Source organism: Callospermophilus lateralis, chromosome 2 (assembly GCF_048772815.1).
Source record: "Callospermophilus lateralis isolate mCalLat2 chromosome 2, mCalLat2.hap1, whole genome shotgun sequence".
Lineage (NCBI taxonomy): Eukaryota > Metazoa > Chordata > Mammalia > Rodentia > Sciuridae > Callospermophilus > Callospermophilus lateralis.
The window spans coordinates 19,171,289-19,241,251 of record NC_135306.1 but is presented as its reverse complement, the minus strand read 5'-3'; the positions used below and the strand labels follow the sequence as shown (position 1 = coordinate 19,241,251).

At 46.7% G+C, this 69,963-nt stretch overlaps 3 protein-coding genes across 8 annotated transcripts in view; 2 read left to right on the top strand and 1 right to left on the bottom strand.

Annotated features, from left to right (window-relative positions):
• The first annotated feature begins 12,031 nt into the window (after window positions 1-12,031).
• Window positions 12,032-21,959, top strand: Atp6v1g1 (ATPase H+ transporting V1 subunit G1). Its single transcript, XM_076843164.1, has 3 exons — window positions 12,032-12,192; window positions 17,387-17,487; window positions 21,169-21,959. Exons 1-3 carry the CDS (start codon window positions 12,111-12,113, stop codon window positions 21,340-21,342), a joined length of 357 nt encoding a protein of 118 aa, XP_076699279.1. The 5' UTR covers window positions 12,032-12,110; the 3' UTR covers window positions 21,343-21,959.
• An 8,573-nt stretch (window positions 21,960-30,532) lies between these two features.
• On the top strand, window positions 30,533-54,949 carry Tmem268 (transmembrane protein 268). 6 transcript variants are annotated; one of them, XM_076845623.1, is made up of 12 exons: window positions 30,789-31,256; window positions 31,635-31,689; window positions 33,470-33,600; window positions 34,643-34,788; window positions 35,296-35,483; window positions 39,358-39,467; window positions 41,580-41,687; window positions 42,739-42,888; window positions 46,364-46,474; window positions 48,616-48,696; window positions 49,551-49,733; window positions 52,630-54,949. In XM_076845623.1, the coding sequence occupies exons 5-12, from the start codon at window positions 35,375-35,377 to the stop codon at window positions 52,807-52,809; spliced, it is 1,032 nt and encodes a 343-aa protein (XP_076701738.1). In that variant the 5' UTR covers window positions 30,789-31,256; window positions 31,635-31,689; window positions 33,470-33,600; window positions 34,643-34,788; window positions 35,296-35,374; the 3' UTR covers window positions 52,810-54,949. The 6 variants fall into 6 exon arrangements, with proteins under 6 accessions (XP_076701736.1, XP_076701739.1, XP_076701738.1 ...); XM_076845622.1 differs by having other exon boundaries at window positions 34,632-34,788; XM_076845620.1 differs by lacking the exon at window positions 34,643-34,788.
• Window positions 54,950-69,816: 14,867 nt separating this feature from the next.
• Tex48 (testis expressed 48) overlaps window positions 69,817-69,963 on the bottom strand; it is a 7,015-nt gene continuing 6,868 nt past the window's right edge. Inside the window, exon 4 of the mRNA XM_076840933.1 lies at window positions 69,817-69,920. Within this exon, the coding sequence (XP_076697048.1) occupies window positions 69,817-69,920 (104 nt within the window). The remainder of the gene's footprint in view (window positions 69,921-69,963) is intronic.

Here is a 69,963-nt window from a genome sequence, read left to right as displayed (position 1 = left end):
AGCAGATTTGGTGGTGGTGGGGGCTCTCTACTTCACAGACGGTGCCTTCTAACTGTCCAAGCACACGGAAGAGTTGGGACTGCTCTCTGGGGCATCTTTGGTGAAGTTATTAATTCTGTTCAGAAGGTGGGGCCTGTTGGGTGCAGAGCATCCTGAACTGTGTTGTCTGCAGGGCAGGCTGAACAGATGTTGGCTGCAAGATAGCCCACGCACTCAAACCCCCCTCTATCTGGTCCTTTATCACCTGTTTGTGTCAAGTCCCGCTCAAGGCTGAGCACTCAACCCCCCTTGGGCCAACAAGGCAGCTTGCAGACCCAGAGGCCCCATTAGATTTGGGCTATAAAAACTCCCTCCTGCCAGGCCCCCCTCTATCTTGCTCTCTCTCTTGCTCTCTCTCTCTCTCTCTCTCTTGCTCTCTCTCTTGCTCCCTCTCTCTTGCTATCTCTCTTGCTTTCTCTGTCTCTCCTATATGCGCTTCCTCTCTCTCTTTCTCACTCTCTCTCTCTTTCCTTCTTTCTTTTCTCTCTGTTGCACTGCTGCAATAAAGATCTTTTGGTTGCTCCGAGTGTTGTGGTCACTTTCCTTTCAGGGCCCTCATGGCCCCACCAGTACCCCCCCCCCAAAGCTCTATTGTAATCCTGTCACCTTGGCCATTAGGTTCCAACATACAGATTTGGAGAGGACACCACAGTGAGACCATATCCTGACCCCCCCCCCCACAGGATCACACAGCTCTTCCAGCATGTTCCCGGGACTGCAACAGATGATCCTCTTGTAACCGAACACAGTGGACTCACCCTTTGGTGAGTGCAAGGCCAATCAGCTTAACCAGGAGATAAGAGAGTGAGGGGAGGTTCATTGCTTCAGCAGGGAAGGAGAACACTGGAGCTAATTCTCCAAGCAGTGCCTCCACTACAAAGAAAGCCAGGAGCTTTTATGGAGGAAGCATACACATACTCACACAGGACGGACGGACTCATCATCACATGCTGGGTGGGCACACTCCTGAGCATGCTCAGTTCAAGTCATAAGTCACATGTTTAAAAAATAGAACAGGAATGCCCCTGGGCAGAGAATTTGGTCTTATGATCAACAAGTTAAGTATACTCTAGGTCACCTCAAAAGAGTGAGTCAGACTTAAAACCAGCATACTATAGTGAGGCAGCCACATCAATGTTTATAGCAACTCAATTCACAATAGCTAGACTATGGAGCCAACCTAGGTGTCCCTCAACAGATGAATGGATAAAGAAAATGTGATATATATGCACAATGGAATATTTCTCAGCTTTAATGAAGAGTAAAATTATGGCATTTTGCCAGTAAATGGTTGGAGCTGGAGAATCTCATGCTAAGCGAAATAAGCCAATCCCAAAGGCCAAATGTTTTCTCTAATATGTGGATGCTAATTCACAGTAAGGCTGGGGTGGCGGGGAACTAGGGAAGAACACCTTAGATTAGGTAGAGGGAAGTGATGGGAGGGGAGAGGAGGGGATGTGGGATAGAAAAGATAGTAGAATGAAACAGACATTATCACTTTATGTGTATATGTGACTACATGACCAATATGATTCTGCAACATGTACACTCAGAAAAATGAAATTATATCCCATCTATATATGATATACCAAAGTGCATAAATGCGATCCACTGTCATGTATAACTAATTAAAACAACTAAAAAATTAAAAAAAAAAAAAAGAGGGACTCAGAGCGATTCTTTGTTTTTTGACTGGTTCCTTTTAAGTTTCTCCAAAGGACCTTAGCTAAAACAAAAAAACAACTTTGAAGGAGCTTTAATAGTCATTTAAAGGGGTAGACCTGCCCCGTTCCCACCCAGGCATAGGCACTTAAAAGTACTTGCCTAGCAGCTGACAATTTGCTCATTGTGTCCTTGACCCTCCCCACCTCCCCACCCAGGCACTGCTGTTCTCATTTTACAAATGAGAAAACTATGGCAAAGATCATAAAGATAATAACAACTATCTGGGATTTTTTTTTTTCTAGAAGGTTGTTAGAAGAGCTCAATAAAAGTTGTGCTGGTGATAATTTACTTAATGGGTAATATATTGCTTCTGGCAGTTTTTTTTTTAAGCCCACAATTTATTGCCTAACAAAGTGCCTTGTGCATAAAATATGTTCAACCAATGGTGTGTTCTGCTGAGTCGAATCCACCCTTGTTGCTCTGCACATAAGAGCCAGGATTCTATTTTCCAAACCAGGAAGTTGTGATTTATGAATTCATTTATCTGAAAGATGATGTCAAAGACAAAATGTGAGGGACAATTAAGGGGATGATTTTATTCAGGCTACTGCAGGAGGAAAAGCCATCCAGATGTGACTATCAGAGCGCTGTGGTCAGGTGGCTTTGCCTGAGGCATTTCCATGGAGGAGGAGGAGAGGGCCAGGTGGGGGTGGCATACACCCGGGATAGTTTTGCAATCACAGGAAGTCTCAGCCAGCTGAACAGGAAGTGCTTGTCCATGGGCCTGGCTGCTTTCAGAAGGACATAGAATTCTAACCTTAGGTAGTTAGTGGCTCAGGAGACAGAGAACGTAAAGGTGAAGTGTCTCCCCACCTAAATTAAAGGGAGGAGTGGCTCGTTTAGTAAGTCATTTCCAGAAACACAAAAAGAGAGGGAGAGTTGGGATGGCAAGAGGTAGGGGGATTTCTTAACTGTTGCAATTTCCAGGAGCACGGGCTTCAAATCAAGTTCAATATTGCCCATCTCTTAAGAAAGTATGAAAATTCAACTATATTTAGCTACATACGAAACCTCACATACTCCAACAAAACAAAAGCCACACTGTCTGTCTGTCTCTGTCCCTCTCTCTTGTCCCCTCCACTGCAGATGCAGCACACGAGAGCAATATTTTCAAAGGCATCCCTGTCACCCACTGATGCCTTCCTCTGCTTTTAAGAGGAAGATCAAAGTCCTCAGCTTGGCCTCCAGGCCCCACCTGAGCTGGCCCCTGCCCGCTCCTCCTGCCTCATCTCAGAGATCTCTACCCCTCTCTTTGGGCATCCCAGCCTCATTGCTATTTCTGGAAATTTCTATGTTCACTTTTGCCTCCAGGCCCTCACCCCACTTGTCCTTTCTGCCTCTAAAGTTCTCTACCCCTCCTGACCTCAGGCCCCTCACTCCATAAAGACTCCTCCAACTTGGCTGGACACCTCCCTGGGTTTTCCTGACTGCAGCAATTTCTTTTGTTAAAATCCTTCAGAGGTGAAAATTCTTTTCCTTTAGAGCAGCACCAACAGAAATGCAACGTGAGCCATACATGTGATATTAAATTTTCCTATTGGCACATTTCAACAAATAAAGAGAAAAGGTGGAATTGCTTTTTTTTTTTTTTTTTTTGGCTTTTAAATAAAAAAAAATCTTTTTAATTGTGGTAAAATATACCTAACAAAATTTACCACCATTGCAGGGCGTAGTGGCACACACCTGTAATCCCAGTAGCTTGGGAGGCTGAGGCAGGAGGATTATGAGTTCAAAGCCAGCCTCAGCAACAGCGAGGCAATAAGCAACGCAGTGAGACCCTGCCTCTAAATAAAATACAAAATAGGGCTGGGGATGTGGCTCAGCAATTCAGTCTCCCTGAGTTCAATCTCTGGTACAAGAAAGAAAGAAAGAAAGAAGGAAGGAAGGAAGGAAGGAAGGAAGGAAGGAAGGAAGGAAAGAAAGAAAGAAAGAAAGAAAGAAAGAAAGGAAAAGAAATTTACCACCATGACCCTCATAAATAGAACTGAAACTCTTCATTCCTTGAACACTAATTCCCTTTCCTCTCACTCTGCTTTTTGTCTCTATGAATTTGACAACTCAGACAAGTGGATTTATGCAGTATTTGTCCTCTTGTGACTGGCTTATTTCACTTAACATAATGTCCTCAAGTTTCATCCGCATTGTAGCACATGTCAAAATGACCTTCCTTTTTGAACTTGAATAACCTGTTGCAGGTAGATATGTGCCACATTTTATTTATTAATTCATCATCCATTGATGAACACTTGGGTTGCTTCTACTTTTGTGTTTTGTATATAATGTGGCTATGAACGTGACAAATATTTGGGATACTGCTCTTGGGTTTTTTTTTTTTTTCAGAATATACCCAGAAGTAAAACTGGTGGATCATAAGGCAATTCTGTTTTTAATTTTTTGAAAAAAATGGCTTACTGTTTTTCATAATGACCATACCATTAACATTCCCACCAAAAATGTACAAAATTCTCATCTTCAATTCGCCAGCACTTGGTGTTTGCTAGTTTTTCTTTTCTTTTCCCTTCCTTCCTTCCTTCCTTCCTTCCTTCCTCCCTCCCTCCCTTCCTTCCTTCCTTTTTTCTTTCTTTTTAAATTTTTTTTAATTTGTTATACATGACAGAAGAATGCATTTTGATTCATAGTATACAAATGGAGCACAATTTTTCATGTCTCTGTACACAAAGTAGAGTCACACCATTCCTGTCTTTATACATGTACCTAGGGTAATGATGTCCATCTCATTCCATCATCTTTCCTACCCCCATGCTGCTGAGAGCCATAGCCAAGTAGGAATGACGCATGGCAATTTCCTTGTCAGCCTACCCCATGTTGCTTAGAGGGAGGACTCTCCATTGTGGATATGGGCTTGCCTTGGACCCAGGTCATTTACAGTGACATTGCATGTATGTTTGAGTAAGGTGACCCTGCTCAAGGACCAGGGTGGATCCGGGTTTAGGGAAGATCCTGCTGGATTAGGGTGGGTCCAGGTTTAGGGTGTATCCTGCTGGGAATAGGGTGGTTCCAAGTTTAAGGTGATTCCTGCTGGGAATAGGGCGTATCCTGCTGCCTCAGATGCCCGCCTGCTCCTTGAGTTCCCGTTGAGTTCTCATGGGATTCAGAGAGTATTTTGGGATGTAGAGCCTGGTGGAGGTGTGGAGTTTCCCACGAACGTGCGTGTAGAGTGCCGGTGACAGGTCGGGATAAAGACTTGCTGTTTGAATCTACAAGGCTGTGAGTGGCTCGTGATTTTGTGCCCAGCTAGACTGCGGCACCATGCCCCCTCCCCTCCCTCTCTCCCCTTTGCCCCAACTAAAATTCCTCCATTCCTCCCATGCTCCCCACCCCCCATTATGGATCAGCATCCACTTATCAGAGAAAATATTCAGGGTTTGGTTTTTTGGGATTGGCTTACTTCACTTAGCAGGATATTCTTCAATTCCATCCATTTACCTGAAAATGCCATAATTTTATTCTCTTTTAATGCTGAGTAAAATTCCATTGTGTGTGTGTGTGTGTGTGTGTGTGTGTGTGTGTATACCATGTTTTCTCTATTCATTCACCTATTGAAGGGCATCTAGGTTGGTTCCACAGTTTAGCTATTGTGAATTGTGTTGCAATAAACATGGATGTGGCTGTGTCCCTGTAGTATGCTGTTTTTAAGTGCTTTGGGTATAAACCGAGGAGAGGGATAGCGGGGTCAAATGGTGGTTCCATTCCAAGTTTTCTAAGGCATCTCTCTCCTGATTTCCATATTGGCTGCACCAATTTGCAGTCCCACCAGCAGTGTAAGAGCATGAATGGAGGGCCAGAGGGAGGCTGCATTCCTGTTGCTCATAACCTTTCCTTCCTTCTTTCTTTCTTTCTTTTGAGATGGGAGGTTCAGTATTTTGCCCAGGCTGGTCTTGAATTCCTGGACTCAAGTGATCCTCCTGCCTCAGCCTCCTGAATGCTGGGACTACAGTTATACTCATCAAGTCTGAATTTTCTTCTTCTCCCTCTTCCTTCTCCTTTACTTCCTTTTGATAATGGCCATCCTAAGGAGGATGCACTGGTTACTTAATTTTTGTAAGTCCTTTTATTCATTCCAGTATATCTGAACTATCTTCAGATCTACCTGAAATCAATAAAAATTATTAATGAAATGTTTTACATTCCTTCTTTTTCGTATGAATTCTTTGAAACTTGCTGTGTGCTCAGAGAGTATCCAGTGAGGACTGGTTGCATTTCAAATGCTCAATAGCCACATATGCCTAGTGTTCCTGTGTTTGTCTGCTTTTCCATCACTGTGACCAAAAGAGCTGACAGAACAATGCAGAGGAGGAGAAGTTTATTTTGGCTCATGGTTTCAGAGGTTTGAGTCCCTAGATGGTCAACTCCAGTCCCAAAGTGAGACAGAAAATCATGGCGGAAGGACTTGAAGAGGAACGCAGCTCAGGACAAGCCAACAAGGAAGCAGAGAGTTCCACTCACCAGGGACAAAATATACACCCTAAAGTCGTGCCCCCCCCCAGCCTGACCTGCCTCTTCCAGCCACACCCTTCCTGCCTGCAGTTATGGCTCACTTAATCCATATCAGTGGATCAACCCATGGATTAAGTTACAATAACCTAATCATTTTACCTCTGAATTGTCTCACATGTGAGCTTTTGGGGGATGCCACATATCTACACCATAACAGTTCCCAAACTGGTCATTATACCTTTAGAGAATTTGACATTTCATATATTCTGTGGGAGTTATTTCTGTTTGGCTGTGGACAATCCCTAAAGAAAAGAGGACAGTAAAGCACCATGCCCCTGAATGCCCCCTTTCTGTTCCCCCAATCCCAGTTAAGCCCAGGGAACAATGTAAGCAAGCCTGGATGGGAAAGTCCAGCTACATATTATCTTGAAGGACACTGGCTTTCTTTCACGTCCCCAGAGAACGAGGGCAAGTTAGTATGCTCTATAGAAAGATACGTTCTCATCCACAGCTGCTCTTCAGAATGCTGGTCCTACCAGCAAATTAAGCAAACTCATGCTGATAATGTCACTGCTTCTGTAGCCCAAGATACAAAACCCCTGAGTGGGGATGGGTGCACTGTGGAAGGATAAGTGTCACTCATCTGGTTGACCACCACTGGACAAAGCACTAAGGGAGAGAAGGCACTGCTTGGCAAAGCACCGTGAGGGACAGCGGTGCCATCTGTCAGCCTATTGCCACTGAACTCTTCTGGAAGCAGTGACTGATCTCTTGAGCTCTTTCCCCAATAAGCCATATGTCTTCCTTGCTGTCTTGGAGTACATCCTTTGGCCTGTCTACAACCCACACCACTGCCCTGGCACAACTGTGGATAAGACAGGCTGCTCCTCCCATTAACTCCAAACTGCAAGAGGACAGAGAATGGGTCTGTTTTACTCACAAGATACCGCTTGGCCAAAGGTTGGCACCTACCTTTAGGTCATTACCCAATGCACCTTTTTAAATAGACAAATGAATGGAAAGGAGTACTATTAATATATCTTTGCTTATGACTTTGTTCAGACTCACTGGTAGTTAATTTCAAGGAATAATTTGCAATTCTTTATGTCCTTGATCCCTTTCCAGGTGAAACCGCTGTTGACGGTGACGAGTTCTTGTTTCCCCAATGTTGAAGAATAACACCAAAGAAGCACGCCGAGGCAAGGTCAGAGTAGAAATTAGAAGTTTATTAAAGGACAGCAGAAAAGACCTCCTGGAGGAAGAAGGGGACCCAAGAGGTGGAATCCGTGGAAGGGCTGTTCTTTCCCCTTTTTATAGTTCTTTCAGTGATGGAATGTAGGTTGGAGGCCTACAGGTGGGCTTAATTAGCACCTTTTGGGATGGGCTATCTCCAAGTCTGTTGGGGCTGTTTCCTGGGCTTCATTAACATTTCTTTGAGGTGGACTTTGGCCTAGGGCCTTTTCAGGACTTCATTAACATTCCATGAGTTGTCCTGCGTTTTCCCAGAGTCATTCCCAGCATGGCCTCCATTTTCGATTTCACTCGATATTAGACCCAATTTACCTAACTACACTGACTACCTAACTTAAAATCTGGCTTCACAGGCATGCTCCTGGGACAAGAGAGGAAAAAAAATATTACCCTGGCCAATCCTGGATCTTTAACTGTGTGGAGACTAAAATAGCAAGTAAATGTCATCATAGCAACATGCAGCTGAGTGGCTCACTGGGGATGGATATTATCTCTCCAATGCTGGTAAAATTGAGGAACCAAATCTCAGTCTTTTTATTTTCAGAATAAATGGAGAGGAAGGGCTTTTTAGTTATCTTTTGCAGTACTGGGGATTTAACCCAGGGGGCGCTCTACCACAAAGCTACACCCCCAGCTTTTTTAAAAAAGTTCTTTATTTTGGCACACTGTCTCACAAAATTTCCTAGGCTGCCTTCGAACTTGTGATTCTCCTACCCAGGCCTCCCCAGTTGTTGGGATTACAAGCGTGCAGCCTCTCTGGTAGGTAGGCTATTTAATTCTCAGTATTTCACTGTGGAAAGTGTATATCATGGCGACTTCAGGTCCCAAGGAGCCTTTATATAAATAAGGAAAGGGTATTCTTTCTGAGCATAATAGGTGGAGCCCAGGCTGGATCTTAGCAGTCTCACTTTGAGTGCAGTGAGCAACCTGTCCACCATATGCAGTGGCCCTGCAAATCCTCCGGAAGCAGTCTGTCAGAGGTGAGTTTCCACTAACCACAAGCACCAGGTGGATATATAAAAGTGAAAGGCCTATGAGTTTTGGTTGAGAAATCACTATTATTGGGTCCAGATGTCTGTGTTCTTATGAGTTGTGAGCATGTTCTAAGCTATGTATTAACTGGTTTCATTCTCCTAACAATGCTACTGCACTATCACTAGCCCAATTTTTAGCATATTGTGAAATAAGTGTTCAAGGTCAACCAGCAAGTGAAGGACAGGCTGGGATTTTGAAGTATGCATGGCTGGGATTTTCAACTATGCAGCCTATTCTTTTGGCCTCTCTGAGTCACTGCTAAACTGGACCTGTGGAGACCACCCTTGTTTCCAACTTGTGTCTGAACAACCCACCTCAGATCAGAGTGTGCACATTTTTTTCTTAGATGTGCTAATACATTCCTTGGTCAAGGGAAGGAGGCCAGCCATCTACTCTGTACCCTTGAGATGACTTTGTGAATTTTTGCTCTACTCCGCTGCTCCAGACTTGAAGGCCCACCTCTGAGGGCAATTGCTTCACTCTCATTTCCTTGTTATTACAGGCCCCCTCCTCAGGGGACCCAAGTTCTGATACCAAACACCCACTCTGATCTTCAGAAAATCCAAACCCGTCTGACATTTCAGAGGAGGGATTGTCTAGTGTTTCTTTCTTTACACAATAAACTTTTGGAATGCTTCCAGGAAAAGAATTCTGGAATGTGTAGATATTTAGATGCTCTGAGGAACTGGGCTGTTATAGGAACCCTAATGTGAAGGCTTTTGTTAAGTGTAGAACCAGATTTGCAAATTGAACAATTATCCCCTAGCCAGCTAAAACAACAGCTTCCATTTGCTGGCACTTATTAGACTAGATCCACGTCCAACTTCCTCATCTCTCTCTGCTTTTTAAGTGAAAAAAAAAAAAATTATAGAGATATAATTCACATACCATACTGGTTACACTTTAAAGTATACAATTCAGTGTTTTTTATATTCACAAGGATATGCCACTGCCACCACTATTTAATCCTGGAACATTTCTATTGCCCTAAAAGGAAATTCTGTACTAGTGAGCAGGCCCTCCCTGTTCCTCCCCTGCCCCACCCCTGGTTATAACTAATCTGGTTTTTGTCTCTAAAGACTTTCCTATTCTAGACATTTTGAAAAAAAAATTATATATATATATATATATATATATATATATATATATATATGAGAGAATATATATATGTACATATATATTTTAAAAATTTTTTTTTTAGTTGTAGGTGAACACAACACTTTTATTTTTGTTTATTTTTATGTGGTGCTGAGGATCAAACCCAGTGCCTCACCTGTGCCTAGGTGAGCCCTCTACCATGAGCCACAACCCCAGCCATATATTTGACTGGGTCTTGCTATGTTGCACAAGTTGGTCTCAAACTCATGAGCTCAAGTGATCCTCCCACCTCAGACTCCCAAGTAGATGAGACCACAGGCATATACCACCACACCTGGCTTGGACATTTTATGTAAATGGAACTGTATGTATGTGTTTTTTTTGTGTCGGCTTTCTTTCACACAATATAGTGTTATCGAGGTTCATCTGTGTTGTAGCTTATGTCAGTACTTTATTCCTTTTTATGTCTGAGTATTTTTCTATTGCATGGGAATGACATTTTATTTGTCTGCTCATCTGTAGGTGGACATTTAGGTTGCTCCATTTTGGGCTACCATCATCTTTTTAAATCTTCATCCCTCTCTTAGAAAAGAGCATATTGTCCTTGCTCATTAACTGAACTGAATTTTCTGAGAACACTAAAACTTACAAACCTTCCAAGGAAATCACTGAATGGACTTAAAAGTTGCAGAGAGAAATCAAGTTTGGGTTTACAGATCAAGAAAGAAAAGGAATTCTGGATTGTAACCATATTTCCAGCCCCATCCTCAAACATCAAATAATTGAAAATATACTGAGCCATAAATCCACCTCTTCCTGGAGTGCAGAGATATTTCTAATAAGAAAAATTCTGGCATCATCCTATGTTCTCAGTACTTGGTGAACTCTAGAGGTCATCTTGCCCTTTCCATAGACTATAAGAGCCCTGAGAAAGGGCACAGCTGCTCAGAGATTCCAGTCTATAGCCTGACTAGACTGAAAAACCCCATATGACAGTTAAGAGGGGTGTGACTATGGGCAAGGTTACTCATCCGCTCAACTTCAGTGTGGGCATGATAAAACAGGATCATTATTTATTTCATGGTAGACCTGAAGTTGCCCTGGGGTGTAAGCCAAGTGTTTAGGACAATGCCTGTCATAATGTAAATGCAACCATTAGCTTTCGTGGGGGGCGCCAGGGGACCATATGTGTGCCAAGTCAAGCTCCCTGCAGCTCTACACATAATGGTCCCTTTCTCCTAATCATTCCTAACTCATTTGCCACTATACATTCCTAGATAATTTCGCATTCTTCAGAGCTCATGTCTCCCACAGTGCTGAGCCAATCCAGGGCACGGTGCATGCCAGGCAAGCCCTTTACCACAGCCTCGACCTTCAGATCTCTATTTATTCCTGTACTGGGAACTGAATCCAGGGGTGCTCTGTCACTGAGCTACACTACCAGCGGCGTCCCTTCCCCTTTTGAGATAGTCTTGCTAACCTGCTGTTCTTGAATTTGCCATTCTTCTGCCTCAGTCGCTGGGATTGCTTGCTGAGATCACAAGCATGGCCACCACGAATGGCATCCAGCTTTATCTTAAATGTGCCACTTCACTGGGAGAGACTTCACATCCCCTTGTGCATCCTCCTCCCCTTTGTAAAGCAGCCTGTGTATTTCCTTCGACGGTTTGTCATTGTCTACGCATTTTACTTAACCTCTTTTGTCTGTAAACTGTGAGCTCCATCAGGGGACTTTGTCGTCCTCTCTGCTGTGGCCTTACTACCAATCATGCTGGATATTCACTTATCATTTATGGAAAACAGTGCAGTCCTTTCCTGAACTCGGTTCAGAAAGGGGCAGTGACCCCTCTAAACACCACTCTGCAGATTACTAATGGACTTGGCTCCAACCCCTTCCACCAGTACCACCTTGCAGGGCTGGGGATGGAACCCAGAGCCTCACTGCGTGCTAAAGAAGCGCTCTACCACTGAGCTACGTTCCCAGTTCAGTGTAGGGGCCTATTCACCCCGGACTCCTTCCCCCAAACTAGCAAAAATTTTCCTAAAGTGCTCCTAAATAGACTGTAGGAAATTTCCAGAAAGGCAGGGAGTAGACCGGCAGTAGAGCAGCGTGGAAAGTAGGAAAAAGTGATATTCTTTGGCTCTGAACTTTAATGTGGGCATACTAGTAAGGGAATAGAGCAATCACGACAGAGCAGAGAGACTACAAGGACCTCCAGCGAAGTGACAGGATTTGGCGGTCGGTGGGCCCGGACTAGGGAAGACAGCCCTGACACCGCGCAGGCGCAGTTGCGTCGCTCCTTTTAGGCTCCTCCTCCCCGCCCCATCCTGCGTGAGCCTAGGACTTCCAAACCGTCAGCTGACGCGACGCTGCTGGGGTCACGTGACGACGGGGCGTGGCGCTGTCTCAAGGCGCAGGCGCAGAGCTTGGGTGGTGGGTCAGCTGACCCGGGGGCCGTGGCGTTAGTTAGGCCGTTTGCCTGGCCCTCTGAGTCGCCGCAGCCATGGCCAGCCAGTCGCAGGGGATCCAGCAGCTGCTGCAGGCGGAGAAGCGGGCCGCAGAGAAGGTGTCGGAGGCCCGCAAGCGTGAGTCTCAGGGCCCGCCGCCAGGCGTGGGTGGAAGCTGGTGGAGGCCGCGGGCAGCGGGAGGTGGGAGGCGGCTGAGGCCAGAGCTGCGGGGTCACTGTCGAGGCCCTTTGGGTGGAGCTGGGGCTCAGGAAGGCCTGGGTGTCGATGTGGGATAGTAAATAGGGTGGGGACACGGTATGGATTCCCGTCCTTCTTGGGATCCAGGCGTGGCCCGTCCAGACTCTCTCCCCTCCCACCTGCGCCTCTGGAAGGCTCCGGCCCAGTGAAGGGAGCCACCATCCACAGGATCGCTCAGACTCCAAACCCGAGTTTTCTTCCTTGTTGGTCACGTTTAGTCCTAGATACGCCAAGATATGTCTGTCCGTTCACTTTCCCCCCATCTCTACCACCAGTATCTGAGAACCACAACTTCTTTGAGGCCTCTGTAGCCGCCTAACTCGTTCATTCTTTTTTTTTTTTTTTTTAATTTAATGCGGCTAATAAGCGCCAGCACAGTATGGGTGCAGCACCATCATGGTATTCCACCTACTCGCAAAGGAAGCAGATATTGGATAGGGTCATTTCTGGTAAGTGGAAGTGTAGAGTTGCTCAAGAGTTTAACAGGTGCCTCTGGTCTACACTGAGGAATGGAAGAAGCCAGTGCTATACTGTGTACTCACTCCGGACTTCAGTCATCCATGTAAAATGCAAACGTGACTGCCCCACCATGTTTCCAATCAACAAATGTCCAGTGGCGGCAGAATAAAGCCCAGATTCCCTAATGGGTTGGAGGTAGCGCTTCTGGGTTTTGCTTTTGTGTTCTTGCCATCTCTCACTTTGGGCACTCACGTTGAGTGCCTTCCATCACAGGGGAGCGGTTTGATTCCTTTAAGACAACTTCGTTTTTACCTGCTAGCCTTGCATAGGTCTTCTGATTGGAAGAATCTTTTCCCATCCCCCTCTTCTTTTCTGTTAGTTTCCTTTATTTATTTATTAATTCTTTGTCATTCTTCCTTTAGACCTCAACATTTAGTCAGCAGTTCTTCCTGGAAGCCTTTCCTGATTCATATTCCAGTGGATGAGGCTAGGAATCCCTTGCAAGTGCTTATTTCTGTCATAGAAGTGCAGTAACCTGTGTATGTACATGGCTCAACACAAGGCTAAGTTCTGTGAAGTGGGGACTGTGTCTAATTTAGCTTTATCCCATTTTTCATCAGAAGCAAAGATGTGTCTGCTCCCATTTTACAGATTATAAAATGAGGCTGTGAGAAATGATTTGACTACATGCTGGAAAGCAGCATAGTTGAAGTTTAGAGCCTCCTTTCCTATGCCAGGGTAAAAGTACCAAGAAATTACTTTGAGTAATTCCTTAGAGTTTGTTTTAGTATAAGACTCTGATAGCCCACCTCCAAGTGCATTTCAAGCATGGATGTGGGGAGGATTATTATACTCTTTATTTCCTAGGAAATGCTTTTTTTCTAGGGTGCTAGGGCTGGAAAGAAGCTCCCGGCACTGCTTTGGTGACTGGAAGTTTTGTGTTCTTTGTAGCATTATTTCAGTCATGCCCTTGATACAGTATTTCCAGAATGACTTCTTTAGAGTTTGTCTAGTGAGTCTCATCAGGAACAGACGTTTATTTATTGGGAAGCATGGGAGGCTATTTAGGGGAAGTGCAGGGACAAATACTTGGAAAATGGTAAGAATAGCTGACTGAGTTCTTTGGAAGTAGGAGGTCATGTTTTACATCTTTCTCTACTGTTAAGCCTGGTGCAAGGTCTTGTATCTCTGAGAGCTCTAATTTGCTGAATATGTTTGTTTTAAGTGACAAATACACATTTTAAAATGTTATCAATAGTGCTTTGAAATTTGAAAAAAAAATTCCTTTCTGGATCTGTGACTATGGTTGGCTTGCTCATTTAAGAGTTGGGAAGAGGTAGCACATGATGTAAAATAAAATGATTTCATTAGATAAAGCAATCATGAAATTCATATGGAAAAACAAAAGACCCAGAATAGCAAAAGCAATTCTAAGCAGGAAGTGTGAATCAGGAGGTGTAGCGATATCAGATATCAAACTGTACTACAAAGCAGTAGTAACAAAAACAGCATGGTACTGGTACCAAAACAGGCGGGTGGACCAATGGTATAGAATAGAGGACACAGAAACCAATCCACAAAATTACAACTATCTTATATTTGATAAAGGGGCTAAAAGCATGCAATGGAGGAAGGATAGCATCTTCAACAAATGGTGCTGGGAAAACTGGAAATCCATATGCAACAAAATGAAACTGAACCCCCTCCTCTCGCCATGCACAAAAGTTAACTCAAAATGGATCAAGGAGCTTGATATCAAATCAGAGACTATGCGTCTGATAGAAGAAAAGGTTGGCTCCGATCTACATATTGTGGGGTCGGGCTCCAAATTCCTCAATAGGACACCCATAGCACAAGAGTTAATAACAAGAATCAACAAATGGGACTTACTTAAACTAAAAAATTTTTTCTCAGCAAGAGAAACAATAAAAGAGGTAAACAGGGAGCCTACATCATGGGAACAAATTTTTACTCCTCACACTTCAGATAGAGCCCTAATATCCAGAGTATTTAAAGAACTCAAAAAATTAAACAATAAGAAAACAAATAACCCAATCAACAAATGGGCCAAAGACCTGAACAGACACTTCTCAGAGGACATACAATCAATCAACAAGTACATGAAAAAATGCTCACCATCTTTAGCAGTCAGAGAAATGCAAATCAAAACCACCCTAAGATACCATCTCACTCCAGTAAGATTGGCAGCCATTATGAAGTCAAACAACAACAAGTGCTGGCGAGGATGTGGGGAAAAGGGTACTCTTGTACATTGCTGGTGGGACTGCAGATTGGTGCGGCCAATATGGAAAGCAGTAGGCAGATTCCTGGGAAAGCTGGGAATGGAACCACCATTTGACCCAGCTATTGCCCTTCTCGGACTATTCCCTGAAGACCTTAAAAGAGCGTACTACAGGGATACTGCCACATCGATATTCATAGCAGCACAATTCACAATAGCTAGACTGTGGAACCAACCCCGATGCCCCTCAATAGATGAATGGATAAAAAAAATGCGGCATTTATACATAATGGAGTACTACGCAGCACTAAGAAATGACAAAATCATGGAATTTGCAGGGAAATGGATGGCATTAGAGCAGATTATGCTAAGTGAAGCTAGCCAATCCCTAAAAAACAAATGCCAAATGTCTTCTTTGATATAATGAGAGCAACTAAGAACAGAGCAGGGAGGAAGAGCAGGAGGAAAAGATTAACATTAAACAGAGTCATGAGGTGGGAGGGAAAGAGAGAGAAAAGGGAAATTGCATGGAAATGGAAGGAGACCCTCATTGTTATACAAAATTACATATAAGAGTTTGTGAGGGAAATGGGAAAAAAATAAGGAGAGAAATGAATTACAGTAGATGGGGTAGAGAGAAAAGATGGGAGGGGAGGGGAGGGGGGATAGTAGAGGATAGGAAAGGTAGCAGAATACAACAGTTACTAATAGGGTATTATGTAAAAATGTGGATGTGTAACCGATGTGATTCTGTAATCTTTGTAATGTTTTGAATAACCAATAAAAAATAAATAAAAATAAATAAAATGATTTCATGAAGTCATTGCTTTGGATTTAAAATTTAAAAAAAAAATGTGTTATGGTTTAATCTCATTGGGGTGCTGAAAGTCAGAAATGGTATTAAGTGATTATTTAGGAAGCCCTGGGAGTTGGGAGTGATATACTGTGAAATAAGGTGGAGCTACTTCATAAAGTTTGGGCCATAAATGTTTTGTAGCTTATTGGTTTGGAAGATGTTTTTGGCTTTGAAATATGGCTCACTATACTTATGGGAAGAATGTGTGTGAAGGATTGAGGTTCAGGTGAATTGAAGCCTACAGTAGTAAGCCCAAAATAATACTGTCATAAATAGAAACTTGCAGAAATAGTTTAGAGAGACTTGTTAATTGTTTCAGACTATGGAATGTTGATGACATTGGGTCATTACAGGTCCAGGGTTGTGTTCTTAATCAGTAGCTGGATAAATCAGTTTCATTCCTCCACATAGGTTAACTGGGCTGGACAGTTGATACTACCGAGATATATATAATAGCTTAGTTTTAGATGCAGGGTGTTGTCTTTTGCCCCGAATTATATAAACACTGATTGATAATCTTGGACTGCCTCCTTTTTTTTTTTTTTTTTTTAATTCCTTCTGGGTATCCAAGAAGCTTGGCGAGCAGCTAGTCAAAACAAGCAATATGTGTTAGCTAGACAATATGTGTTAGGTTTTTTTCCAGCTGTATATTAAACTGCTGTCTCCTGGAGACCAGAAACCCTGGTTCCCCTGGCCTCTCAGCTCCTCCTGCTGTTTCACTCCCCACTCAGCCTTCTTTCCACTCAGTACTTTGCTTACTTCCTTGCTACAAGTATGGTTTTTAGTTTCTAGTGTTACATCATCTGTTTCATTAGTTATATTTTAGTTTGATGTCCCTTGGGAATATATTAGCCTCTTCTGTAAGCTCCTGAGCAGAGCTCCAGTTGCCATCAGCAAGTTAGGTGTTTACTTCTTGGGCAGTGAAAGAGTTCCCCAGAGAGCTAATGCCACCCATCTTTTTTTTTTTTTTTTTTTAAAAGACAAGGTCTTGCTCTTGCCCAGGCTGGTCTTGAACTCCTGAATGCAATGATCCTGTCTCCTGTCTCAGCCTACCAAGTAGCTGGGACCATAAGCATGTGCTATCATGTCTGGTTTTATGTTGGTTCTTAGTAGTTGAGATTGAGAAAATATTCTGACACATCTTATTTTTATTTCCCCTGTCATTTTAATGGGATGTAGTTATGGAAGACTCCCCGCCCCCTCGCCCCCCCCCACCCCATTCCAGGGGATCAAACCCATTGCCTTGGGCATGCTAGGCAAATACTCTACCACTGAGCTTCAATGAATCTCAGCCAATGAAGGCATTCAGATTTATCTGATCACTTATAACATGTAGAAGGCAGAAACCTAAATGTTAGTTCTGAATTCCCCCTTTCAGGGAATTCAGAATGTGTACCTCTTGGGGCTGTGCCTTAAGTTTTTTTCTGTTCACTGTTAAAATTCACCATCTCAGTGTCCACTTGCTTTTTTATTTGTCTTTTAACATTTCCTGATGTAGCTTTCTCCTTTGAAAACAGGAAAGAATCGGAGGTTGAAGCAGGCCAAAGAAGAAGCTCAGGCTGAAATTGAACAGTACCGCCTGCAGAGGGAGAAAGAGTTCAAGGCCAAGGAAGCTGCGGTGGGTCCTGTTTCTTCACGTTTTTGCTTTAATTTCCTCTGTCCCCCCACTCTAAAAATAATTCTTCATGGCTTAGATAGAGATTCTAATTCTAGTAGTTTTAAAATTTTAATTATTGTATTTTATTTACTTACTTGTTTATTTTTTTTCTTGTGCTGGGGATCAAACCCTGGATCTTGCTGCTAGCAGGTACTCATGCCACTGAACCATACCTGGAGCCCAGATTTTCTTTTAATTTCTTTCTCTCTCTTTTTTTTTTTTTTTTTTTTTTGATACTAGAGATTGAACCTATATCCCCAGTCTTTTATTATTTTTTATTTTGAGACAGGGTCTTGCAAAGTCGCTGAGGCTGTCCTCAAACTGGCAGACTTCCTGTCTTTAGTTCCCCAGTTGTAGGGCCTCGCTGAGATTACAGGCACGCACCAATGTGTGCCTGGCTTGAATGTTTTGTTGGATACTCAGGCTGAATCTTTTAAGATGATCAGTTTTATCTATTTAGTTGTTTTTTTTTTTTAACATTGACTCCTCATCTTCATTTATTCAGTCATTTATCAAGTAATCTGTTAAAACAGTTAACATGTACCAGGTGGTATGCTGGGTACTGGGGGATCAGCAGTAATTAGAAATAACATGGTTCTTGCCCTCGTGGAGCTTAGCTTACTGTCTGAGAGACTCAATAATAAAATGCAAGTCATGCAGACATAATAGCTGTGAAAAGTACTGTGATGATCATGAACATAAATGGATTGGAGCCCCCATTAGTAAAGTACGTAGAGATGTCTACAACCAGCATGGACTTCTGTGATGCATGCAGTCATGGTACAAAACCAGATCTCAGCAATACAAGGGATGCAAGGAAAATTCTATAAAGGGGAATGAATGGAGGAGAATTTCACAGTGAAAAGAAATGCTGCCAGGATTCTCAGATCCAGGTAGCAGAAAAAACACAATTCAAACTGCTTCACAATTTATTGACCTATATAATTAAAGACCCAGATGAAAGACTCTTGATCCAGGAGCTTAAATAATGCCTCAGGACTCTTTTCTATCTCTCAGCTCTGCCTCTTCCTCTGTGTGCTTCATTTTCACATTCTGCACTGGCTCCCAGTAGTTTGAGGTACACACTCTTCCAGGTCCAAGTCTAGGGAGTGAAAGCAGATGGCTTCCTCCTAGCATTGAGATACAAAGTTGCAGTCATCTTTGCACTGGGAAATTACAGAGTTTTTAAGCTTAAAACTGTTTTTCTGATGGGGCTGATTATTACTGCAAGTTGTCAGCACACAAAATAATAATCTTCTGTGTCAGGTCAGCCATCTTATGTCCATATTTTTACCTTTAGTGCTACAGTTGCTTATGGAGGTGGTATCAGTGTTACATTGTAAAGCACAAGCTGTGTGTTTTTCTTAAGAGTGTTCTATGGTAACAGTATTCTATGACAAATTACTGGAGCTTGGCATAATACAATTTATATTTGTGGAACAGAGGTAATAGTTTTTTCTCCCTATAATCCTGTGTAAAAATCTAAGCTGTTTTAAGTATTTCAGCTAAGCAGTTATGAAACAGTTTATTTCTGTATTACAAACACTCATAGTATGAAGAGTCCTAAGTTTGAACTTGGAAGACTTTGAGTTTGAATCTTTGTGTATTCATTTTGCCTTTTGAGCCTTAGTTTCCCAATTTCTAAAAAGTGGGTTGATTGCTTCCTCAATAGGTTCTGGAGAGAAGTAATGTGCAAGAGTGCTTTGAAAACTAATATTATACAAACACGAAGGGATATTGTTGTTAGCTTATATATATGTGTGTATCTTAATAAAATGATGCAAGAGAAGATTAGGCAGTGAAAAATGTTAAAATTAGGTCCTCTGGAACCTGATTGGTCAAGTTATGGTAAGTAGGTATGGCAGTTAACAAAAAGCCAACTATATTTTAAAGACTATAGAAAGTAAAAGGAGGGCTGGGGCTGTAGCTCAGTGGCAAAGTGCTTGCCTGGCATGTGTGAGGCACTGGGTTCTATCTTCAGCACCACATAAAAATTAACAAAATAAAGGCATTCTGTCCATCTACAACTACAAAAAAAAAAAAAAAAAAAAAGTAAGTAAAAGGAAACTCACAAATCATTATGTGTTAGTTTGTGAATAGAAGAACTGAATGGTTAACCCTGGTGTCATGGCATACACCTGTAATCCCAGCAACTATGGAGGCTGGGACAGGAGGATCACAAGTTCGAGGCCAGCCTCAGCAATTTAGCAAAACTCTATCTCAAAATAAAAAGAGGAAAAAGGAAAAAAAAAAAAAAAAAAAGGCTGGGCATGGGCTCAGTGATAAAACACTCTGGGTTCAATCCTAAGTACCAATAAAAAAACAGAAGCGGGGCAGGTGGGGGAAGAAGAATTAAGATATATACTTATAAAAAGAGCACCAGTGAGAAATTAGTTTCCCTCTCACCTAGCCTCGGATCCTCCTCAAAGCAAGTCACTGCTGGTGGTGTTTTTGTTTGGTATTGGAGATTGAATCCAGGAGCACTTTACCTCTGAGTGACATCCCCAGCCCTGCCACTTACCATTTTAAGTTTTATTTCTGAGGCTGGCCTCAAACTTCCAATCCTCCTGCCTCACACTCTTTTTTGTTTTCTTCTGGGTATATTTGAAAGAACAGCTGTCATATTCATGTAAAATTCAATTGGTGAATTTGCTGAACTTTAGAGTTAAAACATTGGTGGTGGTAAACCTCCTTGTGTTTATTATATTATATTAATATTCCTCTTAAGTTTCATTTTCCTTGTGTTTATTATAGTTTTTTTTTTTTTTAAATAATGCTTCCCACTTTTTAAAACCACAGCAAAAATACATGAATACTAATTACACTGATACTATGTGTTGCTTCTCCTCTCCCTTAACTGCATATTTTGCAGTTCATTTCATATTGCTGAGCAGTATTCTCTTCCATTTGTTTGTTTGTGTGTGTGGTAGTAAAGATTGAACCCAGGGGCACTCTTATTACTGAGCTACAGTCCTTTTTTTTTTTTTTTTTTTTTTTGGTGGTTCTGGGGATTGAACTCAGGGCCTTGTGCATGTAAGGCAAGCACTCTACCAACTGAGCTATATCCCCAGACCCCGCTCCCTGCCCCCCGCCAGTCCTCTTTATTTCATTTTGAGACAGGATCTCACTACGTTACAGGGGTGAGCCACAAACTTGTGATCCTCTTGTGTCTCTGGGATTACACCTTGCACTATCCTGCCTGGCTAACAGTATTTTGTTGTGTAGAAGCTCTGTGACTTAACCAGTCCTTGGTTGTTGAGTCTTTCTGTTTGGGACTCCTGGGCTCAAGTGATCCTCCTACCTCCTAAGATGCTAGGATCCCAGGTCTGTGCCACCATGCCTGTAGCATTGAGTCTTTAGGTTGATTCTAGTCTTTAGTTAAGGCTATATGATGGGCCTTGGAGAAATGTGGCTGTTTCTTTGGGGTGACTTCCTGGCAGTGGAGCTGCTCTGCAGCTTGCTTTCTGCTGGATGTAGTTCCCTATTAACTCTGCGTGGGAAGGCCTGTTTCCTCACCTGGTCTTCAGTCGCAGGGTCACAGCACCTACTACTGATTTATTCATTGATGTGCTTGGGTTTCTCCAGAAGTTAGCTCATTGCTTACTGAATGGTATTCCCTGTGTCGTTACATCTCCACTCCAGGCACTGGGATCCCATGGCAGCTGCAGCACTGAAGTGGAGAAGGAGACCCAGGAAAAGATGACCATCCTGCAAACCTACTTCCGGCAGAACAGGGACGAAGTCTTGGATAATCTCTTGGCTTTTGTCTGCGACATCCGACCAGAAATCCATGAAAACTACCGCATAAATGGATAGGAGAAAGAAGCACCTATTCCCTGGTTAGCACTTCAGAATGTGAAGTGCCTTGAGGAATGTGGAGCTTTAGCAGAGCCTGGGTTCTGTTCTTAGAAAGGCATTAAATTATTTCTCTGTGATATAGTAGGTCCCTTTTGGAGAGTAGCAAATCTAGCTTCTTTGTACAGCCTTAGTCCTTATCCAAAGGTGTCATCTTTTTACCTCATCCTTCTTAGGAATTTACTAGTATGTGTTGTTGTTTTCCTATGCCTTCTAGCTCAAGCAACGGATGTATCAATGTTGACTTTTTCTTTCTTAGATCTAGTAGAAAAAAACCAATTCTTTGAAGAAAGAAAGGGAGTAAATAATTTTTTTCCCTTATACTTTCTTGAAGGTCAGGGGCTTTATCTATGAAAAAGTAGTAAATAGTTATTTGTAACTTGTCTGAAGCAGCAGCCAGCCTTAAAGTCGTCCATTCTGACTAAGGATTAGAACAATGAATACTAACATACTTGTTTGGGCTGCTGTTAGTTTATTTTAATCAAAATTACTAGATGATAGGACTCAAGAATTTGTTACATGTTATTATTTGGTGTGATCATAATCATTTAAAAGTAAAGACTTTACCATACATTTTACCTCTTCTGGTTCATCCTTTTTGATAATGCAAAATACACTTTGGCCCAGATGTTGTGTGAAATTTCACCAGAAAATTAACATAGGCATCACATTTACATACATAATTAGAAGAAAACATTCAAGGTGTACGTTTTTAGCAGGAAGAAAATTACTCATGATTTCACCTTCTAACTGTTCTTGAAAAATAACAAGGAGTCTGGTGTTTGCCTTTTCTTTGAGGGACCTGTGGTGGGTCCCTTGGGCAAGTTACTGAGCACCTTTCTTTCCTGGTGGACTAAATGATGTGGGAAATACTGTAGTGACTTCATTAGCTCTTAAGAGTTGAATGCCCTGTGCCCTGTGTAAGCTGACAATCTTTCTTTGTTTGCAGAATAATTTCTGAGGTAGAAACAGTTGAAACAGAACACAGGGGGATTTCCTTGCTTATTCTAAAACAGTATGAAATAAGTTGATGGTATTTTTTTTAAAAAGTCTCAAGTGCTTCAGGATGATTAAATCTTAAGCCACTTCTCTCTAGTTACTATTCCAATTTCTCTGTTCCTCTTTAGAGTTGAAGGCCTCAGAAGGGTTTACTGTATGAGCTTTTCAATTTTGTTTAAAATACTGTTTAAAATACTCCAGTCTTGCTGAAACTGTCAGATCCAGCAGTGACGTCCATATTGAGAAAATCATGCTTTTCCTGCTTTACCTTCAGTCAAGTTTTGACCACTTCTCCCTTGGATCATTTTCTTTGCTTCCATTATGCAGTGGTGTGCTTCTTCTAGGTTTCTTCCTGATTGCTCATGTCTTCCCAGGGTTGTGTGTTTGGACTTCTCTACATTTCCTTGGTGAGAACACCTTTATTTCATTTCATTTCTTTCATTCTTATGTATTTATTTTTGTGGTATGGGGATTGACCTTGAGGGCTCTATCACTGAGCTACACCCTTTTTAAATTTTATTTTGAGACAGTGTCTTTCTAAGTTGTTGAGGCTGGCCTTGGAACTTGGGAACCTCCTGCGGCAGCCTCCCAAGTCACTGGGATTACAGGCCTTCACCACCATGCCTGGTTCTCATTTTGTAGATTAAAATAAGTTATGTTGAAGATTTACATATTTATCCCATCTTTCTCGAACTCCAGTCTTCAAATTGCATATTTGACATTTAGACCTGGGTGTCTAATATACATCTCCATTTTAATGTGTTCCAAACTGTACTCAGGTTTGTTAAGGCCTCATGCTTGGCATTGCTGAGCATAGCAGTTCTAACCTGCACTTATACCTCCGCCAATAAAGATTTCCCAGTGGAAGAATGTGAATCAACACTTATATTCACTGGTTTGAGGCCCTCCCCACCTTTTTGGTGCTTTTGCACATGCTAGGCAAGTACTGTATCACTCGAGCTGCCCACCCCCTTTAAACCCATTTTTTTTTTTTTTTTTAACCTTGTCCTCAGTATGTTGATGGATTAGTAGGGTTGAGCCCAGCAGATCAGTATTGCTACTCACAAGCTAAAAGAGGAATATTTCAAAAGGAGTGTGCTGGTTAGACAAAAGTTAAAGAGTTGACTGACCTAATTGATTTGAAAAGTGAACGTAGGAGGTGTGATTATGAGAAGGAGAGGTGCGGGGGTAGCTGATGGACCCGCTGGCTGGAGGGAGGTGGTAGCATGTTTAAATGCTGGAAGGGAGGGAATAGAGAATTGAGAAGGTCTGGGAAGAGTGAGGTCCCAGAGTGGTCTAAAGTACTTGAGATCCCGTACTTAGGTAGATGGATTCATTGTAGTTCTCAGTCCTGGTTATTCCCCAGGGAACTGGTAGGTGCTCTGGTCCTTCCTAGTCCGTTGAATCTCTGGGGGTGGTCCCTGAGCTAAGGTTTTCTTAAAACCCTTGGGAATTCTCAGGGAAAGGGCTTATGTTATGGTCTTCCCTGAGAAATTGGCATCTGTAAGGCACTTTACCAGAGAGCAGAGAGGGTGAGGCAGGCATGGTGGTGATTATGTGGAATGAACTTGAGTATATCTATACAGATCGTGTGATTTGTTCCACCTGGGTAAAAAAGGCTAGAAAGGACATACAAGTGCCTATAAGCAGAGTATATCTGGAAGTAGAAGAAATGTCAGAAGAATGTTTATCTCTGGAAAAGGAGGTAGGGTCAGGGCCTCAAAAGGAGGCTTTTTATTTTTATGCATTTAATCCACAGTAGGGCTGTTGAGCAGAGACCCTGTTCTCTAGCCACTAAATGCCAGTAAGGGACTCTCCAGTTGTGACAATCAAAAATGCCCCCAGATAGTGCCAAATATCCCCAGGAGCCAAAAGTGTCCCCAGACTAGAACTATTCTAAAGCAAAAAGAAAATGATAAATAGAAAACAAAAACCAAAGCACTACATATGGTGCCTGAATATTCCAGGTGCTCAGCAAATGCTTCCTTAGTTAACAGTACAACAGAGGTTTGTTTCTTGCCAAGGATGATATAAGTTGGGCAGCATCAAGGAAACTTGATAGCTTTACCATCTCAGCACATCATTTTCATGATGGCAGAGATGGGAAGAAAAAGTTGACACAGACATCGACTCTTGTATGCTACAGCCCTTAAATGACACATGACACTTGCTCTTAGCCCATTGACCAATGTGAGTGATGTGACCAACCTAATTGAAAGGAAGACTGTGCAGTAAGTGGGGACTATGGACATTCAGGGAGTAAAAATTGTTGCTTCTGTCCCTCTTTTTCTTTTTTATGGTGCTAGGATCTTGCACAGGTTAGGCCCTCTACCACTGAGCTACACCCATTAGCTTTCTACCTATCAGCTAGTGTTCTAGAAACTTCTGCATTTATACTAACCAACTGAATCCTCAGCAACTCTTACTGGATTTGAGGCAGAGAGGGGTTAAGGAAGCAGCCCAAGGATGTGCAGTGGAAGAGCCAAGTTTCCTGAGCATCTTTAGAGTCTTTGCATGCTTTCAGGACTATGCTTCGTAACTGTTCCTTCACTGTATCTCATCCATGTGGTTCTTGACCTCCAGTTTCTGAATGGATGCTCCTGAATTGCACATTGGGCAGTTCTACAGTTGCCTGGAGTGGAGGTTGTTCCTAGTATTGCTTGTTACAAGCCTACAAACTGACCATTCGAGCTGGGCGTAATGGTGCACGCCTGTGATCACAGCCAGCAGCTCAGGAGGCTGAGATAGGAGGATGGTGAGTTCAAAGCCAGCCTCAGCAAAAGTGAGGTGCTAAGCAACTCAGTGAGACCCTGTCTCTAGATAAAATACAGAATAGGGCTGGGGATGTGGCTCAGTGGCTGCGTGCGCCTGAGTTCAATCCCCAGTAACCCACCCCCCATCCCCCCAAAAAAGAAAAAAAACCCTACCATTCCATTCCGTGCCATGGCTCAGACTTACTAAAGTTCTCCCTGATGGACAGCATAAAATAGCTTACAGTAAGGCATTGTGTAACCTTGTGGGTAACATCTTACACAAATTCCCTGAATAGCCACTCCCATCACTGATAGCGGAAAAACTTGAGAAAGGTGAAGTAACTCATCAGAGGCCCTAATCAAATCTCTGCATGTGTCTAGTGAGGGAGGCTTATTGTGTTCTGAGCACTTCAATTACGGAATTTTAGTTTTGCAGTACTGGAGATTGAACCCAGGACCTTGCACATTTTAGGAAAGCACTCTGCCACTCACCTACATCCCTATGTTCTGGGCACTTTATACAGCCCTGCAGGTTAGGCATACTTCTCTGGATGGGAAAATTGAGGCCCAGAGGCTTAGAGGATATTTAAGGTCACAGAGCAAAGAAGTGTCAGTCTGATGTCAAGGGCAGCCTGCAGGTTGCAAGCAAAAACTTGCCTTGTTTGCTGGGTGTGGTGGTATTTGCCTGTAATACCAGCTACTGTAGGGGCTGAGGCAAGAGTATCACAAGTTCAAGGCCAGCTCGGGTAATTTAGGGTGACTGTATTAAAATAGAGAGTACTTGCCTAGCATGTGGGCTGGAGGCACTGGTTCAGCTCTAGCACCAGAAAAACAAAACTTACCGTGCTCTGTCTTAGGCTCTGGGGTACTGAGCTTCCTCTAACCCTGGTGAGCTTCTGGGACTGGTTGAGTGAGGCCTGCAACTAACATTCTGCTTTTCTTTTTCATTCTGGCCTATTTGGCCTTTCTACTCAAGAAGATTGATGGTGCTGGAAGTCAACTTCAGCCGTCTGATGGAAAGGATGTGCTTTGATGATTTCTTACAGGCCTCTCATTTTTCACCTTTTATTTTTTCCTTTCCTTCAGAGATAATCTGGCAGGTGTCAGAGTGTTTTCCTCCTGTCGACTGATCTCCCGTCACTTCAGTGAAATGACTGACTGAAATAGCGTCCATACAAGCAGGCAGTTCTAGTTTTGCTTTCGTTTCTCTTCCCTGGGCAAATAGGCAGGTTTTAAGCGGCCAGCTAGGCATGCTGTTTACTGAATGTTTTGGCCAGTCTAGTGGTTTGGGGAGAGGAAGCTGACAGATCATGATGTCAACATCTGCCTTCTCTGGCTTTTAACTTTAAATGACACTGGCTCCTAGGTCAAGTGTGAAGTGAAGGCCATGGTTTACTGTGTTTGTGGGGATGATTGATGGGGAGGGGTAGGCTTGGAGAGCCGGGGACAGGCAACCCCCCTTTCTACTTGAAAATAATTTATAAAGGGAAGAGTGGCAACATTTTAGAACAGATGGCAGCAGTTGAAGATCAGGAGAGGAGCTGTCTGGGGTGCAGGGTGCATGATTGGGTTGCCTACTGTTGTCTTATGTTTTTAAGGATGAGAAAACAATCTAGTTCTCTAGTTAAAAGCTCAATTTCCTTTTTTGTATTATTATTATTATTATTTGAGGTATTGGAATTGATCCCAGCGGATCCTGTGCATGCTGGCAAGCACTCTATCACTGAACTACATCCCCAGCCCTTTATATTTTGAGACAGTTTCTCACTAAGTTGCTGAGGCTGGCCTCAGACTTGGGATCCTACTGTCTCAGACGCCTGAGAAGCTGGGATTATGGGTGTGTGCCACTGTGCCCAGCCCAGTTACCTTCAGTTGTCCTTCCCTTCTCTCCCAATGCTCCACCCTACCCTTTATTCCTGTCCCTGGCACTTATCTTTCTGTATATAGTATAGAAACAGACCCTTGACATTCCCTGGATGGATGTTGGCCTTCTGACAGGAATTCAGAGTCATTTTTCTTCAGGTTTGACCCAGTTTTCTGATAACCAGCATGTGATTTGTGTTAACCCCAGCACACCTCCTGACAAGGACAGCTGTGTGTTTGAGTCCCAAGCTCTCAGGTGCTGTCAACTTACATCATGGATATCCTGGAGATGAATTCATTATTTGGTGATGTGAATTCCAGGAATTGAAATGAATCTCATGGAGTCACTAGCCATAGAAGTTAACTTTAAGACACACTTTTGGAAATAATTTTTAAGTAGTTCACATTGAAGAACATCCATAACAATTCAAGGTGCTTTATATTCATAACTTAAATTTTCTCACCACCTCTCTGAGGTAGATATTATTTTTTCTATTTTATAATAAGGAGACTGAAGCTTAGAGAGATCAAGTCGATTGCACAAGGTCACAGCTAATTAGTGCCAAAGCTTGTATTTGAACTTGGGTATGCTTGACTTTCTAGCCTGAATTGCTGTATGATTTAGTTCAGTTTGTACAGGCTGTGGCTACATTTCGTGTCAAGTGATGTTTTTAAAAGTCAGTGAATATGTAATTGGCAGACCAATTCCAAAACAAAAGATCTAGTTTTTGATCTTTGCCTTTCACATACTCACCCAGCAGTCCTGAGGCTCCCTCCTCTACCATCTGCTGCAACAATTTAAGGTTCTGCCAGGCTGGAAAGAAGTTCATTCTGTTACTTCATCCAGGTTGCCAAATAGTGTTGGCTGCTAGTCCTCAGATAGGAGTCTGTAGCCCTTGCTGTAAACACAGCAGGGAGAGGAGAGTCTTCTGAGAAGAGTGGCTAAGTCTGGGGCTCCTGGTTATTTGGATTTGGATTTTTATCCTGTAGTTGAGGCCCTTCTGATTTCATTGTGTGTGTTCATTCACTGCAGCAGATGCACTGACCACCTGCTGAGGGCAGAGTGCTGGGACAGCTCTGCCCAAGGGCAGCAGCAGCCTGTGTCCAAAAGGTTCATTCTCTTTTTGGGAAAGGAGAAGTGACAATGACCACACCATGTGAGAGGATATAGGTGGAGGTTAGATGAGTGAGAAGAGGGACTGCCTGGGACAGGAAAGGGCTAAGCCTTGAGAATGAGCTGGTTAGTCAGGTGCTGAGGTGGGGATAGGGTTTGGGGATAACCTTCCAGATGGACAGGGGATGGCAACCACAGAACTGGAAGTGAGAGAGAACATGAGGTGTAGGAGGAACTGAGAGACTGTGATCCTGGAGCTTCGGGTATTGAGGGACTTGTTGGGGAGGGTGGGTAAAGGTCAGTCCTGGGTAGGCTGGGGTGGGGAGCAGCTTGAGATCACCACAAAGGCCCTTGTGAGTCCATCAAGTTGTCGCAGCTGACAGCTGACGTCGGCTTTCCAACTTTGGGATTTTATTGCCCTTTCTCCATTCTACACGGAGCTCCCACTCCCTCCGGGCATAGTGCCAGGATTGTCATATGCAGGAGGTTCAGGGATGCAACACACACGATGCCTTGCTCGCCAAGAATGCGCCTCATTTTTATGGACTACATTCTGCTCGGCACCTCGCCATTTCAGACTCCCACTTGGGCAGGCAGTATCTCCCTTCCATAAAGAGATTGAAGTTCACCTGTCAGTTATTAGAGCCTGGTCGGCTGGCTCTTCTGTGTCTCTGTGGTGTGGATGCTGATGTGTCAACATGAATCATGGTGAAGTGACCAGCAGTGAGAAAGAAGTGTGAAGGCAGCCCGGCCAGAAGCACCGGAGGACTAGCTCTGGCCTTATGGAGGAGGTAGGCCTTAGGCCTTGGCCGAGAGGCAGGGTAGCGAGATGGGGATCCTTGTTGCAGGATCCCTTTCAACATCCTATCAGCATTTAGTAAAGCTCCTATATCCTTGGGTCACTTCTTTCCATGCCCCTAAATTGCTCACTACTGTCCAATATAATGCCTATATAATTCAGCAGGTACTCAATGCTAATTTTATTATTTTATTTTTATGTGGTGCTGAGGATTGAACCCAGTGCCTCAACATGCCAGGTGAGCGCTCTACCACTGAGCCACAGCCCCAGACCAAATGATGATTGATACTTTTTTATTTTTATCTGTTTTTTTATGGTGCTGGGGATTAGAACCCAGGGCCTTGTGCATGCAAGGCAAGCATTCTACCAACTGAGCTATATCCCCAGCCCCCAATGCCAAAAATAAATTAACTGCATGTTTAGTAGCCCACTGCCTGGACCATCACTTGCCTGGTGGATGAGGGAGCCTGGGAGCTGTCTGTCTGCCATTTAGGTTTTCAAGTTCAGCTCCCTGCCTCCAGGCACTCTGCTTCTGGGCTGGCTGAACTTGCAGCCAGTAGTCCTGTGGTCTGAGGGTCCCCCCAACAATCTGACAGCATCTGCTGAAATTAAAAATGTGTGGAAACCCACCTGTAGAAATGCAGGCTGTGGCGGGCCTGCAACAATGTGACCATGAGCATCCAGCACATTCAGTCAGCAGGAGAGAGAACCACCCAATATGTCCACAAAGAGGAAGGGGCCAGGAAAGACCCTTCTACACGGCATGGAAGTTTATGAACCCCTTCAAAAGAAAGCAAAGTGGAGATGAATACCCAGCCAGGAACTCTGTTGAATGGAAGAGCAGGATCCCCAGTAAAATAGAGTCTGCTGTAAAGACATGTACTTACTTGTGGGCTCTAAGGAAAAATACTCAAGGTTAGTGCTCTACGCAGGGGAGGGGGCACTTAATTTTTCATTGCAGACTCTTTTGCAATTTTGAGTGATGATGGAGGGGGTGGTGGCTGACATAGTAGGTAGCCCTTGTGAATACCAGCAGAACAAGGTGACTGGTTGTTTCGAACACCTCACAGAGGTTATCTCATTAAATCTTCACACAACCCTATGACATCGTTATAATTAATGATTTTTAGGAAAACAAGAGGCGGGAGGGTTACATTATTTACGAAGATGATATAAGTGGAGAGGCCTGGATTGGAGCTCAGGCAGCCTGATCCCCAAACTCCTAATTTTTCATTAAAAACAGGTCCCTGATAACTTCTGGTCCCTTAAACTGCCTCATCCACGGGACCCTGTGACTTGTGTCATAGGGGAGTGGACCTCCCAGGTCCGCCGCTGCTTTACCGGGGAAACAGGTCCCCGCGCGGGGTGCACGGCAGAGCCCCAGGTCCCTACGCCGCGGTGGGCGTGGGCGTGGGCGCGGGCGCGGAGGCCCTTGGCGTCCCTGGGTAGCCGGGCTGATGAAACGCGCCTCCCAGCTGGGCTCCGCGGCCGGGCACGCGTTCCCTCCAGGCCCGCGGCGGCGGCTCCTCCCGGTGGGGTGACGGGCGGGCGACGGGCGGGGGGCGGGGGCCGGGGGCGGGCCCGGGAGGGCGGTGCCGCGCGCTGGGGGGGGCGGGCGCGGGCCGGTGGCGTCGGGAGGCTGCGGCGCGGAGGGGCGCGGCGCCCCCGACCTTCCGCGTCTCCGGGCGGCGGCGGCGGCGGCGGTGAGTGTGCGCGCGCCCGTGCGCCCGCGGTCCCGGGTTGGTGCCGGGCGGCGCCGGCGTCTCGGCCTGCGCTCGCGCACGGGACCGGGCTGGCTCGGCGATTCCGAGATGCAGCGCGCTCCTGGGGCCCTTCCCCGGGTCGGCCCGGAACCCGCGGACTAGGGCGGGGGTGTTTTTTGGGGTGAAAAAGACCCCCGCCCACCGCCAGGCAGCAGACCTGGACGAGATGGAAGGGCAGAGACCAGGGCAAGGCACCGCTGCCCAGGCCACGGCCACCACGTTCTGTGGGACCTCCTGGGCCTGGAGGAGCCGGGGTTTCAGTTCTAGCTCCGTCCCCGACTGGCGCCTTGATCCTGAATGGCTCACTTTCTTTTTCGAGTCTTAATTTCCGCATCTGTAAAATGGGGAGCTTTGTCTCATTTACTCCAGGCTTGTCCACCCCAAAACTTCTGGGGCGGGCCCTCCTGTGAGCTCTTGTAGGATTTCCAGTTCCACAAACAGACCTGACCCGAGGGAGGAAAACGGGGTCCCTTCTCTTTCCCTGTGAGGAATCTCAGGCCAGCACATCGCTCTTAGGGAGGCCTGGCGGTGTCAACAGAGCTGGGGACCTCTGGGCGTCCAGCTGGTGCGCGGGGGCGGCCTAGGTGAGTGGAAGCTCTGGTTAGCCACAGAATCCCCAGAGGGAGCCCAGAGGCCAGGACTCTGGAACTAGTGGCAGGAGTCCCAAAGCTCTGCTCCCTCCCTCAGTGCGCCTCCATCCTGGTGTCTGACTCTCCCACTGTCACCTGGGACTGGGCTGAGTGGGAGGGGGCCCTCATACAGGGCTCTGGGTGACAGTTTAGTTTCTGCCCCTGGGGTCTTGCCAGCTCCCCTCCTGTCCTTTGCCGCCTCTGGATCTGGATACCTAAGGTGCTGGGTGTGGGGGGCAGGAGCAGCCCTACCCTCCCCTGATGGGCAGGTCCTGCTCACTAGCTTCTCTCCCCCTCACCTTTGCCAAGCCAAGGAGCCCCCTTCTCTTCCAGAAAGCCTGGAGAACGCTTCCCACCTCAAAGCTCCCTCCTGTTCCCTACTTGTCTGGTAATTTTCTTTCTTAGTTTGTCCTTCCCTCAGATAGTGATCCTCAGCAGAGAGGACTGGACAGGGACTTCAGATTTTTATCTCTGGTCTCATGCTCAGGGCCTGGCCCTAGAAGGTTCTTAGGGCTCTATTCCTTCAGCAACTGCTGCTTCCCAGTGCTATTCAGAGTGATTTATGCCTGTGAAAGCTAAACCTCATAACAGTTTAAAGTCACCACCATTATCTCCCCTGACACATGAGGATACCAAGGCAGAGAGAAGTCCAGTAACTTGCTCAAGGTCAGACAGGTGGGAAGTAGTAGGACTGGGCAGGTTACTTTTAGCCATCAGAGAACAGCTTCAGGTGAATGAATGAAGCCTGCTGATTGGGACTCTGAAGGTAGACCAACTAGGGTGCTGTGATTCCCCGCCAACACCCCCCTCCCCCCAACCCCGGAAAGACAGTGCCTCATTGTGGGATTTTACAACTAATGGAACCTCCTGTGCAGTCTGAAAGGAGACCTCAGATTTCAGCAACTCCAGCTCCTGTGTGGTTCCTCCTTGATACTAGGTTGCCAGGCTTTTCTGAGACTCCAGAACAGTTCCTTGGACTTACAGGCTCCCAGCTGCAGTGTCCCTGGGTTTTGTCTGGAGCCTGGGTGGATGGGGTATCTCTGCCTCGTGGGCCTAGTCGGTGATCAAGTTAAGCAGAGAAGGGCTTCATTGGTTGTGGGTTCATCTATTTTTGTTGCTTTCATGCCTCTTGGGGTACAGGGTAAGAGGAAGGAAGTGAGGCAGGATGAGACTGGCTGGTAAATGCTTGTCAGATTTGTGAGTGTTGCTGTAGCCCAGGACTCAGGTTAGGTAATGAGGGGAGACCCTGCTCTCCTAGCAGAGAGCTTTCCATCTGAGTGGAATTTGTTTCTAGATCAGGCCTGGGAAATGCAGTCTCTCCTGACCCACTCATTTTTTAAAAAATATATTTTTAAGTTGTATGTGGACACGATACCTTTATTTACGTTTACGTGGTGCTGAGGATGGAGCCTGCTGCCTCACGCACTAGGCAAACGCTCTACCACTGAGCGCAAACCCCAGCCCTGACCCCTCATTTTAAAGGCAGTTTCAGGAAGAGACAGTCAGACCAGGGTCCAAAGGTGCAAAGGCCTGGAAACTGTGGCCTTGGACTCTAGAGCTGGATAGCGGGAGCTCTTCTCTGATTTCTTGGCTGTTAGATACCCAACTTTATACAGATCACTTCACACATGTGACCTCAGTTTTGTTGCCTGTGAAGCAGGAGAAACGTGTTGAGGAAAGGGGCCTCATGGTGGGTGGACCACTGGAGGTCATTTGGCATCTGCTGTTACATCCCATAGCAGCTTAGTGAGGTAGGCCCCGCACCCCCATTTTACAGGTGACAGCAGCAGCGCTCAGGCTGGGTGCCTTGGCAGCGAATGTCACAGCGTGTGAATGACTGCTCAGGGATTTGAGTTTAGGCTTTTTGGCTCCAAGGTCTTCAGTCTTTTCCTCACATTTTGTTGCTTTGTGGCATTTGAGTGTGGCACAGGAGGTTGAATTGTTAGTTAAAAGCGCATCTTTTATATATTCTTGGTTGGAAGAAGGGGCTCCCAAATGACTTTCCGCAGCTTAACGTTAGGACTAACTTCAAGTGCATGTAACCTCCACAGTCACTCCAGGCGCCCTACTTAGGAAAGTCCCCAAATTTGGCTTAACGTTCTGCTGTCAACATTTTGCAACCCTTCACCATTTCTGAACCAGGGACCCTGCGTTTTCGTTTTGTACAGGGCCTCACAAATTGCATAGCTGTTTCTGTTAAAAAGTACTGAGAGAAGCAGAAGGTGGTGAGCACAGGAGGATCAGGCTCTTCCCCTGACACAGTGGCAGTGTGTCCTGGGTCCAGCTTGGAATCAAGCAGGTGTGTATTGACTGGGAACTTTGTGTCTTCCCCAATATCGCCAACCATGGTAGCAAAAAGGAGATTCTAGTTGTTGGGCACCCTGGTGCACCTATAATCCCAGCAACTCGGGAGGCTGAGGCAGGAGGATCACAGTTTGAGGCTAGATTCGGCAGCTTGGCAAGACCCTGTCTCAAAATAAAATTCAACAAAGGGCTGGGGATGTGGCTTACCAGTAGAGCTCACCTGAATTCCATTTCCAGTATCACTCCTATACAAAGACAACTTTAGTGGACTTTTTCATCAAGACATTTAGCAGGGCTGCTGTGCCATCCCATGGGATTCTGGCATAGTTTTCCTTGGCAAGGGGCAATTCTCAGGTTCCGGCTGGACACATAACAGAGGTGAACAGTGCAGGTTGCAGTCATAGCAGACGACATGCAGATTCAGGTTTTTACCAAGGAAACATCCACCAGTGGGTCCCTGTGTTTTGCCTATGAAGGTGGCCAAGGATGATACCCGCTATCCTCTCAGTGACCTGACCCTGGAGGCCTTAGAAGCCTTTCCAAGATGGGTTGTAGCCAGGAAGGCACATTGATCACTACACTATCTTTTTTTTTCCTATTTCTAGATGACTATTTTATAGACAGCATTTGCATGTTTGCTTTGGCTGCCTGGAAGCTCAACACTAAATTCTTGACTTTGGAACAGCAACTGTGTTAAATCTCAAAATAGCAATAGAAAAGGTTTTTTTTTTTTTTGGTGGCGGGTACTGGGAATTGAACTCAGGGGCACTGGACCACTGAGCTACATCCCCTGCCTTATTTGGTATTTTATTAGAGACAGAGTCTCACTGAGTTGCTTTTGCCAGCTGAGGCTGCTTTGAACTTGCAATCCTCCTGCCTCAGCCTTCTGAGCTGCTGGGATCACAGGTGTGCACCACTGCTCCAGCTTTTTGGGTTTTTTTGGTAGAGCTGATATTCATGGGATAGGTTCTTTGTTCCGATGCTGCTGTGTGTCTTTCATGCGAATCACCCATTGAGTCTTTGCAGCTACCCTGCAGGGAAGGTTCTGTGATTGGAAGAGCTGAAGCTCTGAGGTTGAACTTGCCCAAGGTGGAGTGGTGAGCCCGCCATTTACCCAGTGAGCCTGGCTCTGGAGTCCATGTTCTTGAACACAAACCTCCACCGCCTCTGACAGGGAACCTAGGTATTTTTACCTACTCAATTTGAATTTCCCATCACCTCATTTTTCCCCCTGGCAGAGCTGGCCATGGAACCCAGGGCCTCATGCATGCTGGGCCAGCACTTTACCACTGACCACGCCCCCGCCCCTGCCCTGTGGGTCTTGGCCATGTCTGTGGGAAGCTGGGGGAGATCCTCGGTGTAAACAAGGCTCCTGTGACAGATGTGCCTGCCTCGTGCCTGGTTACCTGGGCTTGCTCAGTGAGGGTAACTGAGTGGGCCTGGTCAGCTCTGGAGTAAGAGCTGGAGAAGGCCCCTGACCAGAAGGGAAGTTCTCAGCCAAGGCCTGGCCTGGGAGGGGCATGTTTTAGTTCCTCATCTTCCCTCCAAGAAGTTTCTTCGGCATCATCAGGAAGACTAGAGTCAGCATAAAGACTCTCATGGCCTTGGTAACTTTGGCCTCCCAGAGCTCCAAGAAGCGTGGGCCACCCGGGCCCAGGCCTGAGGTTCCTTCTTGTGCTCTTTTCTGAAGGTGAGTGAAGCCTAGTCGGCTGCTCCAGGATGAGCCGCAGCTCCAGGAAGGGGAAGTAGAAGCCCAGCTGGCTCTGGCCATGGCCTGTGAACCGCAGATGGACCCCCGCGGGGCTGCTGGCCCATTGCCCACCTCCTCCCCTGGCTGGAGCGCCCTGCAGCAGGGAAGCCCTCCTGGGTGGGGGCAAGGTAAGGACCCTTCATTCTCTCCTCAGAACTGGACTCACCTAGCATTCTAGGTTAAAGGCAGGGATGGGGCACAGAGCATTCTTTAGATAAGGGTGGGTGACCTTGGAGTACATTTCCAGGCTGCCTTCTAAGAAGGTTTTATTTTATTTTTTAGTACTGAGGATTGAACCTAGGGGTCCTTTGCAACTGAGCTACATCCCCAGTCCTTTTTTTTTTTTTTTTTTTTTATGCTAGGAATGGAACCCAGGGCCTTGTGCATGCAAGGCAAGCACTCTGCCAGCTAAGCTATATCCCCAGCCCACCCCAGTCCTTTTTAATTTTTAATTTTAATTTTGAGATAGGGCCTCATAAAGTTTCTGAGGTTGGCCTTGAACTTGTGATCCTCCGGTCTCAGACTTCCTGAGTTGCAGGGATTATAGGTGTGCACCACGTCCTTCTGCCATTTCTTCTGCCATTTCTGCCCAGATCACTCCATCACCATCTCCTGTCATCATCCTCTGCTTTTCAACTGTCTTCTCTTTCCTGTCCCTCTGGTCTCTCCCTGGCAGCCAGAGAGATCTTTTTCAAATGCATATGCAGCTGGGTCACTTTCTACTTCAGGGTTTCCCATTTGGCTTGGCATGAAAACTTGTCATTTGCCAGTTTTGCAAGGTCTGTCTTAATGACTGTTGCTGCCCTTGTTCTTTGTTCTTTGTTCTTTGCCATGCTGTTCTGCCTCAGGGCCTTTGTACATCCTGTTTCTTCTGCCTCTTTACTTTGTCCCTGCCTACTTTCCATTGCTTAGTTTCCATTCACCCTTCAGAGCTCAGTGCAAATATCTGTCCTATGAGGAATCTTCCTGATGACTTTGCCCCAGTCAATACCCTCTGATATGTTCTTCTGATGTATTTTCCTCCCTATTGTACTTACTGCAGTCTGTAGATAATTATCTGAGTAATGAACATGGCACATCTAGCCTCCCCTCTGGAATGTAAGCTCCAGGAGGGCAGGGCCTCTGTGTGTCTGTGGTTCCAGCCCACGGCTTGGCCCATTGTGGATCTTCAGTAAACACTTTGGTTGAATAAAAGGTGGAACGAGTGGCTGGGATAGGCAAGGGGGAGTAGCGCTCCATTTTGTGTGAGGGCCACAGAGTGTGGCTGGTTCCTTAGCGGGTCTGAAACCTGGCTGCTTAAAACAAGGGTTTCTTCTATTACCCCAGTCGTTAGGGAAGCAGTTCCTAGGCATGCACCTACAGCCACGGAATGGAGTGGAATGGGGTAGCTTTCCTTCAGGACATTAAAAACGCTGCTCCGCTGAGCCTGGGCAAGCCAGTTCTTGCTCCTTTGTGGGAAGAGGGCTCTTCCCTGTGCGCATGCACACACGTGAATACACATGCATCCTTTCCCTTTTGGTAGCTTTTCTTAGCCTAAGGGTAAAAACAAGTATTTCTAAGTGGAGGACTTGGTGTGCTTGTTTTAAGGAACAGATGAGCAATACTATTGCCAGGAATCCGGGGACTCTTGATTTGGAAGGCAAACAGACACCATGAAACTTCTTTGCATTGCTCCTGCACACACATGCTGTGCAGAGGACCAGGCCCGGGAGGGCCTCAGGGTCCTGCGTGGAGTCCACAGGGCCATGTGTGCGGGCAGGGGTGGGTCAGTCGCCTGCCGTGCTGGGTCTCCTGCACTCCTCCCCTTCTTCTTTCCACTCCTGTTTTCCCTGTTAACACCAAGCAAGTTCCTCTTTTCAGAGGTTTGGTTTCCTTTTCTGTGTTAATGGCGCCCACCCTTTGGGGTGCTTAGAGGAGTCAGTGAAATCCTGAGAAGCCTCCACCTAGTACCTGGTACATAGTAGGGGCTCAATATCCAGACCTGTTGTTATTATCTGCCTTTATTTTGTTTCTGTCTACTCTTCCTAATTTGCATACTCTTTGATTTAATCTTATAATTCTATTTATTTATTTATTTATTTTTATAGTGCTGGGGCTTGAACCCAGGGATGCTCTACCACCAAACTACATCCCCAGCCCTTTTCACTTTTAATTTTGGGTCAGGATTTCGCTAAGTTGCCTAGGCTGGCCTCAAACCTGTAATCCTCCAGTCTCAGCTTCCTGAGTTGCTGGGATCATAGGCATGTGCCACCCCATGTGGCTCTGAATGTGTGCCTTTAACGTATAAGTGAGTGGCAGATATGCTTGGGGTGCTGTGCTTTGCATGTCCCCTCCAAAACTACGTTGAAATGAGTTGCACCATAACAGTATGAGGAGGGGGCACCTTTAAGAGGCGATTAGGTCAGGGTAGGCTCTGCCCTCATGAGTGAGCGGTGTTAAGAAAAACAATTGAGAGGAGGAGGGTTTATCCAGGGTCACAGTGGTGGAGATGTCAGCCTGTGGCCACTGGATCCGCGGCTTTGGGCCTGGGGAAGCAGAACATCATGATGGGGAGGGCACGGTGGGTTAGATCTGCAGAGAGAGGGAGGGGGAGGCTGGGGCTGGGGCTGGGAGGAGAAGTGGTCTCCAAGGGCACCCCTAGACCCCGCTCCCTTCATTGAGGGCCCTCCTCATACAGGTCCCCCACCTCCAGTAGATGATTTGGCTCTGAATCCGTCAGTGGGTCAGTTCACTGTTGAGACCAGAGCCGTGTGATCCGGTCGCTTCTGAAGAGCCTTGTTCCTGCCCGTTGCTTCATTGGAGGCCAGGCCTTCCACAGGAACATGCCCTCCTGACCTAACTGAGCATGTCACCATCAGGCAGTGAGTTATCGTCTTGAGAGTGGGTTTCCTGGGTTCCCAATAAACAGGGTGCATGCAGGCCAGTTTTCCTGTCTGTCCCTTGCTCACTTGCCCTGCTTCAGGTGCTCTTCAGATGCCTTGATCTGGGACTTCCTGGCCTCCAGAACTGTGTGTGGGCCACGTGAGCCTCTATTATGTAGAATTTGCCCAGTTTGTGGTATTCTGTTAGAGCAGCAGAAAATAGACTGAGACAGGAGAGGTCACCAAGAAGCCAGTGCGTTCATTTTCTACTGCTCCTGTTACAAAGTGGCCACTAACATGGAGGCTCCAAAACCACAAATGTATTATCTTGTGGTTCTGAGGTCAGAATCTGACCCTGGGCTCGCTGAGCTCGCAGCGGGTACCGGCAGGACTCCGCTCCTTCCTGGAGGCTCTCGGGAGAATGTTTCCCTTCCCAGCTCCTAGAGGCTGTCTGCATTCCTTAACTCTTGGCCCTCTTCCTCCGACCCCAAGCCAATGACTGTCCTTCCTTCCTTCTTCCCTTGTCACATCTGCCCCTGCTTCTGCCTGCCTATCCCACTTTTGAGGGTCTTTGTGATCATGATGGCCACTTGAGTGTCCTGTGTGTGCTCTCTGTGTAAGGTCTGTGACCTTAATGCCATCTGCAGTCTTAATTTTTGCCATGAAGGCAGCACATTCACAGGTTTAGGGAGTTAGGGAGGGGACGTCCTCTGGGCCCTTGTTCTCCATGTCGTAGCTGGTTGTCGCTAACTGGGAGGCAGCTAGGAATTCAGGAGACATTCACCGAGCTTCCTTTGCAGTGCCGGAATCAGCGTCTGCTAATCCTCTCGATGTCCCCTCAGTGTTGGTTGTTCAGCCATTGTTTAAGTGGCCCTGGTGATGGGACTCACCTTTCCGTTTGGGGGGTTAGGTCTTCCTTGCCTGGTCTCACGTAGTATCCCAGTGGCTTCCTTGCTCTGGCCTCGGTTCTGTCTCCCTGGGGCTTCCCAGTCAAGTCCAGTCCTTAGGGATTTGAGGACAGCCATGTCCTTCCTTGTCATGAGAAGGTTCTCACGGCCAGTGGGGTCATGCCTTCGTTTCTGGCCCCCTCCGAGGTGGCTCTGGTGCAGCCAGATGAGGCTTCTTTCTGCTCTTTTGTCAGAGCTCCACAACGGCCAGGTCCTCACCGTCCTCCGGGTTGACAATACCTGTGCACCCATGGCCTTCGATCTGGGAACCGCAGAGGAGCAACTGCAGACCTGGGGCATTCAGGCAAGTGCTATGTTCACCAAGCCCCCACTGCTGTCCCTTCCATCCATCTGTCTACCCAGCATCCACCCATCTGTCCTCTCACTCAGTTATTCCCCAATATTTATGAACGTCCCCTGCCTGCTGTGGTGGGTGACGAAAGGAAGGTGTGTGGGAACCGGCCTGTCTTCTCGATGGACTCACTTCCTGAAGGTGTGTGTGGGGGTGTCCCTTCTGTGCCAGGTGCCTAGCTGGCTCAGCAGTGTAGAGGCGAGCAGGACCCCAAGCTCACCCTGCTCCCAGAGCCCACTGGGGAAATGGACAAGGGTTGGAGGGGTCAGGACTGTAGGAGTCAGGACTGTGGGACGCTGCAAAGCATTGAAGACGTGCCCAGGGAGATTGGTGAGCCTGCCCGCGTGGGTGGTTGGGAGAGCCTCCGAGGAGCAGACCTTGATGTGGGGCCTCGAGGACAAGAGGGAGTACACTGGGTGGGCAGGAGGAGGGCCTTGCAGGAGAGGGGGCTGTTCTTGCTGGCAAAGGAAAGTTTGTGTGAACTCACCTCCCAGTGCAGGGAACGCAGGCTCGGGCTTCCCAGACCCCCTCTTCTGCACTCAGACCCAGCTCTGCTGCCTGCTGCCTCTGTGAATTTGGATAGGTAGCTTAACCTCTCTGAGTCTGTTTCATCTGCAGATTAAGACAATATCAAATCCCAGCGGCTTGGGAGGCTGAGGCAGGAAGATCGCAAATTCAAAGCCAGCCTTAGCAACCTAGTGAGGCCCTAAACAACTTAGGGAGACCCTGTCTCAAAATTAAAAAAAAAAAAAAAGATTATCAGTTATCAATACCTATCGTATTGGTGTTTAGTTAGGAGTAAGTGAAGTCATGTCTGAGGAACATTTGCACTGTCTCTGACACATCGATAAATCGAAGCTCTTGCCGTTGGTGGGAAGTGCCAGGGGGTGGTTTTCCCTTCCCAAACCCCAGCAGGATGAGGGTTTCCTGTGAAGGCCAGGTTGGTCAGGCACAGATGGGGAGCACACACTGCTCATTTACCCGGAAGATTTCAGAATTTATTTCTTTGAAGCTGAATTGCATTTTTGTTTAGAACAACATTGGGTCACCATCAGATGAAGACTTGACGAATCGAGCTAATGTCATGTTGGCACCAGCTGGCTTCATCATTCTGCATTTCCTTTCCACCTTTGTACAGATTTTTTTTTTTTAAATTGGGAATTGAACTCAGAGGCATTGTACCACCGAGCATGTCCCCAGCCCTTTTAATTTTTTATTTTGAGACACAGTGTTATTAAGTTGCTTAGGGCCCCACTAAGTTGCTGAGGCTGGCCTGGAACTTTAGATGCTCCTGCCTCAGCCTCCTGAGTAGCTGGGTTCACAGGTGTGCACCACTGCACCTAGCAGAAGAGCATCTTTCTCAAATAGTCATCTTCGGGTTCAGTTTTCTTATTGGTGTACAGTTTATATATTGTTGTACCATGTTCCTAAATGTAATTTTTAATTGGTAAATTCTTTTTACTTGGTCTACTTTCATAGGGCATTCTGCAGACACTTTTGTTTGGGCAGGGAGAGCATGTGGGACTCTGGGCTGTGCTAGTGGATGCGGATATTGCAGTATTGACAGTAGCACCTGTGTATCTGGTGGTCACCATGAGCCTGGCACTGTGCCAAGCACAGTTTGTGTCTGATCTAATTTAATAAGAACCCAACCCTACAAGGTGGGCTTCCTGCATTTTGTAGAGGGGGAAACTGAGGCTCAGAGAAAGGGGTAACTTGCTCTAGTTCACAGAGCACAAGAGTGGCAGGGCGTTGGGCCAGGGCTGCCTGACTCCCAAGGCCTGTGCCTTGACTGTCAGCCCATGCTGTGCCTGCCCCAAGGTACTGAGTCTCAGGCTGTGGGGACAGACCCCTTGAGATTCTTCTGGCTCTCAAGCTGTTCACCTTCTCAGGATGGCTGTTTCTCCCTGAGCCTGTACCTGTGATTTCCACCCAGGACTCATTCTGCCCCCTGGGGCGGCCTAACCCGCCCCCACCTCCACCACCATCATGGGAACAGGCTGGCGGGATGGGGTGGAGTAGCGCTGTGGTTGACTGATCTCTTTCCCTTGGGTGGCCGAACAGGTCCCTGCTGACCAGTACAGGAGCTTGGCGGAGAGTGCCCTCTTGGAGCCCCAAGTGAGAAGATACATCATCTACAATTCGAGGCCCATGCGGCTGGCCTTTGCCGTGGTAAGGAGCGAGATGGGCACACACTGACCCAGCCCTGGCCCTCTCCCACTGCCAAATGCAGTGTTGTATCCTGCAGCAGATAAGGGACTTGGCAGCTGGTGACCCAGTTAATTGCCTGGGGAAGAGCGGTAGCACATGGTCCTGGATTTGGCACTGGAAGAGAACTGTGGGAGAGAGTTGTAACCAAGTCCCTGCATACAGGGTGGGAACTGGGGTTTCCTATGGGCAGAATCTGGACTGGGAATCTGCAGACCACCAGGCTCTGAACTCAGTGTCTGATCTTGGCTAAGTCTTTTCTCTTCTTTGGGACTTGGTTTCCTCTTCTGCTCACAGAGAGGTCCATTCCAGCCCTAGTCATATACACATGTATGTATATGTGCATGCGCACATGTGTGTATGTGTACATGTGAACACTACATCTGCATACGCATACATCTACACTCACAAACACATACATACGTTTGAACACAAGCTGTCTGGCTTTTGCATCTGTGGTCTTAACCACCACGACTTGCTTCTTTGGTGAATCCTTGGTCAGATAGCATGGCTGACTCTCACCTCCCTCTTCTGGGGAGAAGGGGAAGGAATGAGAATCAGCATTTATTAATTCTCTAGTCAGTGCTGGGCTGTGACCTTTGTTACCCTGTTAACTCCTGCAGCAAACCCCCAAAGTAGCTGTTATTATCATCACTTTACGGATGAGCAAACTGAGGTTCAGAGACGAAAGGCTGAATGGCCAGTTAAGGATCACTGTGGGTTTCAGACTCAACCTTATCTTTCTCCAAAGACTTCTTCTTTTTCTGTTTTATTTAAAATCAGGATAAAGAGGGCTTGGGAGCAGCTGAAAGCCCTGCGGTCCGCTTTTGCTTATCAACAGGGAATACACGTCCGTTCCCATAGACCCAGAGTCTGCCTTGGTCTCTTCCAGCCCCGTGAGCTGTTTGAACCCAGGAGGGTGTCGGGAGCCTATGCTGATGGATGTCCCTGGGAGTGGAGCTGCTTCGTTTGAGGACGGGGGTTCCTGACTGTTGTCTCCCCTGGCTTCCCGCAGGTGTTTTACGTGGTGATCTGGGCCAACATCTATTCAACCAGCCAGATGTTTGCCTTGGGCAGCCACTGGGCGGGCGTGCTGCTCGTGACCCTGGCCGCAGTCAGCCTGACCCTGACTCTCATGCTGGTCTTCGAGAGGCAGCAAAGGAAGGTGAGATGTCCAGAGGCCCCTGCCATGCTCCCTCCAGAGGGCTGGGTGGGCCTGAGAGTCCCAAGCCAGCCTTTCCTCTTGCCTGCTTTTAAAGAATCCCTCCTGCCATGAAAATTCACTCTGGCCCACATGCACCAGGGTTGAAAGAAATCAGATCACAATCAGGACGAAGTGCTCTTTTTCTTTCTTTTATTTAATCAACTTAAAAAGAGAAAAGGTTTATTTTGGCTCATAGTTTGGGAAGTTCCAACCCGTGATTGGCTGGCCCTGCTGCTTTGGGGCCTGTGGTGAGGCCTCATGTCCCAGGAGCAGCACATGGGGAGGGGAGCAAAGCTGCTTGCCTCATGCCAGAGAGCTGGAGAGCTTTGTTTTTCTCATCTAATCCCTGTGGGTTTTTTTTTTTTTTTTTTTTTTTTTCCTGGAAGCAAGCTGTTTTAAAGAGCTTGGGAAGAGGGTGCTGAGTCAGTTGAGCTGACTGAGCTGCTCACTCACCTTTCCCTGGGTGCGCATGAGAGCCCTGTGAGAAAGCTCAGGAGGGTTACTGAGCCCACCTCCCTGCAGCACTGGGTGCCTGAGCTTGAGGGTGGTCAGACTCTAGATAACTTCTCCTGGATTCCACTATAAGTGGCAGAGCCAGGGTTCAAATCCTGAACCCTCTGAAGGTTTTGATCACCTTTGAAGAGGAGGTCAACCCCTCCCATCGTAAGGGACGGCTCATGAATTGCAGTTTCTTTGAATGTGTGTCTCTTGTTATGGGTTGAGTGCTCTTGGTGTACAGTAAGTCCTCCGTTCAGTGCTTTACAGTCCTCTGGGTGGACTCTGTTTACAGGTGGGGAAGCCGAAGCTCAGGAAGGCTCAGCCAGCAACCCACAGCCGTGTTGCTAGTAAATGGCCGAGTTGGAGTTCAAGGCAGGAATGCTCAGATTCTGAGCCATGTTCTTAGTGCGAACTCAGTGAGGGAACTGGAGCCACTGTAACAAAATGCTGTAAACTTATAACAATGTTATGAATTAACTTACGCTTCTGTGATCATCAGCCCAGGCCTCAAAGGGCCAGAATCGGGTGTGGCAGGCTGTGTTCCCTCCAGAGGCTTTAGGGAAGAATCTGTCCACTGATCTTTCCCAGCTCCTCTAGGGCTCCTGCATTCCTAGGCCCATCCCTTCCTCCTCTTTCAAAGCCACACCTCCTCTGGCTCTGATTCTCCTCCCTCTCATTCCCTTTGAAGGACCCTTGTGATTATGTCTCGCCCCCTGGCTAATCCAAGATAATCTCAGCATTTGAAGGTCAGCTGAGCAGCAGCACAGTCCATCCTGCACTCAAGTCCCCTTTGCCACCTAACAGTAGTCACAGATTGGCCCAACAGCAGGGTGCTGACCAAGAACATGACTTGGAGTCTGAGCATCCTGGACTGGGATTCCAGCTTGGCCACAGATCAGCAGCATGACGTAGGGCTGCTCCCAGAGCCTTTCTGAGCCTCAGCTTCCCCACATGTAAACTGCAGTAGCCTCCACCCAAAAGATGGACAGGATTGGGGAATGAGACTCAGATGTCCCTGGGGGACCATCGTTCTGCCCAGCACACCAATGCTGTCTCACGGTGACAGGGAAGGTTCTCAGCAGGCTCGAGGCTCCTACTCAGAAGCGGAGGGCAGGATGTGGGGAAATGTCATTAGGACATGTCTCCTGTGTTCACTGGGACAAATAGGAATTTTATGGCTGAATCATTCTGAAAGGATCTTTGTTGGGCTTTATCACCAGGCTGACAAGATAATACTGTCCTCGGGCTGTGCTGAAACTTTCCCCCAATAGCCCTTGTGTTTGGCTGGTAAGAAATGAATGGAGCAAGCTGCTCCTGAAGCAGGAAGCTTCTTTGGGGAGAGGAAAAAGCAAAGTGGTGTGCTTGAGCAGAGGCAGGAGAATGGCTGGCACCCGGCTGCCTGGAGGCTGCAGATGCAAGCCATGTGGTCAGGGGATGCCTGCGTGGGCGCCCCACCCCACCTCTCCCCTCCTTTCATTCAGCTGGCAGCTGTGATGCCCCTGTGAGTTCCAGGTCATGTGCTAGGCACAGGTCACAGACATGAGCAAGGCCCAGCCTCTCACAGGCAGCACAAAGGCCCAGGGGCACCAAGGGAGTGTTCCTGGGCCATCTGCTCATTCTGGAAACTCCTAACAGTGAGCCCTGTGTCCTGAGCACCCGCTGTGTGCCCCGTGCTTAGGGCCTGAAGTATGAGCCCAGAACACCTCTGCCATTTGTTAGCCCTCAGCTTGGAGCAAGTTACCATTTTACCTGCAGGGCTTCACGTTTCCTCACCTCTAATGTGCGGCAAAATAACTGTGGGACTTTTGTGCAAATGGAATAATTTAATTCATGGAAAGTGCTTACGGTAGTACTTGGAATACTGTAAATGCTACTCAGGTATTAACGATCATTACTGTTGATCTTGTCTGCTGGTGGGGAACCTGGAGCCCAGTGAGCTGAAGTGACGAGTCTGTGGCCACACAGCTCTCCTTAGGTCCTCCTCTGGGTCTCAGTTCAAGGGCTTCTAACCTGTGGGGCTTCTTGGTCCTGAGGACCATACAGATCCCCACTCCCGGGCTCCTGGCCGGTGTTGCTGTTGGTGCCCCACCCACATCCCTTGCACCCACAGGACCCTCAGGATTCATACCCACTGCCTCATTTTCTTCACTTGGCCTTGCTGCTCTTCCTTGAGAGCAGAAGGTTCGGGAGGGCAGGCGAGACTGTGCCCAGCACCCCTGTAGAGTACTGCTCGTTGCTAAGCAGGTTCCTGAGAACCTGTCTGTGGCCAGTGCCACGTGGGTAATACCGCATGCTAAAGTGGGTTTCGTCATCACGAAGCTGTCGCTAGCGTCGCTAGCTGACTGCAGCCCATTACCCCCAGAGTTCCACCTGGACCAGCTCCTTTCCTCCCTCTTGTTACCTGGTATAGGAAGGGCTGGCCTGAGGGGGACAAGGCCCAGGCCCCAGCCGAGTCTTCAGAGGCAGGCCTTTTACAGATGCGTGCTTTCCTGAGAGCAGGTGCGCAGGCCATCCGCGCCCACCCCCCAGTGCTGTTGCCCATGCACCCCAGCCTGGGTTAAGAGCTTCATCCACCATCTCAGTGAAACCTCGCTGCGTTCCTGGGAGGCAGGGACAGTGGAAATGTGATGTTTTGAATCCAGTTTCATTGTCAATGACATTGTTTACTCTTTATTCTGCAACTGAAGACAGCAGGGCCCAGGGAAGCGACATCACTCACAGGGCCAGACCCCTGGAGGTAGAAGAGGCAGGCTTTGCCCTGGGCTGCCTGATACTCTTGAATTTACTGTCCCAACAGTGGCCCCATTTTCAGGGGAGGAGGTGCAAGTCCTGAGGGTGAGGGCTGCTGTGTGGTGTCCAGGGTGGGACAGTGTGGCCATGGCCCAGGAGCTCCCTGGCAGCACAGAGGTCAACCATGGGCCTGGCATCTGTCTTACAGGCTAACACTAATACAGACCTGAGGCTCACAGCTGCCAATAGAGCCCTGCTGAGACACCGAGTGCTGCTGGGGGTGACGGACACCGTGGAAGGGTGCCAGAGTGTGATCCAGGTACTGTGGCTTGGAGTGGCCTCTCCCTGGTGGCCCACTTTTGATCTGGGCTCCTGAGGACAGTTGGCCTTCTATCCCAGCATGTGCAGCAGGTCCAGGAGCCTGCAGGTGAGATGATGTCACAGGCTCTTCCTTCCTCCCTGCTCCGGACAGCTTCTTGGTGCTGAGCCCCTTGTGGGCACTGAAGAATACCAGAGGCCTGCAAGGTGTCCAGCCAGCAACAGCTCACAGGCTTGTGAGGATGGCAGGCATGTGGTCACATGGTCACAATGCCTTGCTGGTCCTGGGGCAAAGAAAGGCCCTGGCAAGGCTGAGATGCAAGGCAGACAGGGCACTTTGAGGGACCATGAGGAGCCACCAGGGAGGACAGAGCTGGGAGAGATGAGGCTGGAGGGGCAGGTCAGGTGCTGAAGGCCTTGTCCACCTGGCTCAAGTCATTTTCTATATCCTAGAGACAGAGGGGAGGCCTTAAGGTGACAAGAACAAAGTCTCACAGTGGGTTGGGACACAACTGGGGCTGGCGGTCATGATCCTGGCTGGACTCTGCCCAGTGGGGTTGCCACATCTCCTTGGCATCTTGCATTGGAAGAGCCTAGAGGAGTCTGGGGGGTGGGCATGCACAGGGCCTGGGGAGAATCCTTATGCACAGGCCTTGTCTATCCCACAGGAGTTTATTGAGAGCCTACTATGTGCCTGACATGTTCTAGCTGCTGAAACAGCAGCAGAGAACTACATAGATCTCTGCCTGTGGAGTTGAGCACATGAGCCCAACGTCAGGGGGTGAACCAGGTACATCGCCAGAGTGTGGCCTTGTGGACAGGGAGCTTCTGCTGGTCCCTTTAGCCTCGCTGAGCTCTGGCTCTGCTTTATCAGTTGGCACGGGAGTGTGTGGGGGGTGGTGACGTGGCATGTCAGATGGTGGTGGGCTGGAGGCCGGGTGCATGGACTCTCCTTTTCAGGCAACTGTGTCTTGTCATTTTCAAAATAGCATTGGGGGATGAGGGGACCCAGTGTCAAAATGGCCAGGGTGTGCAGGGGTGTTGTGATGGGTCAGGAGAGAGGGTAGAGAGGAAACAGGAGTGGCCATGAGGGGACAGTAGTTGACACAGGAGGATGGAGGCTGCCGCCTACTTTGGTACCTGTTTGGAAATCTTTAGCGAAAAAAGTTTTGACAAAATTCCTGTCTTTGGATGAGACAGTGGGAGACCAGCTGGCAGTGGGTGGTATGCTCGGCTCTCGTGGGGCAGACACCGGGTGGAGGGCCGTGGCCAGTGCGTGGAGGTGGAGGTGAGGGGCACCCCTCGTTTTTTAGAACTTACTTGGATTGTGATTATGACAAGGTGTTATATAATGTGTGGCCCTGGAAGATTCAGCCTGTGAGTGTGGCCTGGCCTCCTGGGGACTGCTGAGGTCGAGGTGGAAGGTGAGGTGAAGGTGAGGTGGAGGCTTACCCTGCTCCCTCCCCCAGAGCACTCAAGGTGATGACCTTGGATCTGGGCATGAGCAATGGAGGTGTCGTCTGTAAAGGGTTCCACTCATTTGTCCATCTGGGTTCTAGGCAGAAATGCGCCTGACTACAGAGGATGAGGGTGGTGGCCCCAGAAGAACAGTGATGGCCAGGAGGGTTTATTCATTTATTTTTTGATTTTTAATATTTTGGTACTGGGGGTTGAGCCCAGGGGTATTTACCACTGAGCCACACCCCAGCCCTTTTTGTTTTTCACTTTGATTTAGTGTCTTGTTAAGTTGCTGAGGGCCTTGCTAAGTTCCTGAGGCTGGCCTCCAACTTGAAGTCCATCTGCCTCAGCCTCCCAGGTTGCTGGGATGATAGGCGTGCACATGCCCTGCTCTAGGAAGGATTAGCTTCTCTCTGGGAGAAGCTTCTCTCTGGTGACCTGTGGGGGATGAAGCCACTGCCATTTGGTATAGGACTGGACATTTTCCAACTCTGAACGCAAAGTCGTTTTTTTTCTGCCGGCTGTACAGAGGAGACGTGGTCATGGTGGAGGGATGGGGAGAGCGGAACAAACTGGGTGTTCCTCGGAAGGGTGGTCCTTGGTAAGGAGCAGCGGGTGGACCCCGGGCTGGGAGTGGGAGGCTGCTGGCGGGCAAGCCACGGGGCCTGGCTCTTCCCTGCACAGCTCTGGTTTGTCTACTTCGACCTGGAGGACTGCATGCAGTTTTTGTCTGACCACGTTCAGGAGATGAAGACTAACCAAGAGGTAAGCTCTCGTAACCATACAACACCAGCAAAATAAACCAGGAGACCAGACTGTGTAGACCGCATTGCCTTAACACTGGAAAAATATCCAAGAAAAAGTACCTTAGAAAGAAGAAGCCCTGCATGAAATTCATGAAATTGATGGTTGCTTTTCTGCTTTCCAATTTTTTTGGTGGGGTGGGTACTGGGGATTGAACCCAGGGGCGCTTACCACTGAGCTACATCCATCCTCAGTCCTTTTATTTTTTATTTTGAGACAAGGTAGTTTAGGGTCTTACTACATTGCTGAGCTGGCCTCAAACTTGCAATCCTCCTACTTCAGCCTCCACGTCACTGGGATTACAGGTGTGTGTGTATCACCAAGCTTGGCTGAATATGTATTTCTTTATACTCAGAGTCATATTAATGATCAACTCTGGTGGATCCAAAGGTAAAATGGGTTTAGGTGACTCTCACTTCTTCAAAGTGCTTTCTACCATTTATTCAGAAAATGGGGAGATCTTACTGATTCTGCAGAGGAGGAATCAGGCTCTGAGACGGCAGCCTGTCTGTGGCCATGGTCTTACTGTAGCTGGTGGGGGATTGAGCCTCCCGGGCTCTGAGCCCTGGGTTCCTTGCCACTTTGAGGAGCAAATGAGAGCTTGGAAGGCGAGCCCTTTATCAGGCCATTAAGAGCTGGGCTCTTATGGGGAAGGAGGGCCCTCACCATGTGACTCAGTTCCAGATACTTCTGAGGCCAGCATCGAGTCCATAGTTAGCTCATCCTCCACTGGGTCTGCAGCTCAGGCAGCCTGCCACCTCCCGGCTCCCACCCAATTTAGGAAGCACCCACACTCCTCTCTGTTTCCTTTGCAGTCCTTGCTGAGAAGCAGACTGAGCCAGTTATATGTTGTCCTGGAGACGGGGATGAGCCCCGCGATGGCGGAGGGCCCCGAGAGCTCGGAGGAGGCTCCTCTCCTGCCCAGCAGTCCTCGTCCTCAGGAGAGACCGCTCCTGCAGAGGGAGCTCCACCAGCTCGTTCCCGAGGCTGAGCCAGAGGTAACAGGCACTGAGACTGGGGGCCAGGTGGCCGCGTAGGTGCGGATTCCGCGGGGCTCCTCTGGGTTGGTAGACACCATCCAAACCTTGAAGACTGAATCTTTGAACTTTCTTTTTGCCTACTCAACACTTTAAAAAATAATTTATAGAAATTGTTTTGTACTGATTAGGATTTTTGGTTGTGTTTTTCAGTGTCTTGGATTTTTTTTTCCCTGTATTGAGGATTGAGTCCAGAGGTGCTTTACCTCTGAGATCTACTTCCCCAGTCCTTTTAATTTGATTTTAAAAAAAAAAATTATTGTTTAGTTGTAGTTGAACACAATATCTTTATTTTTATTTATTTTTATATGGTGCTGAGGATCAAACCCAGGGCCTTGCACATGCTAGGCAATCGCTGAGCCACAACCCCAGTCCTTAATTCGATTTTTAAACAGGGTTTTGCTAAGTTTCCCAAGCTGCTCTGGAGCTTTCGATCCTCCTGCCTTAGTCTCCCAAACTGCTGGGATCCCAGGCGTGCTCTGCTATACTCAGCTTGAATATTGTATGGTAGTTTCATGTTGACAGATTATAGCTTACTTTGTCAAAACTGATCTTTAAAACATGTTTATCAATCAATTGATCAATCATCTACCCATCTGTCCTACCATCCCTCCATCTCTCTACTTAAACTGCCATGGGATATTTGGATTTGATATGAGTCTTTGAATTCTGTTGCGGTCTAGTTCCCACAGCCCCCCAGTTCTGTGGGTCCTGCTACCCAAGCTGCCTCTTGGGTCAGGCTAAACCAGGAGCACAGACCCACTGTCAGGGAGACAAGCAGCAAGGAGTGACCTTGGGGGGACATTTGGAACTTTAGGAGATCACTTTCATTTAATTTCAGCCCTAATCTTTAGGACTTCAAGATTCAAACCAGCCCCGACTCCCCTCTTTTGCCCTGGTGGGAGTTGGAGGCCTGCCAGTAGGACTACTTCAAAGAGAAAATGATGACTGTATGAATCTTTTCACTTGGATCCTATTTTTTTTTTTTAAGAGCAGAAAAGATTCATAAGGTCACATACTTTATTGTGGCATGTGTGTTTGGGCTTAGGTGTAATAGCCCATTAAACCTGGGTCTTTTAAATGATGTTTTCAAATCCATAGAAGTAAAATTTCCTGTCCTGAATATCAAGTGTGTATGTGTGCATAGTTTTAAAGGAGCTGCTCTTGTAATTTAGCTAGGGAAAACGCAGCCACTCTGTGAGCCCAGAGTCTGTAAAAGACAGATAGTTAAAGTGACCTTTTCCATTTTTACAGTTTTTTGTCCTGCATAAAATGCTTTAGCACACTCTCTATGGTAGGGGTTACTTTCCCTTCTTTGATGGGCAAAGTAGGTTCTGTGAGGTCGGCTGACTCACCCAAGGTCATGGAGCAAGGGAGAATGTAGCTTAGCCAATTTTCTTGCTACAGTTCTTAGCTTCTTATGTTATTGATTCTAGACCAAATTGGTGAGAAAACCAATCCAAGTGAGTGATAGACTATTTGACATTTTCAATATTTTCAAGCACAAAGAACAAGTCAAACAAAAAGCTCTCCTCTGAACTGGGTGGTTTCTGAGTTTTGTGTGTGATAATGGTGATGCTATTGATGTTGCTTATCAGGCCCTGGCTAAATGCTTTCCATCTGTCGGCTCCTGCACTCAGGTGGTAGGTGCGACGGTTCTCCCTGTTACTCAGGAAGACTTGGGCTCAGCAGGCGGGGCCACCGCTCAGGGTCAGCTAGAGGGGAGGGCCTGCCTTCCCCGTGGCCTTCTTGATTGGCATGGCTGCCTTCATTCCTGACTATAGGCACAAGTTGCCTGGATGGAACCCGCAGCGTATTTCATTACATTTGGAGTGGACAGTGGTCTTGTGAAAGACCTTAGATGTGCTCTAGGAATAAGCACGTTTCCCTCGAATCTCACCTGCTAGACTAGTGGGTGTGTTGACAGCATGCATTAATTCCAATTTTTAAAATTCTTTGAAATTCTTCAATTCTTCAAAGTACATTTTAATTGTTTTCATTTTGGTAAAGTATAGATAGTATGAAGTGCACCGTCTTAATCATTTTGAGTATACAGCTCAGTGGCTTTGATTATGTTCACGGTGTTAGCACCACCACCTCCAGAGCACCCTCGGCCCCCCATGCTGAAGCTCCGCACCCAGAACGCTTGCCCCCTCCTCTCCCCGCAGCCCGTGGGGCCGCCCTTCTGCTTTTTCTTGCTGTGAATTGACTGCTCCAGGTGCCTTATGTAGTAGAGACAGCATTTGGACATCAGCGGACCGTGTTTGTCCTTTTGGGTTAAGTCCAATTTTTATAAGCAACCTTTTAATACATTAGGAGTACTTGTATAAAGAGACCTACCAGGTGCACTGTGTGAATTGGAGACTCCTGCTCCAATGGGAAATTTCCCCAAGTCCTCATTTTCCTCTTCTTAGTGATCACCTTGACCTCACTTTTACAGACTCATGGATATTCCAAATGGGAAGAGGGTGTGAAGGGGGTTGGTAATTTCCCTAGTGCTTTGAGGTTATGTGTCCATTATTATTATTATTAATCATTATTATTATTGCAGAGGATTGACCCCAGGGCCTCATGCATGCTAAGCCCATGTTCTACCACCAAGCCCCAGTCCCTGTGCGTTTTATCGTTCATACACATTAATTTCCCCCTTGGAGATGAGGAGCCCAGCTGCACCAGTCCCTAGCCAGGGAGCCTGTGAGCTGGGTTCTAGGCCGGACTTGTGTCTTTGAGAGCCTCAGGTGCCAGCCCCACCACTTCTCTCCCAGAGAGCATCACTCCTGGGCTGGGGGCCAGAGGCTCCCGCTCCCTCCCTCAGGTGTGTCCCTGTGGCCTCACTCTGCTTCTCTGCCTCTTCCAGGAAATGGCCCGACAGCTGCTGGCAGTGTTTGGTGGCTACTACATCCGACTCTTGGTGACCTCCCTGCTGCCCCAGGGACTGGGGACACGGCACACAGACTCTCCCAGGATCCCGTGCCCCTGCCAGCTCATAGAAGCCCAGGTCCTGGGCACAGGGTGTTGTCCATTCCTGGCCAGGTGACCTAGGGAAAAGATCTTCATCTGCTGTCAGGACTGAGAAGTGGAGGAGACCTCAACAGCCCAGGATGGCCAGGGGCAAGCCTCTGGTGAGGAGAGAAGCACGGGGGCCGCACCAGACGGGGTCAGTCACACGGATGCCAGGCTTGTGCCAGTGTCCCGTGCCTCACCGGCGTCCCTTGCTGACCCCTGGCGGGGCTGAAGCCGGTGGTTGTGAGCTGGTTCTGCCCCTGCTGTTCTCTGTGCGGCCTGGAAGTGTGGCCGTGGCTGAAGGGCCACCCTCATTCCTTTCACCACCCAAAGAGCCCAGGAGATGTGAAGAGGATCCGTCGGGGAAAGCCTTGTGTCCAGAGCTTGGTCTCATGGTGCTCCTCTCCCCAGCCCCTTTGTGTCAGGTGGGGAAACCGAGGCTCAGGGTGGGCACTGCTCTTTGCCTCTGACCTCTGAAGTTGTGAGACTGTCTCTCTCCTCCCTGAAGAAGAGAAGCAGCTTCTCCGACTTTCCTCCATTCCTAGATTTTTCTCCCCATGTTGTCTCCACCACAGTGGCCCCTGGTTTGTGGTCTGCTAGCCTCAGGGCTCAGGACAGAAGCCGGAGACAAGGGGCAGATGACCCTCCAGCAGGAATGCTGGGAAGGGATGGGTCCTTGTGGCGGCAGGACTGGTGTCACCTGCCCGCCATCGTGATTCACACTGCAGACACAGCACAGCTGTGTTTTCTGACACTAATGTTGAAATGTGATCAGTCACTTGTGAAATTCTGTGAAGAGTTCCGAGACCTCCGACTGTCCTGCTCCCCCAAATGCAAGTCCCCAGGCCCTGGCCTAGCATGGAAGGCTCCCAGCCCCCAAGACTCAGCTTTTATAAGTTGAAATTCCTTTCTGAACGGGCGTACCCATTCCTTTCTGTCTCGTGGACTCGTATTCATGCTTTAAACCCCACCTTCCCGATTCCTCCTTCAGGGAGATTAGCAACAAGCCCCGTTGCTGTCTTCCTTAAATTCTTGACACAGTTGCTGCTTGGGTTGAAGTTTTATGTTGCTGATCTGGTTTTTCTGTGCACATGCCTGTTTTTTCTAGCTAGATTGTAAACTTCTCAGGGTCCCAGATGGCACCTTATACTTTTTTTGTGCATGACTTACACCTGCTAAAGAGAAAAGAAAAAAAAAAAAAGAAAACACAAAACCCTGTGGATTGATTTCTTCGCCAATTCCATACCAGATTCCTCAAATCTCTCTCCAGATTGCTGGGGGTTGAGTACTGGGTCATGATGGATCTGCTTTCTGGTCTTGGTCTTCCACTTCTAGGTGTTTAACTTTTGGCAAATTGCTTTCTTTGACTGGTCCTCAGTTTACCCCTCTGTACGGTGGGTGGATTGGGTGATTGTTCAGGGCTCTCTCAGGATCAAAGCTTGTTCTGTCTGATTTGGCTTCATCTACAGGCCAAGAGGTCCTGCGCCCTTCTTGGCTTTGAAGTGCGGGTTCTGTATTCTGGTGCCCCTCCTCCCTGTCAGGAGGCCTGGATTCTTGTCTCCCATCTGCTGCTTCCTAGCTGTGTGACTTTGGCTAAGCCACTTACCCTCTCTTGAGTGTGATTCTACTCCTTCATCAAGTGGATCTGGTGAACCTGAAGTCAAATAATCCAGGTCGCTTGCCACCTGGGAGACAAACCTGTTAGTTTTTTTCTGTTCTGGAGAAGAGGGGTCAGGTAGGTGGATAGACCCGCCCCGGGAATGGCTGTGTTAAGTGTCTGTGTTTAGCCGTGTCCCAGGGCAGCTTTGTTCAGTGAAGCTGTTTACAAAGGTGATCACTGTCTTTCTGATCTAGTGCCACTGTGGATGTGATCAATAGAAGCCTGTACTTATTATCCCATCATAAAACCCACGAAGTATAACAACAGAATAAAAACGGGTTTGCTAAATGACAAGACAGCAGTGTCTCAACTTCAGGGTCTGTATCAGGTGGCCTTCCACCTCTCCTCTCTTTAGGGTTCTTGGTGGTCTCACCTGGTGGGTGGGGCATGCCCAGGTGTACATTTCTCCATCAGAGACACCTGACCCCTCTTGGTTTCCTCATTTATAAACCCCTGTGATCTCTGTGTCACTGGCTCCTCCGGGTTGCTTTGAAGATCAACTAACCTGCTAAGAGGGTGCCCCGTCTCCGAGCTCCGTCAGGGGCCTGGTGATGCCGGAAGGTGTGACATCGTGATGTGATAGAGAAGCCTCTCACGGCTTGCATTCCAGTGTCCCTACACTTAGGAACAGCGTCCTTCCTTTGGCGAGGTCATCTCGCTCCTCATCAGTAGGAGAGGAATAGGTCTGCCTGGCAGGTTGTCGTGAGGGTCCATGGTGAAAGATGTTAGCGCTTGCAACCTTGAGTTACCAGCTGGTGGACTCAATAAGCTGTTGCTATTTTTAAAACTCTCACTGTCTTGTATACAGTAGGTGCCTGTTTATATTTTTGTTGCTGTCTGCATCAGACTTAATTACTCCAGCACCCTGGTGTCTTTTTATGTGAATAAAGATCCTTGTCAGATTTATGGAACTAAGCCCTGGAAGATGGTGCACAGGAGGGGTTCAGAAGCACGCTAGTGACTTGGGGCCAGATACCCTCTCTGCAGGCCCCACACCCCGATCTCCTCAGCTCTTTGAGAGAGGTGTGTTAACAAGGGGAGTGGGTGGAGGTGCTACAGTGCAGACCGTGAGGCCTGGTCCCTGCTGTGTCCATAGTAAACGCTCAGCCAAAGGCGACTGACCTACTATGGATTTATTTGTTTTGTGGATGGAACCCAGGGCCTCAAGCATGTCAAGCACTTGCTCTGCCACTGAGCAATGCCTCAGCCTCCGTGGGGGCCTTTCCTTATTGGCTGATGGATCTTTCTTGTGTATGTAGCACAAACTTTTAATTATGTTTCTCAAATCTATATCCTTTTTTTTTTTTTTCCTTTTGGTGGTACTGGGGATCGAACCCAGGGCCTCCTGGTTCCTAGGCAAATACTCTACCTCTGTGCCACACCCCAACCCCTCAACTCTGCCTCCTTACTGATTTTGGTTTGTTGTATCAATGATCCAGAGAGGGGAAATCTTCAATTATGGTAGAATTTTTTTGTTTGTTTTTCCTTTTATTTCTAACAAGTTGTTTTTAAACCATGTATTTAAAAAAAATTGAGTTATAACTTATATACCAAGGAGTACAGTTGAGTAGTTTTTAGTGTATGTTCAAGGCTACATAGCCATCACTGCTGTTTAATTCTAGAGTATTTTCATTGCCCCCCCTTCCAGAAAAATTCTGAATACCTCCCATACCCACTAGCACTCCCGGCTTCCCTTTTCCTTAGCCTCTGTCATCTACTAGTGTACTTTCCTGTCCACAGATTTTCCCATGTGGACATTTTGGGTAAATGTTTATTTGTATATGAGAGGCCTGTGTTTCCAGCTCTCTTCATGTTTTAAGGACATCCATTTTGTTGTACGTATTGCTACTTGGTTCCTTTTTATGGCTGAGTAATAGTCCATCACGTGGGCACACCACATGGACACACCACAATCCGCTGACTAGTTGGGTTGTTGGTACTTTTTGGCTATTGTGAATAATGCTGCAAAGAAAGCTTGCATACAGATTTTGTATGAACATATTTGATAACGTGTTTGGTGCTGCTGTCAAGTTTTGCTCTTTTGTTACATGGTTACAAATTGAGAATCATCCCCCATAACTTGGGGATGAGTTGACTTTTTTTTTTTTAATCTTTGTGAAGCTTCCCCCTTCATCCCTAGTAGAGTTTCTCCTTGTGATCTACTTTGCATTGCATGGAAGATCAGTTTTCTTTTTTCTTTCTCTTTTGAAATGATTTAACGTTTTTAGAGTGATTTCACAGCAAAGGAAGGTAAGAGATTTCCATGTACTCCCCAGCCCCACACCCGCTTAGCTTCTCCATGATCAGGATCCCCTGCCAGTGAGGCATGTTATTGAATTTGATGAACTCACATCGACACAGCGTAATCACCCAAAGTCTGTGGTTAGCTTTAGAGCTCACTCTTGGTGGTGCTATTTCTGTGGTCTGGACAAGTGTATGGTGACATGTACCCACCACGGCAGAAGAGGCCTTTCACTGCCCTAAAACCCCTCTGTGTTCTGCCCGTCCATCCCTTCTACTCCTCACATCCCTAACCCAGTCGTTTTCCTATCTCCACGGTTTTGCTTTTCCAGAATGTTCTACAGTGTGGAGTCTTTTCAGATTGGCTTCGTTCACTTGGTAATATTCATTTAAGGTTCCTTCATGTCTCCTCATGGCTTGATAACTCATTCTCTTTGCCAGAGAATAATATTCCATTTTCTGGATGTACCTCAGTTTATCTATCCCTTTACTTACCAAAGGATGTCTTGGTTGCTCCTGAGTTTTGGCAATTATGAAGAAGGCCATTACCAACATCCCTGGGTGGTTTTCACTGCACACCCCACAGGAGCATGATTGTTGATTGCATAATAAGAGTATGTTGAGTTTTGTAAGAAACTGCAAATCAAACAGTCTTCCAAAGTGGGTGAAGCATTTTGCAATCCTTCAGTAATGAACAAGAGTTCTCGACGCTCCACATCCGGGACAGCATTTGATGATGTCAGTCTCCTGAATATTCTGAACTTTGACCATTTTTTTTGTGTGTGTGTGGTGCTGGGGATTAGAACCCAGGGCCCTGTGCATGCAAGACAAGCACTCTACTAACTGAGCTATATTCCCATCCCATGGCCATTTTAATAGGTGTGTAACTGTATCTTATTGTTCCATCTCCTTTTGGCATATGATGTAGAGCATCCTTTCTTCTGCTTATTTTCTATCTATAGATCTGCTTGGGTAGAGGGCCTGTTAAGATCTTTGGCCCATTTTATTAAGGGTGATTTGTTTCATTATTGTTGAATTTTAATAATTTGTGTATTTTGGATAATAGTCCTTTATTGGATGTATCTTTTGCAAATAGTTTCTCCTAGTTTGTATCTTATATCTCACCCTTGCTATAATTACTCAGTTGTTCTAGGAGTCTCTACATTGATGATCGTGCCATTTGCAAAGAGTCTTATTTCCTCTTATTCTGCATACCTCTCATTTCCTTTTCTTGTATTATTGCATTGGCTAGGACTTCTAGTATGAAGTTGAAAGTAACAGTGAGAGGGAACATCCTTGCCCTATTTTTTTTTAAAGAGAGAGAGAGAAAGAGAGAGAGAGAGAGAGAGAGAGAGAGAGAGAGAGAGAGAGAGAGAGAGAGGGAGAATTTTTTTTAATATTTATTTTTCAGTTTTTGGTGGACACAACATCTTTGTATGTGGTGCTGAGGATCGAACCCTGGGCCACACGCATGCCAGGCAAGCACGCTACCGCTTGAGCCACATCCCCAGCCCCCTTGCCCTATTTTTGATCTTAGTGGTCAAGTTTCTAGTTTCTCAGTACTAAGTATATTGTTAGCTGTGTTTTTGTAAAAAATTTTTTTTTATCAAGTTGAGGAAGTTTTCTATTTCTAGTTTACGGAGAGGATTAGCTCTCTGTTGAGTACTGACTACATAATACACCTTTGTTCATCTTTTTACATTCAGATTGTCTGCATTCTTATATTTAAGGTGTCACCCTTATAGACACAATTCCTTTTATGGAATTGTTTTTATTTATTTATTTTCTCACAGTGCTGGGGATTGAACCCATGGCTTTTGTGCATGTTATATGTGTGCTCTGCTACTGAGCTACACCCCAGCCCTGAGTCTTTTTTTTTTTTTTGGAGTATTTGCTATGCTATGTCTAAAGTAGTTACTAATTTGGGCTTAAATAATACCCTCTACTTTCTATTTATTTCGGCTTTTGGTTTTTCTCTCTTGCTGACTTTTGGATTCAGATTTTTGAAACAGTTTTATTTCCTTTTGTTTGTTTATTTGTTTTGGGTGATTGGTCCTGCGTCAGCCTATGAGGTGTATACTTCTTTTAGTGGCTTTTAGTGGTCACCCTAGATGACAACACCCTCCCTGATTGTTTGGTGGCGTCATTGTACTGAGGACTCCCAGCACTTCCTGGACTGAGGCCAGCCTACTCTTTCATCTTCCTGCCCGCATACTGTTCTTTAACAGATTCTAGTTCTTTCTGTATTGGAAATGACAACAGACATTGCTGTTAATTCTTTTCGCAGCCACTGTTCATTAAGCTCATTATCCATGTGTCTCTATTACTCTGTTACCTTTTAAAATTACTATTTGTTTATTTCTGTACTTTCATGATCTGTCTTACAATCGTCTCTTTCTCATTCTCCTGGAATTAACTACAGAGCTTTTCTTGAGTACGGTATGGTGTTTCGTATAGTATATTTAGAAATAGCTTTAGTATTTTCCTCCTGGTATAGATCTTACAGTGACAATTCAGTTTTTGTTTGAAAAGTCTCTATTTTTTTAATTTTTGAAAGATATTTTTGGTAAGTAAAATTTTGGTAAGTAAAAAATTCTTCAAGGATTCTGAGTCTTTTGGTAGATAAAGAATTCTCTAAGACTATTCTTTTTAAATTTTGAAATAGGGTCTTTCACCAAGTTGCAGAGGCTGGCCTCAAACTTGAAATCCTCTTGCTCCAGCCTCCTGGGTTGCTAGAATTATAGGTGAGCAGGACCACACCTAGTTTAAGACTTCTTTTTCTAATTTCCATTCTTTTGTTTGGCTCCTGTGATTTATTTTCTGTTCCATTGATATTGCCCTTATTTGTATTTAATTGGTTGTTAATTCTGTGATTTTTTTATGTGGTACTGAGCAGTGAACCAGTAGTGCTCTACTACTGAGCTATGTTCCCAGCCCGTTTTTTTTTTTTAATTTTAATGTTTCTTTAATATATATTTTTATGTAAAATTTAAAAATTTATATATGATAGCAGAATGCATTACACTTATTACACATATAGAGCACAATTTTTCATATCTCTGTTTGTATATAAATATATTCACACCAATTTATGTCTTCATACATGTACTTTGGATAGTAATGTCCATCACATTCTACCATCATTAATTACCCCATGCCCCCTCCCATTCCCTCCCACCCCTCCGCCCTATCTGGAGTTCATCTATTCCTCCCATGCTCCCCCTTCCTATCCCACTATGAATCAGCCTCCTTATACCAAAGAAAACATTTGGCATTTGTTTTTGGGGGGATTGGCTAACTTCACTCAGCATTATCTTCTCTACTCCATCCATTTACCTGCAAATACCATGATTTTATCCTCTTTTGTTGCTGAATAGTATTGCATTGTGTATATATGCCTCATTTTTAAAAAATCCATTCATCTGTTGAAGGGCATCTGGGTTGGTTCCACAGTTTAGCTATTGTGAATTGTGCTGCTATAACCATTGATGTGGCTGTGTCCCTGTAGTATGCTGTTTTTAAGTCCTTTGGGTATAGACCGAGGAGAGGGACAGCTTGACATTTAATTTTTTGTTTTGATACAGGGCCAGACTAAGTTTGCCCAGGCTGGCCTTGAATTTGTGGGCCTCCTGCCTCATTCTCCTGAGTTGCTGGGACTATAGATAGGCATGTGTCACCATGCCCAGCCTCGTCAACTGAATTCTTAACATCCTCTATTGTAGTATTCAATTCTATAATTTTTATTTGAATTTTAAAATAGTTTCATTTTCAGATGAAATTATCCATATCGTCATCTATTTTCTTCAATATTTAATTGTACTCATTTAAAAGCTCTTATCTTCTGAGTCCAATATCTGATTACTTTGCAGATTTTTTTAAAAGAAATTTAAGTCACTTTAATATGCCTTTTTTTTCTCTTGCTTTAAGTCATTTGCTCTTATCTTTTGACAATCCTGTTAAGTTTTGATTGAATGAAAGACATTTTAAATGAAAAATTAAAGCAATATTCAAGGGTTTTGAACTTCCTTTAGAAAGGATTTACTGCTGTTTCTGGGAAAAGTAGGGTCGAGATAAATTTGCTCCCGAGGGGGTGGGGGGGGTGGGGTGTTCCCATCCCCCATCTCCAACTGAGATCCAGGCCTTGAATGTTCTAGAGACATGCCCACTCAGGGGCACTCCCCCATTGGTGGAGGACACTAGGAGAAGTTGCTAGTTGCAGAGTGCTGCTGGTCTCCACTTACCTTAGGATTCCTGTGCTGCAAAAACTGCCTCCACTACAGAAGCCAGGTACTGGGGAATCTGTCTGCAGGAGCCTGCTAAGGTGAGTGCCTCAGACCCAGGAAGGAGTCTCCAGCACACTCTACTGGCCAAGTTGGACATTGCACTTCCTACCAAGGAAAAGTAAAGGGCCCAGCTCCATTTCTGAAGAGCAGGTAATGAACAGTCAATATGAGGCCAAGAGCAACAACTGAATTTCATTCCACAATTACTCAGGGACAGCCTGGCTGAGTGGTTTAAGAGTGTGAACTACAGAGTCAGGTTTCCTGAGTTCAAGTCCCAATCTGCCACATATTAGTGTAAATCCTAAAAGATTTATGTAAACCTCTATGATTCTCAGTTTTTTAATCTGTAAATACAGAGAAGTAGTTGTACTAACCTCTTTGGCTTATTATACTGACTGGGTTGATATTTATGAAGTACTTTGAAGAGGACCTGGCACTGAGTAAGCAAGGTACCATACTTTATAAGTTGCTATTCTCATTATTCTACTCAAATCCATCCTTCACATTGCAGCCAGGATGGGCCTCCCATAGAAGGTATGAATTTTACCCAAAGTATTGCCACATAGACAACATAGTTCTTTCCCCCTCCTTTTTGGAGTGGGTAGGCACAGGGACTGCTAATATGTTATTTTCCAACTCCCCTTGTTTATGATATTCTGAAAGTCTGTATCCCCTAAAATTCATTTTGAAATTCTAATTCCTTTGGGAGGTGACTATGTTATGAGCCCAGGGCCATCAGGATTAGTGTTAGTGCCTTTATAACAAGACCCAAGAGAGATTCCTTTCCCCTTCCACCACATGAGGACACAGCGAGAAGATGCTCTCCATGAGGAAATGTGTCCTGATGAGACACTGAATCTGTTGGTGACCAAAATGTTTCCTTGCAAGAGATGCCAGGGTCAACTAGCTCCACATTTTTTGGGATCTCAAAAGCAGCCTGGGAAAGGGGGAAAGAGAAAGGGACACATCCTCTGATGCGACCAAGGACTTTAATTGGAGGCAGATCCTCCCTCCGTGACTATTCCAGGAATGGGAATGACTGTCAGGTGACACAGAGATGGCTCAGACATCTTCTCCTCCTGCAGGGGAGTTTCTGAATCAGTCTTCATGACTCGTGCCCACTGCCTTCCTCTTCATGGAGACCCTCCATTAGCTGCGCAGCTTAGAGACCCATGTTCCTAAATGCTCAGGGTCTCGCAGGGTTGCACTTCTTGACTATTACCCGTTTGCTGCAGGATTGATGTGAACGTCTCTTCTGATAATCACTTTGGTAAGAATTTACTCTCAGATCTGAAAGAATGAAAGAAAAATATTATCTTGGATAAAGGCTTTGAGGGGACATATGAATGAACGGTCTTAATTTTATCCCACATAGGGATTCTTCAAATTCTTCCTTGCTTTAAAAGCAAATTCTGTTTGAGCTAAAAATGACTCCAAATTGTGTTAAACAATTGAGATTTGAGAGTTTGCTTGTTATTTCAACCTAATGTGGCTGATCCTGACTAACACACACACAGAACATAGTCTAGGCATTTATATCCATTACATCATTTAATACTTCCAAGAGCCTGCAAAGTAGGTAATGTGTTATTGCTATTCCCATTTTGCTGAGAAAGAGGGAGGGTCAGTGTCGTATTCAAGCTTAGTAACTAGACAAGGAAAAATTTAAACTGCCATATATGACTAAAGACAGTGATCTTAACTAATACCCAATAACTAATATCTAACAATGAATGTAGTTTTAGACTGTCTTGTTATAGGTTTGGGTAACTGTTCCACTTCCACACCCCCAGAGGATGAAAGAAACCAGTGTGTCCCAGAAGGTGAGGGCTGGGAGAACAGAACCATGAGAAGGAAGAACTTGGGTGTTCTTGCCAACTGTCCCACAGTGAGGTCTGCCACCTACTTAAGGATGGTGGATGACGCTGTTGGGACATTCTTGGCTTGTGGGAGACAACAACAGTGCTGGAAGTTCCGTTACCGTCCTTGCAGCAGCAACAGAAGATCTTGGCTGCCATGTTTTGGGAAGAGGAAAGGACATTGGGTGTCTGACTCTGCAGCCCCAACCCCAGAAGCCCATTGTTATTTAAGCAGTGGGTCATACTGAACCCCCACCCCAACCCTCTGTAGCTCCCCGTGACTGGCAGGTCCAAGCCCACTGCCTGACCTGCCTCTCTGGGGGCCAGTCCTTCCTCTACTAGCTAAAATGTTCTACGTGTGGGAAGTACTTGGAACTTCTGCTCTGCCGGTCTCTACCTACAGGGGCCATCTTGAATCAGCAGATCTTGGGGGTCTGGTACAGTTCTCTGCACAGGGCTCTTTCCTAAATGAACATACAACTGGCTGAAAAATGTCTGACCCTTCTTTGTTGAGCCCTGAGGTAGCAGAAGGAGCACGTGGAACAGCACATACAGGCAAGCCTGCCTTCTGCTTTCTGGGTGAGTGCTCTGGATGGGGTGTAATTTCTTTGGATCCCCCTTTCTGATTTGGAAAACGGAGAGAGTAGTGCCACTTCAGATGAACCCATGTCTGTAACCAGCCTCCGCGCTGGCTGGTGCTCAGAGCACTCAGTCTGCTCCTGGCCTCTCCATTCCTTCTTCATGTGGCTCCTGGGCTCCAGTTTCTTCCAGCTGGGCCCAGTTCCATGGGGGGTGTGATTATGAAGTTCAGCTTTGCTGGTTTAACTCCTGGCCCCACCACTAACTCACTGTGTGACTTTGCGCTGGCCCAGGTGTGTCTTTGGACTTAGGCTCACCATCTGTGAGAGGTACTTGGACTGCATTGTCTTTCCAAGGATCCTTCCAGCTCTAAAGACCCAAGGTTGTAAGTCCATCTTATTCCCTACCTCTTTCAGTCTCTTCTAGGCCCTGACCATCTCCTCTTTCTGCCCCCCCCCTTTTTTTGTGGCCAACATCTCACCATGAAAATTTCTATCATGATGGTCGTAAGTGGATCCCAGCCCTTGGGTTCGCTCCCTGGCCGGCCTCCTTGGACTCTGACTTCCCATCCCTCCAGTCTTGTCCCAGCCCCTCATCTCTCTTTCACCTGGACTATTGCCTAAACTAGCGTTCTGCTTCTCCCACCTGGTCTTCCTTAAGTGTGTCAGTTGGAACACGTCCCCTCTTCCCCAAGCAACACGGCTTCCCATATCCTGTGGAGTAAGAGCCAGCCCTTCCCTGGGCCTCCCCTGGCAGCTCATAGCCTAACCCTGACCTCCGAGCAGTCCTCCTGGGCTCTCTTTCCACTCCCCCTTCCCTCTACGTCAGCCACACCAGACAGGACTTCCACAGGAAGTGCTCATCCTCTAGAGATGCCAGGGCTCCTCCCCCAGCGCCTCCAGCTGTTGCTTGTGGGTCACTCTAGTGAGGGCTCCTTGGGCCTCTTTAAGTCCCCTTCTATCTCATGGTGTTCCCTGTTCCCCTTCCACACATGGTACTGCTCCGGCCCTTGTTGCACTCTAACATGTTCTAGAACTTACTCATTGACATGTGCCCTGGCTCCCAGAAGGTGTTGTCGGGTCTCCAGCACAGGGCGTAGGGCAGGAGTTCCATAGATACCTATGGTGTGAATGAATGAACCTGAATCTGTCCCACTTTGGTCCTGGGTACAAGCAGATGATGTCATTAGGGAGTAGCAAGGGGTGAGTGAATCATTTCTGTTCCAAGCAGGTCACAAGCCATAGCACACTGCCAGCCTTACCCACCGGCCAAGCAGATGGGTGGCTTTTTGGATGACTAATAGGGTTACTCTAGCTGCCTGTGGGTGGGACCCACTCCCCTGTCCCCATTTCCAGCCCAAACCTGCTGCTCCTCTGCCCATGGTCCCTATCTGAGGACAGGTCCTACAATTCACTTTATGTCCAGAGCCAGAATGGGGGCGGAACCTGCCCTCCTCTCACGTTCCCTCATCCATCCCCCTCATCCATCCGGGCCTTTGACTCTAGCTCCTCCACACCTCCCCCATCACCTGCCCCACCCCCATCCCCCCTGCCTGCTCTGGCCCTGGGTCATGACACAGCTTGCCTCTGTTCTGTGGGCTCACTCACAAAAGTCCTGCCACTCTGATTCAGACCCTCGGTGGCCCGTGTCCTGCTGCTGCCTGTGGGCTAGCTGTTCCTCTGCCCCTACATTCTTTCCTCCCTTCTCCACCATCATCCCTGATGGGGCTCCAGTGTCACCTCCTCAGGAAGCCCTCTCTTATGCTGGGACAAATTAGGGATTCTCACCTGTGGTCCCACCATCCCTTCCCCGAATCATGGCCCTTCCTGTTCCTGCACAGAGTTTGCCCAAACATGGCAGGTGCTCAGCAAATATTTGTTGAATGAACTGTTTTCACTCTCTGTTTATTTGCCTATGAAAAAAATATATGATTAAAAAAATTTTTATTCAGTATATATATTCAACACTATCCATGAATTCAAGCCACCACAGATTGAAAATATCTGAAAAAAATTACTGAACTTATACAGACTTTTTCTTATTATTCCCTCAACAAATAATGGCTTTGGCCCAACATTCACATTCTGTTAGGTATTATAAATAGCCTAGAGATGATTCAAAGTACAGGGGAGAATGCGTGTATGTTATGTGCAAATACTAGGACATTTTCTAGGACTTGAGCATCCATGGATTTTGGTAAAGCCAACCCCCACCCCCATGGACGCCTGGGGACAACCACATTTACCAAGGATGCTCTGGTGCCAGGCATCCTGTGGGGCGCGGAGGACCCTGCAGTGAGCAAGAGTGACAGTCTTGCTCTCAGGGAGACAGGGATGGGTGCAGGTCCCATTTGGACCCCAGCACAGGGCTTTCTGTGGACAGGCGTCCTTTCCTTGTTGAATGACACAGGAGCCCTCCTGAAGGGCGGGACAGCACTGCGCTCAGTTCTCCCCCACTGTCCCTCCCGTGAACATGTTTTTATCTCTCATAGAAATAGAGACACCCTCTCTCAGGTTCTCCCGAGCTCCCTGAGACTCCAGCCTTAGAAGGGAATGGGAGGAGAAATAGCCTCAGGGTCAAGGACACTGGTGTTCATCAGTCACCTTGGGCCTGTGACATCCTTTGACATCTGGGGGCTCATTTCTTTTATTTCTACTGAACAGTTAACTGGGCCTCAGAAGGGTGACTTGCTCAGGTGTCAGAGCCAAGAGGAGCAGCTAGGATTTTCCTAGAGTATTTTTTTCTTCATGCTGGAGATGGAACCAGGCCTTGCGGTGCTGGGTGAGTGCTCCACCCCTGAGCTGCTCCCCCGCCCTGTTAGTGTCCTTTGGTCTGAGGCTGGAGCCTCTGCTATGCCGTCCATTTTTACACCTGCAGACAATTCCAGCAAGAGATTTCAGAACTGATTTGTTCTCTGAGGGTTTTGGGGGGCAGCCGTTTAAATAGCAAGGCTCCACCTGAAGCTTGGCAGAGATGCATCACAGTCCAGAGCACACGTATTTCACTTCAGTGGACTTGGGATCCAAATTCTTGCTGCACCTTGCTGTGTAATTTAAGGCAGTTTTACCTCCTTGAAGTTCAGTTTACTTGTCTCTACAAATGGATGGTCAAAATCTACTCCAGAATGTTGCAAGGATTGGGTGTCAGAAAGATGGCAAGTGCTTAGCATGGTGTCTTATGCATAGCACAGTGAGTGCTTAGTAAATCAAAACGTGGTGATATAGGGGACACATGCAGAGGGGCCAGGGGGCAGTTTCCTGCACTACTAGCACCTGCCTGTAGATGGAAGCAGGAGCCAAAGAAAAGGCCCTGGGGTTGTCCCCAGTGGGCTGTGACCTGGGGTCTCTAGTGACACCTAAAGCATGATATCCAGAACAGGCAATGAGGTCTAGCAGGAAGGCTTCTGGAGCTGGGGGAGCCCTTTGGGGCACTCAGCACAGGTGGGGAGACTGGATCCAGAGAGAAAAAGGGGTCAAGGCAACTGAGGGGCGGCGTCTGTTTTCTAGTGGCGTGAATAGGTGACAGGAGAGGTGGGACATGGCTTCTTCCAGTGCAGAAACGACCCCTCCCACCGTTAGGTCTGACCTTGGAGCCTCACTCACCCGCTGCTGGCAGAGTAGACAGGAGGCTGTCTGTGATGTCACAGAGCCGGGAACCAGGGAATGCTGAGCCAGGGGGTTCTGGACTGGACCACAGAGGTGGGGAGGAGGAGAGTGTCTGCTGAGGCCCTCTCCAGGGGTCCTGCCCATCATGTTTGTCAGGTTGACAGTGTGCCCTGCCTCCTGTGGCTCTCACCCTTCTTGGTTGGTAGGCTATCAAGGGTGTTCTTGTCATGGGGTGCCAGAGGAAGTTGGAGCAAGCCTCAGACCCTGTCTGCTAAGTTCTGTGACCAAACAAGTCACCTGACAGAGCCCAAGTGCACTTCACCCAAGAAGATAACGGCAGAGAAGGGGGAGGAATTTGGGACCAATAGTTCCTTATGCCACGGGTAGATACTGTTACTGTACAGATGAGGAAACCGAGGCACAGAGAGTATGTTAGGTCTCTTGGCCAAGGTGACACAGTAAGAGGCTGAGGCATTTTAGGTCCAGTTTGATACTGTCAAATGCATTGTGAGTGGGTTGTAATAACTTAGTTCCTTCTCCCATCGGGAGGGAATGCTCCTATAGGACCTGTTGCTGCCATCTCCTCCCCTCCTCCTGTCCTGCTCTCTGTGCCATGGTGTAGACACTTGTCCCAGAGCTGGGCAGGAGATTCCATGTGATTAGACTGGGCCCACCCCCATAATCAGGGATTATCTCTAGCTCAAGGTCACTGGTTAGCAAACTTGATTGCATCTGCAGCTTTAATCCCCTTTGCTATGTAAAGTACCATGCTCTCAGGTTCCAGGAAGAGGGGGAAGGTATTTTTGAGAGAGAAAGGGCATTTTCTGTCTTTAAACTCTTGTACCCAGAAAATCAGTGTGCAGTGGTGCTGTAATCCCAGCTATTTGGGAGACTGAGGCAGGAGAATTGCAAGTTCAAGGCCAGCCTGGGAACTTAGTAAGAACCTGTCTCAAAATAAAGTTTAAAAAAGGGCTGGGAATCAGGGAATGCAAATGAAAACTATACTAAGATTTTTGTCTCGTTCCACTCAGAATGGCAATTATCAAGGACCCAAATAAAAAAATATTAAAAATGCTGATAAGAATGCAGTGAAAAGGGTCCACTCATACATTGTCGGTGGAACTGCAAATTAGTGCAACCACTCTGGAAAGTGGTATGGAGATTCCTTAGAAAACTAGGAATGGAACCATTGTATGACCCAGCTATTCCACTCCTTGGTATTTACCCAAAAGAACTAAGATGAGCATACAATTGTGATATGTCCACATCCATGTTTATAGCAGCCCAATTCACAATAGCTCAGTTACGGAATCGGCCCAGGTGCCCTTCAATAGATGAATGGATCAGAAAAATGTGGTATGTATGCACAGTGGAGTTTTATTAATCCATAAAGAAGAATGGGATTGTGGCATGTGCTGGTGAAGGGAAGGAACTGGAGAGCATCCTGCTGAGTGAAATAGGCCAGACTTAGACAGTCAGGGGTTGAATGTCTCCTCTCCTATGTGGAAGCCAAGGCAGAGCAAGGGAAAGAAGGCTACGGTGGTGGGGAGGGAGCAGCCATCCTAAGTGCACAGGGAAGATCAGTGCAGAAGGTGGACCACAGGGGCAGGGAGAGGGGACGGGGCAGGGAGAGGAAATACGGAATGAATCGAGTTCTGTGCATACATAAATGTACCACAGGGAATCTCACCTTTATATGTAGAGAGTGCCAGTCAGAAATAAATAAAGGAGAGAAAGGAAGATCAGTGGACTCCACGGAGGCGAATGGGGAAGAGAGGGTGAAGGGAAAGGGGGAAATGAGGATTGAAATCAAATTTCAAGTGAATATAATTTTGTCAAAATGAATCTGACCCCTATGTATAACTCTAATTTCTAATTTAAAAAATTAAGAAGGGCTGGGGATGTAGCTCAGTGGTGGGCCACATGCCTAGCGTGCATGGTGACCTGAGTTCAATCCTCCATTCTGCCAAAAAAAAAAAAAAAAAGAAAAAGAAATTCCCAGTTCAAACATCAAGAAAAAAAGAAGTAATCAAAAGAATGTATAAGAACAGAAATTAATAATGTATAAACAAGTAGATCTAATTAGTTAAAAAAAAATAAAAACAATTAACAAAACAAGACTGGAGAAATCCTGCAGACCCCCACCAAAGGGTCTGACCCCACCCACAGCACGTGCAGTTCTCGGATTAGTTCCTGGACTAATCCGGGGACAACTGGGGATATTTGAACACTATCGTATCAATGTTCACTTTACTACATTTGATAATTGTACCGTACTTCTATAAAAAAGACCTCCTGGTTTTTAGGAAATACACACTGAAATATTTCAGGGTAAAGGGGCGTGAAGACTCCCCCTCCAGTGATTTGGAAAAAACTGGGAGGCAATGAAGCTCTCGGTGAATCTGGGTGAAGGGGAGACCTGCATTCTTCCTATTATTCTTGCAACTCTTTGTATGTTTGAAACTATTTCAAAAGTTATCCAAAAGGTTGGAAATTGTTTTTTAGGTTAGATGTGACAATATATTTAACAATGATGTTATCCATAGGTGACACTCCCTGGCCAGGGGGAGGGGATAAAGAAGAGGGACATGACATCTAATGCAACCAAGGTCTTTAATTGGTGACAACTTCTCCCCTGTGGCCATTTCAGGGGCTGAAGCTACTTGGTCAGGGGGCACAGGAGTGACTCAGACATCTTCTCCTCCCTTTCAGGGGAGTTTCCAAATCAGTCTTCATGACTCCTGCCCACTGCCCTCTTCCTCATGGGGACCTTCCAGCAGCTTGGAGATTCTGTGGTGCCCCCGACTAGAATGTTCAGGGTCTCCCGATGAGGCATGACTGGTAGGGCCACTGCTCGTGGCTGTAGCGGTTTAGATTTCTCTTATAAAACCCTTTTTGATGATCTTGTACATTCAGTTCTGAAAGGAGAAAGGAAAACATGGTGAGCGAAGGCCTTTTGGG

Excerpts from the sequence above, each read along its gene's own strand:
- Atp6v1g1 (XM_076843164.1), top strand. The coding sequence starts at position 12,111 with ATGGCCAGCCAGTCGCAGGGGATCCAGCAGCTGCTGCAGGCGGAGAAG. Across the intron at positions 12,193-17,386 it reads GGTGTCGGAGGCCCGCAAGC|GAAAGAATCGGAGGTTGAAG; the intron begins GTGAGTCTCAGG and ends CTTTGAAAACAG. Across the intron at positions 17,488-21,168 it reads TCAAGGCCAAGGAAGCTGCG|GCACTGGGATCCCATGGCAG; the intron begins GTGGGTCCTGTT and ends TCTCCACTCCAG.
- Tmem268 (XM_076845621.1), top strand. The coding sequence starts at position 35,375 with ATGGCCTGTGAACCGCAGATGGACCCCCGCGGGGCTGCTGGCCCATTG. Across the intron at positions 35,484-39,357 it reads CCCTCCTGGGTGGGGGCAAG|AGCTCCACAACGGCCAGGTC; the intron begins GTAAGGACCCTT and ends CTCTTTTGTCAG. Across the intron at positions 41,688-42,738 it reads TGCGGCTGGCCTTTGCCGTG|GTGTTTTACGTGGTGATCTG; the intron begins GTAAGGAGCGAG and ends GGCTTCCCGCAG.